Source organism: Pistacia vera, unplaced genomic scaffold (genome assembly GCF_008641045.1).
Source record: "Pistacia vera cultivar Batoury unplaced genomic scaffold, PisVer_v2 Contig469, whole genome shotgun sequence".
Taxonomy (NCBI): domain Eukaryota; kingdom Viridiplantae; phylum Streptophyta; class Magnoliopsida; order Sapindales; family Anacardiaceae; genus Pistacia; species Pistacia vera.
The window spans coordinates 390,873-462,961 of NW_022196300.1; the positions used below are offsets into that span (position 1 = coordinate 390,873).

General features: G+C 39.8%; 1 protein-coding gene across 1 annotated transcript; it reads left to right on the top strand.

The window, feature by feature from the left end:
* The first annotated feature begins 10,355 nt into the window (after positions 1-10,355).
* On the top strand, positions 10,356-48,045 carry LOC116145884. The gene is made up of 13 exons (XM_031431319.1): positions 10,356-10,437; positions 13,827-13,921; positions 17,888-18,163; positions 18,274-18,388; positions 43,578-43,704; positions 44,903-45,029; positions 45,254-45,304; positions 45,779-45,916; positions 46,003-46,075; positions 46,183-46,320; positions 46,407-46,448; positions 46,540-46,967; positions 47,318-48,045. The coding sequence occupies exons 1-13, from the start codon at positions 10,356-10,358 to the stop codon at positions 47,897-47,899; spliced, it is 2,274 nt and encodes a 757-aa protein (XP_031287179.1). The 3' UTR covers positions 47,900-48,045.
* Positions 48,046-72,089: the final 24,044 nt, after the last annotated feature.

The window sequence follows — 72,089 nt, forward strand, 5'->3', positions numbered from 1 at the left end:
GAATTCTAACAAAATATTTGGAATATAATTTTAAGAGTCATAAGGAACTATTAGTGAAAATTAATAGTTATTTCTATTGATTTATTAGAATCTAATAACGAACATTTGACCCACCAATTAAATATTCTAAATATTATATTACTTTAATTAATTAAGGTTATGTCACCACTCATCGTCTTTACCTAACTCGTAGATCCATTCCAAACATAAAGCATTTTCCTTTTCTTTCCACTGCAAAATCATTGTGTCTCATCCTTTTCTTAAGATTCTTAATTATGCTTTAATTTCCACCTTTATTTGCTTTTACTGTATCGTTTACTTGCTTTTCTCGTTCGTCAAAAAGTTTAGAACTATTAGTCCCCCACTAGTAGGTCCATCCCAAACATAAAGCATTTTCCTTTTCTTTCCATTGTGAAATCATTGTGTCTCATCCTTTTCTTAGGATTCTTAATTTTTCTTTAATTTCCAGCTTTATTTGCTTTTCATGTATCGTTCACTTCCTTTACTTCTTGTACATTGAATTCAATTTTCAGGATTATTCTCATAGAAAAGTAACCAAGTTCTCTTTGCTTTCGCTCAAACTGACCGTTCTTTACTAGTGACAATATCTATATTCATTTCTTCTTTCCGATAACTAAATCCATAGCATTTGTGGTTGAGCCATTGTCTCTGAACTCTTTAAGGAGTTGTTTGAGAAATTGGCATTTGTGGTTTAGCCTCTGTAATATATGCTCGTTTGTCTTGAATCTTATAATTTGATTGTCACCGTAGTTGTAGTTTTGATAAAGGCGAAAGAAGTGAATAGATGGATCTTGTTCAATCTTCCAACTCCGGAGCCAAAATCACTGAGATGATGCCAGTTGATTCCAATAAAGGAACCACAAAATTGGAATACAAAAAGAATGCTCATGAATTTGGGACAGCACAAGGTAAGAATGCTCATGAATCTGGGACAACGCAAGGTAAGTATAAGTCAGAGATCATAATAAGTGATATGTTGCATAGTATTCATCAGATCTTTCAAAAACTAATATTACATATCGATAGATTCATAGATACATAGTACTTATTATCATGTATACATAATATATTTGAAATTAATAGTGAACGGAAAAACTAGAAAAGGCATTCATATTCAACCATCCAATAACTCAATAAGCAAAAAGGGGAGACGAACCCACTTAAATGAGCCAAGCTGGAAATAATATTAGGGGTGTTCAAAAGAACCGATAGGAATTGGAACCGGCAGGTATGGGGTTTGGTTTCAGTTCTTACCCAGAACCAGCCGTCAACGGGTAGATTCCGGATCCAAATTTTTGGAACCATTACTATGCGGTTCCCGTTATGGTTCCTACAGTTAGGAACTGGAACCCAAACCAGGAAGCGAGACTAATATAAAATAAAAGTAGGGGGTTAATAAAAACTTTTGTAGAAAAAGTAATGTGCATACATTTATATTCATATTTCATAACATTTAAAGTAAGTTAGTTTGAATTTTGAGAATCTAGCATTACAAAGCAATGGATTTTGTAATTTTGAATTTATAATTTGTAATTTTATTTCTGTTAACAAGTGTCAGGTGGGGGTTGGGGGGTATTTGTAAGTTTTTAAGGTTTTTTTTCATTTTAAAAAAATTTGGAGGGTCATGTAATTTTACAGGGTACTCAGAACCGAAACCGTTGTTACATGTTCCGGTTCTGGGTACTTAGTTCTGGTTCCAAATTTCAAGGAATTGTCGATTCCGATTTTGGTTCCGATTTATTCAAAAAATGCAGGATCCCGGAACCGAATACCCCTAAATAATAGTGAACATATATAGTAAGTTAAAAGACTATATACATAGTACTCTTTCTTTCTTTCTTTTTTCCTTTCTCATTTGCACAGAATTTGGAATTAATAGTGAATGAAAAGAGTACAAAAGATGATATACTATCTATAAAGTCTTTGAACTTACCTTACTCTTTCAGTGTTGATTCATCACTCTTTTGACTTTCCAATTTTTTTTTTTTCCTCGTGTGTTTATAATTTGAATTAACAGTGGATGGAATGAGTATAAAAGAGGATCATGTTCAACCATCCAGTTCTTCAGTTAGTGAAAAGAGAGATGAAACCACGCAAATAAAGCAAGCCGATACTGATGAAATAACAATTGGGAATGGGATGTTGGAAAGTCAAAAGAGTGCTGAAATAGTAATCAAAGCGAAAGGTAAGTTAAAAACTATATAGATATTACTTTTACCTCAAAAATATTCTCATATGCACATATTTTAGAATTAATAGTGAACAGAAAGATTAAAGAAGGCAATCCTGTTCAACCATCCAATAACTCAGTCAGCAGAAAGGGAACTGAAACCACTCAAACGAACCAAGCTGACTCTAAAGAAAACACCGAAAATTTGGAAAATGAAAAGAGAAGAGGTAAGTTATTATATACATTTGGGTTTTTACAGCTTGGGTTCCTATTATCAAGTAGACATGTTTGGACTTGGAATTTGATATACATAATTCTTCTACCTCATTTTTTCTCTCATGTGTATGTAATTTGGCATTGATAGTGAGCAGAAAGAGATATCATCTTCGACGTTCCAAAAATTTAGGTCGCAGAGAGATAGACAAAGTTGGTCCTAATGGAAAGGAAAAGGTGAATCAACACGGAAAGGAAAAGGTGAGTTCAAAACTATATAGGTATTACTTCTACCTCCTACTTTATCTCATAGTACATATACAATTTGGAATTTAAAGTAAATAGAAGGAGAAAAAAGGCAGTCATTTTCCACTATCCAATAACTCAGTTAGCATAAGGGAAGACGGAACCACTCAAAACAAAGCAAGTTGATCCTAAAGAAAGCAGAAAGTAAAAAAATAAAAAAAATAAAAAAAATAAAAAAAAAAATTGATGAATCGGCATTGAAAGGGACCACATAAATTAAAGAGTAAAGGTTATATAGATAGTACTTCTTTCTTNCAGAAGTTTTATGCAGTTTTTGGATTGATGCAGAATTCTTTTTGTTGCTGGTGCAGAAAAATAATGCAGTAGATCAGATTGATGATGTAGCAGTAATGTGGCAGATTTTATGCAGTTTTGGTGGTGCAAAAAATAATGCAACAGATAGGAATTTTGTTATGTTGAAGAATATTAGATTAAGTGGAGAAGAGTTGTACTGGATGGTTGAAAAGAAGTTATGTTTGAGAGGGAATATTAGATATAATGTAGAAGAAGTGTTTTGGATGGTTGAAGAGAAGTTATGTTTGAGAGGGAATATTAGATATAACGTAGAAGAAGTGTTTTGGATGGTTGAAGAGAAGCTCTGTTTGAGAGGGAATATTAATATAGTGTAGAAGAGGTGTCATGTATGGTTTAAATAGGCGTGAATCTGTAATAGTGTAAAGAAAGGAAGTTTACTTTGTAATAATCCAAACAATTCAAACGCAGCGTTTTTAGAATGCTGTATGTTCCAAAACGCTGCGTTTCTGATGTGTTTCACCAACTATATAATAGTTGGCTTTCATCTTCTTCAAAAATAGAAAAGAACGCAGTTTTTTCGTGAAACATATAGCAGTTTCTTTCTTTCCTCTGTTTTTCCTTTTTTTGTTTAGTTACAAATTCTCAACAACATCTTTTACTTAGGTACCCAGAATTTCAAAACGTAAGGAACGAAAAGGGTTATCTTCCAATTCATGATGCAGTAGACTATGGCCAAGAGAGAGTAATTCAGTATCTTCTGGCAAAAACAAAGGTCTCTTTGGATGACGATAAAGGTGTTAAACTGATTAAAGATATGATCAGTTTCGAATTTTCTTGTTTGTGATATGGTTAGATAACGTTAAATTATCACATTACAACTTTTTTATTATTATTATTATTATGACAAATATCGATAATACGAATAAATTTTTTATTTAAAAAATAAGAAAGAAATGATGACGGACATAAAAAAAAAAAATCACTATTAGTTGATATAGAATTTTATTTTAATCAATTTAATTTGTGATTAGTAATTAGCAATATAGAATATAAAATAATCAAGGAATATATCCTGACCATACAGCTATAGAATGAGTTACAATGTAGAGGTGTCATAAAATAAAATAAATGGGGAAAATTAAAATGAGGACACATGTTTATTAAAAGACAAAAATATGATATTTCACGGTATAAGATCATTTAATTTAACTTTATAATTTATAAAGAGTGTAATGTAAATATATTTTATTATATAATGTAAAAGTCAAAACGGATATTAAATGAATATTAATAACTATTGACAGATATAAACATGTGTCAAAAGCTCGAACACATAACGAAAAAAAAAAAAGAAGGAAAAAAAAAAAAATAGATGTCATTGATTTAAGCTTACTGTGTAACAAACATGTCAAATTCCATATTAAAAAAAAGTTTAATAATTTCTACCAAAAACTAATGTTTGATCTATGTATTACGTCAAAAATAATTAGTGGAATAATTAAATATAAAATCTCAAAATCTTTATAGAACTGGCTTACGTGGTCCTGGCAGTTTAAGGACCAACGGTACTTGCTGGATTGTTTTCTTCCTTGCCTCTGGTGGTGGTTTCCACTATTTATGGCCTTGAGACTTCTCAGCTTGCTTGGCAAGCCCTGGCGCACGTTTTGCAGTGCCCTCAACCTCTCGTATTCTCTTATCAAAAGTTACAATCTTTACAGCAAGGCTCTATGTCTTGCCAAAGTTTCTTGGATGAAGTTAAGTCTCTTGCTGATGAATTAGCTGCTGTTGGAAACCCATTGATGATTCAAATTTAATTCTATCTGTTCTCAATGGCCTCAACTCTTCCTTTCTTCTTTTGTCACAATGTATATGCTCCTTGCTAAGAGATTTATGCCATTTTCGGATTTTCATGCAGAGTTGCTGAATTATGATCTAATGCAAAATTTTCATAATCAATCTATTCAGCCCGAAGCAGGCTCATTTGCCTCTCACTCCCACAAACCTTGGTCTAAGCAAAGATCTCGCAACAACAACAACAACAAGTCTCGCTTCACGGAGCATCTAAAGGCTCGAGGACCAACTCTTCCCCCATTTCGGCAGCCCACCTCATTTTCCGTCCCCTTCTTGGGCTCCACCTGCTCCTTCTGCGTCTCACTCTTGATCTCCATGTCAAATTTGCAAACGAGAGGGACATCAGGCACTGGATTGCTTTAATCGCATGAATTATTCTTTTTAGGACATCATCCTCCAACCGAATCAGCTGCTATGGTTGCTGAGGCCAATACCACCTACATTAATCACATCAATGGTACGCTGATAGTGGTGCGAATATTCATGTTACTTCTGATGCGACTAATTTGGCAACTTCTCAGCCTTGTGACACTGATACCATGGGCGTAGGTAATGGGCAGGTTTGATAATCCGCGGCCCAGTGACAGAGGATTGCACCCGATCAACCTACAATAGCTGTCATCATCTAAACTTCATGCTTTCTCCATGACTGTTGGGTCAAGACCTCTACCACTACTTGCATGGTCGTTTGGGACATCCTTTGTTGTCTACTTTGCATATGTTATTCATAATTATTCTCTACCTGTTGTGATTCATTCAATAAAAGTCTATTTGTGTGTCATGTCAACTAGGTAAGTCTAGCAGTTGCCATTTTCTAATTCCTCCAGAGAGTCGACTACTCTTCTAGAGTTAATTCATTCCAATGTCTGGTCCACTTCCACTCCATCTTTGAGTGGTTGTCTCTACTATGTTATTTTTATGGATGACTTTACTCCTTTTGGTGCTATATCCCATTTCTAATAAATCAGATGTTTATGCCCGTTTGTCAAATTCAAATTTTAGTAGAAAACAATTTAGTTATCCCTTAAGCGATTACAAAGTGACAATGGTGGCGAATACTGTTCCACCATTTTTAAACAATTCTGAGTAATAATGGGATCTTTCATCAGCTCTCTTGTCCGCATACCTCTCACACACCGGTCTTGCCGAGAGAACATCTCATTAAGTTGAAATGGACTCACTTTCCTTGCGCAATCTGGCTTACCTAAGAAATTTTGGGTTGATGCTTTCTTAACTTCAATTTTTATCATTAACGATTGCCCACTAAAGTTCTTAATTTTTCTTCACCCTTTAATGTCTATTCATCTTCCTCCAGATTTTAGTTATTTTTGTTTCTTGGGTGTCATGTCTTTCCATGTCTTCGACCTTAATGCCTAATACCTCTCGTACCGTAGCACACCATGCATTTTCATTGGTTATTGTTCTAATCAGAAGGATTTCGATGCTATGATCCTTCCCTCCGACGTGTGTATATTTCCAGAATGTGATCTTTGATGAGTAGTGTTCCTGCTGTGGTACAATCTCTTATCATGGACTCTACAGCACGTTCCCTCAACAGGTAATTCTCCACCCTTACTTCCTTTTCCACTTTTACCATTTTTCCCTCATCTTGTCCTTCCACTTCAATTTCACCACCCCACACTACTCCTAAATTCCTACTGACCATGACTTCTCCATTCCACCAGACACTCTACCAGACATTGCCTCTCCTATTTCCTCTTCTCCGACAACATCCTTGAGCCCCCACCTATTGCTCCTACCGTGCAGCCCCTTCTTTTCACGTTGTCACTAGATCACAAACTGGTCAACTTAACCCCGCACATACCCTGATTTTCATCTCTATTACTCACACGTCACCCCCTGGAGTTTTGCATGCAGTGTGTTATTTCTAAGCCCAGTTCCTATGCTCAAGCTACTGCTATACCTGAATGGCATTCAGCTATGGAGTCTGAATTCCAACTTTGTTGAAGAATCAAACCTAGACTTTATGTCCTCGTCCACCTGGAAAAAATGTTGTTCCGAGTAAATGGGTTTTTTAAATCCAAACGCAGACCAGATGGAAGTATTGAAAGACTTAAAGCACGACTGTTACAGTTGTTTATCTCCAGCGTGGTGTATTGATTTCTTTGACACATTCAGCCCAGTTATTAAACCTTCCACAGTTCGCATGGAACTCTCCCTTGCTATCTCATTTAATTGGACATTCACAACTAGATGTGTCCAACGCTTTCCTTCATGGATTTTGGATGAGGAAGTTTATATCTCAACCTAAAGGTTTTGAAGATCCTACCAATCCACAGTTTGTGTGTAGTTGCATAAATCTATTCATGGATTAAAACAAGCTCCTCGGGCTTGGATTCGCTTATCCACTACCCTTTTATCTCTCGGTTTGTAAGCTCTCAGGTTGATCCCTCTCTGTTCACTATCACCGTGACTCTAAACATGCCTTTCTGCTAGTTTACGTGGACGGCATTCTTTGACATCTAATGTTCGGTTTTTTTATTGATGAGCTGATCTCTAATCTTCAGTTGGACTTGCTATGAAGGACCTTGGGCAGTTATCATACTTCCTAGGTATTAAAGCTACTCGTGATTCTTCTGGTTTACATCTTCGCAGACAGATATATTATTGATCTCTTGGATCGTGTCAATCTCACTAGCATACGTCCTTATCGTGCCTATGTGTTTTCGGGTACTAAGCTATCCAAATTCGATGGAACCCCCTGCTTGATCCTTCCGAATATCGTCACACAGTCGGTGCCTTACAATATGTAACTCTCACTTGCCTAATATTGCCTACTCCATGAATCAACTTTGCCAACATATTCAAGCCCCAACTACAGCTCATTGGACTACGCCAAGCGTGTCCTACGTTACCTGAAAATACTTTGGACTTTGGCCTTTTTCAGACTTGGTTCTTTCTCCATTAACACATATTGTGACTTGGATTGGGCCGATGATCCCGATGATAGACGTTCAATGTGTGGCTTGGCTTTTTTGTTGGTCCCAATCTTATCTCGTATCGGCAAAGAAACAACCAGCGGTTCTAAACAAGCACTAAGGCTGAATATAGATGTCTGGCTCTAGTTACAGCTAAAGTGTATTGGCTACGTTGCTGTTATGTGAACTGGAAATTTCTCTTGATTCACCTCCTATTATCTGGTGTGATAACATTAGTGCCTTTGCACTTGCCTCCAATCCTATTTTTCATGCATTTCTAAGCATATCGAGGTGGACTACCATTTTGTGCGTGAAAGTCGCACACCGAGACATCATTTGGAGCATATTTCAACTTCTATTTTGCCTGCAGATATTTTCCACCAAAGGCATACAACTGATAGATTTTGTTTCCTTCGTGACAAACTGGCTATCTGCGATCTTCCGGCCAGTTTGTGGGGGAATGTTAGTGATACGAGATGATCATTCAAATAGTCAAAAACTCAAAGCCAAGTCAGTGAGCCGCGTTTCTGTAAACCAGTGAACTGCATATCATCTATCTTATATTGATGTTTGTAATATATGTTTATCTCTTGTACAACCTTATATTGAATGTTTGTAATCTATGTTTATCTCTTGTAACAACCTTAGATTTTCTGCGGTTTTGATCTCATCTGATGTAATTACTCTGGTAAATATACACTATACTCTATATCTGGTAAGTCTTTCCAGAACATTTTTGGTTTCTTTCAATAGCAGCCAACAAATTCTTTCTCCATTGAATAAACTGTATGAGGTGTTAATTTTATCTCCTTTAGAGTGGTAGAGTCACTTACTTATCTATTGTTTAATGTGAGGTGATTATTTCAAGGTTAAGGCACTTATTATTATTATTTTATTCCCTGTAAGTTGTTTATTTATTTATCATTCTACTATTCTTCTTCTCCTCCTCCAAAGGTTTGTTTATCTTATTATATATCAGTTTTGGGTTTAAAAATGCCTAATTTCATGGGCTTATGGTCCAAAGGTGTTGGGCAGACCACAGCCCACTTAGATATATAGAATGGTTATTTAGCACAACACCAAGGCCCATTTGGTCTAAATTATAGCGACTAATGATAATTTTATAAACTAATTATCTACAAATATAATAAATATAATTTTAAAATTTTTTCTTTCATTTACAAGAAAGGAGAAATTCCAAATAAAAATAGAAGTTACTAATTGCATTAAATGATGGTAATTTATTTAATAAACAAATGCACCAAAATTAAGTCTTATCCTTAATGAATAATCTTCTAGTAAATGCCATCTTACATGAACAAGTCAATTAATTTTAAACTACCTTACGGATCTCCTATAACAAATTTAGGATCACATTTTGAACATAAAGAAAATTAGAAGCCTATAAAATAGGCTTAATTAAGTTACCCCATTTAATATATAGTCTCATACAATAACTTAAATCTCATATGTAGAATTGTCTATGCACTTATTTAGAACTTGAATATATATATATATCATATTTGAGTTTTTTTTTTTTTTTTAAAACCCTCCTTTAAGAAATCATTTAGTCACACTCTCACTTAAAATGGACCGAATTATCATATTTGGATACCATATTCAAATCAAGTAGGAATTCTTGACATACTCGATTATCATATATTATCTAGTATATGGATGTCAACACTCCTCTAGGCTTTAGTATATTGAGTGGTCAAACACTCTTTCTAGTACTTATTTGACCGTAGATCTGTATACTCTACGCACTAATTATCTTACAATAAATCACTTATTAATTGAATACTTATATTTCAAGTGTATCAAATTTGTCCAGATATAATAAGAAAAATACAAGATATATTATTTTTCAAAAAAATCAATCCCAATACGATTACCAATACTATTAATGAATTAAAAAAGAATGACGAATGGCACTATTATGATGAAATAGAGCAAAGTTTGAAGATATTTTGCTTTAGGAATTTTCTAAACCAACGAAGCAAGCACATCTCTCTTATTACTCTTTTATATGTCTTTCCTTTGTTACTTTTTGTTAAACACTTCCTCTTATATATCCACCTCTGAAAGGATAGAAGAATCTTCTTCTACAAGCTCAAGAAAACTAACAAAGTAGAGAAAGAAAACAGAGAGCATAAAACTGAAAAACTGAATAATCTTTTTCTAACTAACAATACAAGATACACGTGATGTGCTTATAAGCAACATAGCATGACCAAGAGTAAACGACATCGTTTTTACATAAGCTTTCCTCATTTGTTAATTTCCACTTTTGTCCTTCATTATATCAGTCCCCCATAAACCAAACATTCTTTACTTCTCCTCTTATCTTCATATTCCCTCTTCATCGACACCTCATGACTTTCTTCACTTCTCATCTGCAGTTATTCTTGACAACAACTTTAACTGACTTCTTTCTCATTAGTTTTTTTTTTTTTTTCCTCTCCTACTAATTCTGCGACTTTAATAACGAATTGCAATGAGCTGGTGAAGCGAACAACAACAGCGAACTGATGAATCTACAACTTTTAATAACGAATCTACAACGAGTTGATGAAGTTAGTGAGCTAATGAAGCGAACAATGGCTGATGAAGCGAATAACAGCAGCGAACTGATGACAAACAAGACAATAGCTTTTAACCATTACAAAACCACCGTTGCTTGTAAGTGACTTATGAAAATTACAAAAAAACTGAAGCGAACAACAACTTTCTCAAATCTCCAGCAAACAGCAATTTTTCCTGATTTCTTTCTCCACCACACACACTTTAACTGACTTTTCTCATTATTTTTTCTCTTCTACTAATCTACAACTTTTAACTTTTTCCTTAGCCACTGAAATCTATGTCCAGACAAGGGCTTTTTTAAGATATCTGCTAGTTTGATATTCAGTACCCACATACTGCACACTAATTCTTTATCAGCAACCAACTCTCAGACGTAATGCACACTATTTCAATGTGCTTCGTTCTTGCATGGAAGACAGGGTTTGTGACAAAGCCCCTGCACTCATGTTGTCACCCACAGAATAGCTTGAGTGTGTTTTCATTCCTAGTTCTGTAAAATTTTGAATCCAAACCATTTAGTGGCGGCTTGACACAAAGACCTGTACTCTACTTCAGTAGATGACAGAGAGACCACCTTTTGTTTTCTTGAACTCCACTGGATCAATTTCCTCCCAGAAAGATTCCATACCCACTGGTTGATTTCCTATCGTTAGTGTCACTGGCCCAATCTGCATCAGCATATCCTTCAGAATAAATCTTTTATCTCTGGTGAATAACAACCTATGAATGGTCCCTTGATGTACTAAAGTACTCTATTACAAGTTGACCATGAGCAACCATGGGAGTCGCAAAAACTGACTAAGTTTGTTTACAGCAAATGCTATATCTGGTCTAGACAAGTTAAGTACTGCAGCCCCCACACCTTTCTATAGAGAGAAGGTTGATCAAATACTTCATCATCCTCTTTACTGAGTTTTGTTCCGAGCCATAGAGTCTGACAAGGTTTTGAATCTGCCATGCCAACTTTGTTTGCAGCTCATAGTATACCTGGTTTGCTGTTAGAGCAGTGAGGAATAATTTCTAGTCACTTCAAACCAAGAAAATAGTTAAGAGACCCCAATTTTTGAGAGCAAATTGTCTATTCAAATCTATCACAATTTGCTTAATAAGATGATTACATTCCAGTGAGAAGGATATCTCTACATACACCAGCAATAAATGACTTGAGCTTCTCTTTTGAAGTAACACTAACATCAATAGCAAATTCTCAAAACCCCAAGACAGTATACACTCTTCAACTTGTCGAACCAAGCTCTAGGAGCTTGTTTCAAGCCATACAAGGCTTTATGTAACTTACAAACATGCTTTGGTAAATGTGGATCACAAAACCTTCGGGTTGATACATGTAAACAGTCTCAGTTAGCTCACCATTAAGAAAGGCGTTGTTGATATCGATTTGTTGGATATCCCATTGATGATAAACTGCCAAGGATAGCATGCTCTTTGGTGGCAGCTTTGATAACAAGTGAAAAAGTCTCAAAAATTCAAGCCTGGTGTTTGTTGAAATCCCTTTGCAACAAGCCTTGCTTTATACCTTTGCAAAGATCCATCATAATTCAGTTTGGTCTTAAAAACCCAGTTGTTGTTTATTACATTCATTCTAGGCATACAAGGCACCAGTTCCCAAGTCGATTGTTCATAATGCATTATATTCTATCAACATTGCATCTTTCCAGTCTAGTGTATTTAAGGCTTCAGTTGCAAATTTAGGCTTAACTAAGATTGTCTGACTGGATAAATAGGCACAAGGATTGGATGAATTCGACTGCTTTTGAACCTGGTCACCATCAGATGAGTGTTCTGAGTATTCTGAGTTTGGAACTTAGGAAAACATAAATCAACTTCCAACTGAATTCCTGATGCTCAGAAGAAGATATGTACTCTGTAGGTGTTGTGCATCTATCAGGTGGTTGATTAGCAGACTGATTTCTTTGTAACCTGGGTCCTAGAAGAGATACAATTGAAGAAGGTATGACAGGTGACATATATGCTGAGCAGAGATTGGTTCACATGCAGTAGGTTGAGTTCTTTGTAACCTGGAATCTGAGAGAGGCACTGCAGTTGAAACATTTTGCTGAGCTAGCTGATGGATTTGTATGATTGTGTAGGAGGACCTCACGGGATTGATAATCTGGAGCTTGGACTGTACACAGCTTGTTGAACTAGAACCTAGAAAATGCACTCCAGTTGAAGCATTTTGTTGAGCTGCAGATGGTTTGTATGATTGTGTAGAGAGGACCTCACTGGTGATTGAGAATTAGGAGCTTGGACTGCACACAACTTAGTTAAACTGGAATCTAGAAAATGCACTCAAATGAAGTATTTTGCTGAGCTGCAGGCGCTGATGCAGATGGATCTTATGATGGTGTAAAGAGGATCTTTAGTGATTGATAATTCGGAGCTGACCTGCACAAACTCAGGGGAACTTGTAGTTATGTATCTGAAGAATAGATAGAATAGTTTAGAAGCTGCCAAGAACTTTGAAAGATGGGAGCATTGTCAGTCCAGCAACCTTACTACCTCACATGAAACATTCTTGAAATCATTTTTAAATGGAAATCAACTATTGAACTTGGCTTGCTTGACAATATACAACTTACTAGATGAGGACATACACTTATAGCCTTTATGAACTAGGCTATAACCCAGAAAAACACACTTCTCTATGGTAAACAAATTTTTGCTTCTGATATGGTCTAATGAGGGGTAACAACAGCAGCCAAACACCTTTAGATCATTATAGTTTGGTTCTTGACCATAACAATGTAAATGGAATTGAATAATCAAGAAGTTGAGGGTAGTCTATTCAACAAGTAACCTGCAGTACTAAGGACTGCCACAAGAAATGAAGTGGCATAGCTCATGTGCAAGAAAGATAGTCCAAACTCAGTAATGGCTCTATGTTTCCTTTCTACCTGACATTTTGCTGGTGTAGATAGGGCATGGATTCTAAGAATATGCCAGGTTGGTCTAGATATTTGGAAAATATCCTAAACTCACCTCACCAATCTGTTTGCAAACATTTAAGCTTTAATTCAGCTGTTTTTCAACCAAACAATGAAACTTGTAAAGATGGGAAATGCTTCAGATTTAGCTTTCATGGGTATCCACCCTAATCTGTTGTAGTATCCACAATATGTTAATAGCGAAAAACTTCAGAAGATTTAACGGCAAGTCCCCATAGATCAGAGTAACTAATTCAAGTGGAGCTTGTGAATGAGAATAATATAGGAAATTGTGCTTGTTGCATTTTACCATATTGACAAGCCTCACAAAAAGGTATTTTATGCCAAGTAATTGGATACTTCAGCTTATTCAACACACTTTTAAACTCTTTTCTTGAGGGTGTCCTAACCTAACATGCCATAGCAGGTAGTACTAAGCTTTGCATCTAATACGGGATGAACGAAGTACAATTATTTGCTGCTAAAACAGAGTTAAAACTAGAAGATCCAGCTTTTGAACCGAAACTTTATTTCCTTCAGCATTAAGTGGAGAGCAGAAAGCTGGAACTGCATATGAGGACGATGGATGCATAGCTGCATCAAGAGATCCAAAAGATGGTAGAGACATGCAACTGGTACAGCCCATCTTCTAGACTCCCTTGTAAAGTATGTCTTTAGTTGTTTTGTCCTTTATAAAGCAATGTGCAGCATGAAATTCAACAATACATCATTATCCTTCGTTATTTTGAAATGCTCAGAGATTTTTGGCTATACAAGGGACACACAACATATTTCTCAAACTCAACACCTTAGAAGAGAAATCAGAAGGTTAAATTTAATACTTGTATGTAATGGGAACTGTATGTCCATTACCAACCTGAACTTGAGTATCTCCTTGATAAGCTTAGGAAGAGCATGTTCTGAGGGTTTGCCGTCTATGATTTGTACTCTAAGTCTACAACCAGGTCCTATCATTTAAGTGTGAGGAGTGGCAGATGCAAATAAGGATCCTTGGTCAGATAGACCTATGACTTGGATTAGAGTTTACTCTGTTCCCAGTAAATGGAGTTGTCAGGGATGATTGAGGCACATTATACTATTGTGATAAAAGTGAAACATACTGTGGTGAAGTAGCACTAACTGAAGTATAAGATGATTAAACCTGAGGAGTGTTTGATTGAGGTGTTGTGTGGTCGAAGTTAAATGCAGGTCTTTGGTTAGACTAGTCCTATGATGAGTAGGAAATGGGCCGGAGGCATGACTCTTGCTGCCATTAGTCTTGGGTCGAAGCATCAGTGTAACTAGGATTTTGGTGTTGGTTGGGTTAACAGGAAGTGAGCCAACAATCTGTATATTCATGATTAACCGTTGAGAACAGTGAAGAGCATAATGGCCGTCTTCCTACATACTTGGCATCAGTTTAGAACGAAAATAGCCTCAACCTTTGCCTCGCCTCTTTGCATCTTAAGACAAACATCACATTCCAGGATAATGAGAAAATCCCCCATCAGGAGAACCATTTTGTGAGTCAAGTACTGAGAATGAACATACTGAGAAGAATCGATATTCATGTGAAATATATATCTACCATTAGGATGGCCAGTGCTTGAGGTCAAGTACTGGAGCAGGAGGATAGGCAGGTTGAACACTTGAATTCTCAAATGGATGATGCATTTATTGGTACAGATGCCGTTATATTCCCATTCTTGTCTAGACTTATTTAACAGCAGTTTCACTCTGCTTTGTAGCAAGTAATGTTGAAGCTAAGTGATCGAAAGATTAGAGTACACATATGTTATCTTTCAAGTCGGATTTCATGCTTATGAAGAAGGAATTGAGCTTCCTATAGAGTAACTTGACTACTTGTTGCAACTAAGTTGGCTACAACAGCATCATATTCAGGTCCTAGCCGTCTATTATGTACAATAATAGTTCTTCATCACTGATTAAGACTCCACTGTCACTAACTCATCACCAAGTTCTTTTATTTTCAATACATACTCTTTATAGTAAGTGCATCTTTCTTAGTACTTTGTAAAGACTTCTCAAATGTAAAGTTCGAGCCTTAAAGGCTGAATGAAAGTGTAGTTCATGTGTATTCCAGATATCATAAGTAGTAATACATTTCCTAACAAGACGAAAAATGGACTCAGAATATTAGAATTTAACCAGCTCACTAAGAACTGATCAGTTCGTTGCACAAGAAAAGTAGTTAGGGTTATCTCTTTCTTTGGTTGCTCAGATCCATCTGTCTTGTCCATTATAAACATCGAAGGACAAACTTTCTCTCCCTTGATATGGCCTTCAAGTCCATGGCCAATGAGAGCTGGAAGAATTTGAGACTTCCAGTAATTATAATTTTTGTCACTCAACTTGACAGAGATTAAGGAAGTGTTGGCAGTGTAATTGGATTCTCCATTTGAACTGAGGTATTTTCCATCCGTTTTTCACAGAGAGGTTTTCGCAAACAGAGCTTGAATTGAACAGAAAACTAGAAAGTCGAAAAACACAGGACCAACTTTTCCAACACGTGTGTCTAAGGCTCTGATACCATGAAAGATGAAGAGAATCTTCTTCTACAACTTAAGAAAACTAACAAAGCAAAGAAAGAAAAATAGAGAGCACAAAACTGAAAAACCTGAATATTTCTTTTTCTAACTAACTTACAAGATACACGTGATGTCTTATAAGTAAACTAGCATGACAAGAGTAAACGACATCGTTTTTACAATCATCTTTTCTCTTTAGTTAATTTCCACTTTTGTCCTTCATTCTATCATCTCTCCTGGGTTTGCTTCTGATTTCAATTTTGTATCTAGTTTGTTTTGTTTTGCTTATATCCGATAGATCTACCTGTGTTGTGTGATCTAATTGATTGATTCATTTGGGGGATTTGTTAGTTTGTTGTTGTGATAAGATTATGTGTTGACTTGCTTTTAAACTAATCATCAATTGAAACTAAGTAGATCATTAAGATTTTCGTTGTGGATAATTTCATCATTTCATGGTTGTTTGTGTTGATGCGTGATTCTAACACCAACTAATCGACATGTGCGCCACGTTGAGTGTCAAGAGACACACATGATTATGGATAGAAAAGGCAAATGAATGCAATGGGAGCTTTTAAAGTGGTTCGGATGCTAAGTTAGTAAGTCCTATCCACTGATTTGTATTAGTATATGTGGGTCAGGTCGTAACGCGGACTGACTTACAAATGATTAGGAAAGTAAATACAAAGTTTTCAAAAAAGAGAGAGAGTCCTTCTATAAATGCGAATCCCCTTAATGAGGGTCTTCTTCCTTTTATAACCAGATGAAGCGTGTAATCATCATTAAATCCATGGGTTGGTGTGAGTGTCAGGACATAATCCGGCTTTACGTCCCATTGCCCTCTTTCCAAGCTGATTTCCCGCATTTATTGCAGGGAAATGGACATGTGGAGCTCCATAGCGTTTGGCAGACCTGACGTGCGCTTACCATTCTGACGGGAGCAGGTCACGCTTCACCACGTACTTCCCACGTCAGCCCTGGTTTTCCAGGCATAACAGAAGTCCCCTAGTTTTTAAGGTTTGAGGATCTAACCTTGGACTATGTCATGCCGCGATTGAAGGTTCTGGTATTTCGACCTGAATGGAAGAACTCGGACGGGGCCTTTTGCGAACACGACCCCGCCACAATCTTTGCCCAAACGACCTGACAATCATCATCCTAGCGACCTGGATTCATCGGACATTCTTTACCATGCCTTAGGTTTGGAGATTCAATAACCTGTTTCCCGCTGTCAGGCGCTCTGCACGTGTTAAAGCGTCTGGCAGCGCATTAATGCGTTGTATGCTGACCCGTGTGTTTTTACAGCATTATTGCACGACACATCTGAACAATGACCCTCATCACAACATTGAATGCACGTGGGGCGCATTTATTGCGGAGAGAGAGAAAAGGCTGTCGTTTCGATTCCGAAGGGTGGTAACCGTCGGTTCGCAGTCAATATAAAGCCCAGATTTTCAGATGATGCCACCAGAATCCCTTCTACCTCGAGTGAAAATCTTTGCAAACCGAAGCTCTTCTTTCCAATTAGTATCTCTCCGGCATCCAAACAAGATCCGTCCTCAGTTACGCGCCCTAGAAGGTAAGTCCCTTTTCCTTCTTCCTCTCTCTTCTTTTTTTTTTGTTTGGTTGGCGGGCAATGGCGTTGGGTCACCTGTGTTTCATCAGAGACGCAATGCTGTTGTCGATTCGAGCCGTGGATGGCGGCTCAAGTTACTGTTAGGGTTTAAGGAATTTGTCCCATGCCACCGCCGGAACATATGTGAAGGCTAAAATGACCTGTCTGTCGGTGTTGCAGACTCTGGATGGAACTGTCAATGTCTAGACCCGAGGAAGGAGTCAGTTCGTCTTCGCGGGATGTTCCCGTGGACGCATCCCTTGACGTCTCGCGTTCTCACCCGAGAAGAGTTCGATAGGATAAAAGACAGTTCGACGTCTGCGTAGAGGTTGTTCCTCGACAACACCCGGTCGTCGCGAAATCCTTCTGATGCCCTGGCTACGATCTCTGAGAGATCTTCAGGGTGGAGGGATGATTCCTTTCCATCCCTTCATTAGGTCGGCCCTGGATTACTTCGGGATCGCACCGATACAATTGACGCCAACGCGTATTCATCGCCATCACGATGTACATCGCGTGCCGCAAGTAGCCTGGGCGAGCTACAGCGGTGGAGCTCGGTATCGCCTACTATCTCAAAAGATAGGACAAGGATTCCTATTACTTGTCTCGGCGCCTCCATCGCCGAAGGATACATAGCATCCAACAACGCGGGGGCCTATGAGACAAAGTTCTTCTGTTTTTGCTATGACGCCATTGCCGCTTTCAAAAACCAAGTAGGTTCTTCTTGCTAGGTTCATTATCTGTTCGCTTGCTTTATCATAACGACCTACCTTCTTTTGCAGTTACAAGATGACAGCCAAGACCTGCTTGATGACTCGAACAGGCTCGTGTCTTTTGGAGTCCTTCCGGGAAGCCGGACACAAGGAAGCTCGTGACAACCGCAAACTTGCGGAAGTACGGTTTAATCAGTAACAATGCATCTTTGGAGCCCCTAGAAGGTAAGTCACACTAATTCTGTTTTGGTCGCAGAATAAATTTAGTTTACTAATGTACTTGCATCAGCGACCATGCTGCGAAAGAGTCCGAGCAGCCCGGCGAGCACCCTTCGTCTTCCCTCGATCGAGGAGGGAAAGGCGGCCGAAGCTACTCGTCCCATAACGGCACACTGGTGCGAGCAGCCGCGCCTTCCCGCCCAGTCCTGTGCAGAACGACCAGGATAGAACATGTCTCTCAGCCACCCACCTACTCGCCCAAGGCGGAAGGCTCCGGCCGAAGTCGAAGAAGAGAAAGCAAATTCAAGTCAACGAGTCAGAGACCGAATCTGAGGAAGAACCCTTGAGGTCGCGACAGACTCAAGAAGGAGGTCAGCAAAAACCCGTGGACGAGACGATCACTGCCGACAGGCGAAGGGCACGCCAGTGCTAAACTCGTTGGGAGCCTGCCCGATACCTGCAATCGTAGTCTATTCTCTGCTCGAGTGTGGGCTATCAGAGTCATATGATGAGTTCGCCGATACGAGCGACGACCTGATGACCATGTCGTTTCAGCATCTAAGCAAGGTAATGAACTGCTCTTAAAGTTTGTCCGCCGTTTTCATTCTAACTCACTTCTTGCTCGCAAGCTTTGCTTGCATGAGGATGTCTATGGCGAAGACTCGGCTGGGGGCGCGAAGGGCAAGCGCCTAAAGGAGGAGGTCGCGAACTCAAATGAGCTTAGAGTCCTTTGAAGCAGAAAGAATGCAAGCATTCGAAGTTGCGAACAGGTACTTAACCAAAAGGATGCGCGTTTGCGGATAGTGGACTTCCAAGCGGAGCTTGAACGACGTCGAGGAGTAAGGAGCTTCAGAGGACAACCGCTAAGCTCTCTAAGGGGTCGGAGAGAAGGACCAGGAGCTCCGGACGACCTCCATAGGGCTTAGCGAGCTGAACAAGAAAGGGAAGCTTCCGAAAAGGAAAGGCTTGCTCTCGAGACTGAACTCCAGGAGAGTCGGGAAAGAATTGCTTCACGTGACTGAAGAAATACGGATCCAGTCAGGGAGATCGAGGATAAGGCCGCCGACTGGGCAACTGGGTCCATTTATAGCCTGCGACCAAACCTAGATATGATATTTCTGACCTCCCAGAGGGTGGCAAGAGGCCTGTGCGATCTTGGCAGAGGAAGACAATCAACAGTAACGGCCACCCAACATCCGACCGGCAGAGGGTTCGGGTCTTGCTTCGAAGGGTCCCCCCGACCGCCATAAGCATGAGTCTGACTCCATTGGAATAGGTCTTAATTTTTGTTGTAAATAAATGAAAATACATTTTGCTTTCAATTGCTGTTCGCTTTTCATACATAAGGGCAGTTTACAATTCAATTTTACATAGCAATATTACATGCGAATTGTTACAAAACAAGAATAAATGCGACTATTTCAGCGAACAAAATAAATGTGAACTGTTTCAGCGAACAGAATGAATGCGAACTGTTTAAGCGAACAGGATATACTTTACACAAAGAGAACAACAAAATCAAAAACTGATCTATATGAGAGCTGAGTTCGGGATTACTGATAGTATGGTCGAGGTGCTCGGCATTCCAAGCTCGGGGTACTTTGGAACCGTTCAACCCTTTTGAATGGTAAGTCCCTGGTCGAATCACCTTGTCGACCCGATACGGTCCTTCCCAGTTAGGTTCTAGTACCCCCGCACTTGGCTCCCTGGTCCCAAGGAGAACTTCCTTTAACACAAGGTCTCCGACCTGGAAGTCTCTTCGCTTGACCTTGAATCGAAGAATCTCTTCGCACGCTGCTGGTAGGCTGCTATCCTCGCGGAGCCTTGCTGCGTTGCTCTTCAACGAGATCCAAACTTGCCTCATAATGCTTCGTTTCACACCTCTTGTAGCAGTCTCTCCGAGAACCAATTCCCACCTCACAGGAATCTTGCTTCGCAGCCATAGCTAGCGAAAAAGGGGTTTCTGAGGTGGAGGTTCTTGGGTTGTCCTGTAAGCCAATAAGACTTCGGGGAGATCGTCACCCCAATTTCCTTGGCTGCCCCAAGTTGGCCTTTAGAGTGTGCTTGATGGTCTTGTTGACAGCTTCAACTTGGCCATTTGCTTGTGGTCTAGCGACTGAGGCGAATTTTTTATGGATGCCCAGCACGTCGCAGAACTGCTTGAACTCCTCGTTATCGAATTGCTTCCCATTATCCGAGATGAAGGTGTGGGGATTCCGTAGCGGCATACTATGTTCTTGAAAACGAAGTCTTTCAGCTTTTTGGTCATGATCGCGCTAGCGGTTCAGCTTTGACCCATTTTGTGAATATCTAACCGCGACCACGCATACTTGACCCCTCCCTCCAACTGGCATGGCAATAAGGTCGATCCCCACATGGGAAATGGTCAGGGCTAGACATCGTTATCAGCTCGTGCGAGGGGCTCGCGGATGTTCGTGAACCGCGCACTTATCACATGTCTTGACAAAATTGTGCGTATCTTCTTGGATCTGGGCCAATAATATCCCTGACGACAACCTTGTTCGCAAGAGATCGAGCTGCTGTGTGATTACCGTAGATCCCTTCCTGAATTTCCCTCAGACGTAGTTTGCTTCTTCACTGGTTACACACGGAGAGAAGGGCACTGAATCCTCTCCTGTATAGCGGTCCCAAATGATGTGTAACGAGCAGATCTTGCTCGCAGGACCCTTGCCTCGACCTGTCGCTTGGCAAGGTCCCATCCTTGAGGTACTGGAAAATGGGAGTCATCCAGGAATCCGGTTGAGTCACATTTACACCTGTTCGGCTGAGCTGATAGTTGAGCAGATCGAGAAGAAACAGGAATGTTGTCTGAGCCTCTGAATCCAACGTGAGGCTATCTTTGCTAGGGCTGTCCGCTATAGAATTGCTATCTCTGGGGATCTGAGTGATTTCAAAGCGTTTAAACGACTTAAGAGCGGTCTTAGCTTCTTTCAGGTAGCGGACCATGTTCTCTTCCTTAGCTTGGTATTCCCCTAAAATTTGTTGACGACCAGCATGGAGTCGCTGTAAATCTATCGCGGTTGCACCCATTCTTTGGCAAGTCGCAACCCAGCAAGTAGGGCTTCATACTCAGCCTTATTGTTGGTCCGCCTTAAACCAATCGGAGATATACCATGAATTCGAGCCCCCTTGGGGCTTACAAGGGGAAGACCCGCACTGGCTCTTTTGTTCTGGACCCATTGACGTAGAGGTTCCAGGTCGACAATTTTGAATCTTTCCTGCACGACTTCGCTAGGTTGTTGGCTCGCTTAGGAGATAGGAAAATTCTGAGATGAATGTCTGCAACACTTGCCCTTTAATGGTCGACCTGAGCTTGTAGTTCAGGTCGAACTGGCTTATTCCATGGCCCATTTGAGCATTTTACCCAAGGCTCTGGTTTCTAGAGGACCTGCCTGAGGGGGTAATTAGTCATTACGGGGATCGTATGGGTTGTGGAAGTAAGGTCGCAGCTTTTTTGATGCGATTAGCAGAGCAAAGGCTACTCGCTCCATTTCCGGATACAGCTCGGCATCCGACAGGCACTTCTCACATAATACACTAGTCATTACGCCTTTTCCCTCTTCCTACCAGAGCTGCACTGACCGCGAACTGAGATACCAGTTAGATGAGCAGGATTTCCTGTGGAAGAGTCTTAGATAGGGAGAGGTGGCTTCCCGAGGTGTTTCTTTTATACTCTGAAAACGCCTGTTCGTATTTGGGAGTCCATTTAACTCTTATTGCCCTTCAGAACATTGAAAAATGGCAAGTAACGGTCTGTTAGCCTTGATATGAAGCGACTAAGTGCCGCTATTCGCCCATTTAGACTCATGACCTGTTTCTTGCTAGTCGGGCTCTCCATATCGAGCAGAGCTTGGACTTCTCGGGTTTATTTCTATGCCCGCTGAACTTTCTGACGATACCCGGAACGAACACTTGAAAGGGTTCAGCTTCATTCTGTACAGTCAGGAATGTCAAACATCTCAGCGAGATGTGCAGTTCTACGACCTGGATTTGACCAGCATGTCGTCCACAAGACCTCCATTGTCTTTCCGATCTTCGGAGAACATTCGATTAACCAACCTCTGATAGGTCGCGCCCACGTTCTTGAGGCCGAAAGGCATAACTTTGACAGTACACGCCCCCGTCAGTATTGAAGGACGTATGCTCCTCGTCTGGCCCATACATCAGGATTTGATTGTATCCCGGTATGCATCCAGGAAGCTTCAGCTCGTGCCCCGAGGTGGCATCAACGAGCTGGTCGATTCTCGATAGAGGGAAGCTGTCTTTTGGGCAAGCCTTGTTGAATCGCTGAAGTCAACGCAGGTCCGCCACTTACCGTTTGGTTTCTTTACCAGGACCGGTTGGCAACCCAAGTCGGGATAGGGCCTCTCGGATGGACCCATTTCGGAGGAGGCTTTCCACTTCTGATTTAGTGCAGCGTACCGCTTCGGATCCTGCTCTTCTTTTCTGGCGAATCGGTTTGGCCTCATTGTTGACGTTTAATGCATGGCAAATGATGTCCGAGCTGATCCGACCATATCTGCATACGACCAGGCAAACACGTCAATATTTCCCTTAAGAAGCTTATCAGTTCGAACGCGCGCGGGTTGGACAGCTTCCAATCCTTAATACTCGGCTCGACTCTTTTGGATCAACCGAAATTTCGGTCAGATCCTCAACTTGACCGCTAGGAGGGATTTTCTGGATTCGTGGATCTATGTTATCCTCCGCTGGACCAGGTTGTTTCGATCTGGCTGATCGCCATAGCCTGGTGAGGCACACATCGAAAATACCCTTTCCCTTGCCTACCATCTCACCGCTTTTACGTAGCATTCGCGAGACACGCTTTGTGATCCGCTCACTTCCCCTATCCCGGTTGGAGTGGGGAACTTCATCTTGATGTGATATATGGAAGTGACTGCCTTGAAGCTCCTCACAGAGGTCGCCCCAAGATTCCATTAAGCCGATGGGCAGTCCACGCCCAAAAATTCGTAACCCTAGTCACCTCGTCGTAGTCGCCGAGCGTGGCTGGTAGCTGATTGTTCCTTTGGGGATCAAGTGGTCCCCCTGTAAAACCGTAAAGAGGTATCGAGGCGGGCTTCAGGTTAGCTTCATCTAGGTTCATTCTATCGAAAGCGGTCTGAACAGATGTTTCACAGTGCTTTCCGTGTCCACAAGCATTCTGCACATTATGGCACCCTATCAAGGGCGTGATCACTAGGGCATCCTCGTAAGGATTGTGCAAGCGAGCTGCTTCCTTTTCGTAGAAGGTGATCGGTTCCTCCTTTCGAGCCTTTGGCGGTCGCTGTGAAGTGTTAATTACCCTTTCGGGTCTGATATGCTTCGCGAGCTACCTTTCCTGCGCACCTCGAATGTTTTTTCGCGAGGTGCGGCCCCCAAGAGTAAGTTAACACACTATACCCACTGCGATCACACGACGCTTTTTCTTCTGCTGCCCCTCGGTTCCTTTTGGAGAGTCATCAATATCTCTTTGAAGTGCCCTTTTCTTGATGACTCCTCGTTGCCTGCTTTAGAGCTCGGCATCATCGTGTGAGGCCCATTATCCCGATGGAAACGGCAGTTTTTTTGCTGTTCCTGGCCGTAGCAAGGGTTTTCATCGGTTCCGTTCACCGAGCAGGCTAGCCTTCTCATTTATCAGGATTGCAGATATGGACACGTCAGCGGAGTGTATTGAGCTCTGTCCTGGTCGCGACGAGGAACATGAGCATAGGACTCTTGTGCTGTGGGGTTTCTTCCTTTTCGCTGATCATCAATGTCTCCTTTGCGATCAGCTCTCCTATTTTTTCCCCGACCAGACATACTGCTTGAAGTATCGTGATCGCGACGGCAGAGTGCCGCCATTGAATTCTCTATTCCGAGATATTTTCTGCAAGGTTATAAAATCTGGTAAGGGAAACATCGTCCTTAGCCTGCAGTTCTTTCCACAGGTCGGTTCGCGGGCGAACTCTGGCTATTTAAGTGTTCGGATGGACTCTTCTGGGGCATGAGCCACCTTGCTGATTCCCTGTGGAAACGGTCGATATAGAGTTGCAGGGATTTGTCTTTTTCTTGCCTTATGTTGCTGAGTATCCAAAGGCATCGAAAACTTCTGATTAGCTTGGAAATGCCATAGGAACGTCATGCTCATCTGAGGCCACGAATTGATCGATTCCGCTGGACGACCTTAACCACCGCTTGGCGGAGAGAAGTCGCGCCGGTCAACCACGGCATTTGTAAGGTCCAAAACACTGGTGGAGCTCTATCAGTCGTTGAACTTATACAAATGATCCTGTGGGTCATGGTTCCCACAAACGGTCACATGTCGGCATTCTGAACCTAGTGGGAGTGGAGCACTAGCACTTCGAGGGAGAAAGGATGTAGGGCGACCTGGGCCTGTTCTTTTTGCTGCTCCCTTACCTGTCCAGAGCTTGCTGTAGCTCCTCAATTTGTGGTAACGGAGCCAATTAGGGATTGCTTTCACACCCATGCGAGTCCGGCCTTCGCGATTACGGTTTAGTAAAGTCCCGGAGTCAGATTCTCCTTCCTCGGCTGGCATTTCCGGTTCGCACTCGACACACGCTGACTAGAGGCGTGTGAAGGCGATCGATTGTGGGCATTTTACGACACTCGCATGTACGAACCGCCCCGCGAGATGTGGGGACCACCGCACGATTGCGATCGGGATGTTCTATAGCGGTGATAGGAATCGCGGCCTGACCACCTTTGTTTGGGTTCACTTGCGACGTGGCTGGGACAGCTCGGATTCACTTTTTCGCCGAGTCTCAGCTTTGCCAGCACCCTGCTCGGGGCACGGTTTTGTGTTCGCTGGTCCTTGGGAGCCCGTAGCTTACTTTTGCAACTTGCTTACCCTTACGTCTACGCCGCTGCAGTGCTCCGGCACGGGCTTTTCCTTTGCCGCGCTTTCACAGCGACCTGTAGGCATTTTTGGTGGTATCACTGCCCACTGTTGTAGATGACAGCCTTGGTCCAAACGTCCAGCCTCTGGTTAACCGTTTGGAGAGAGTATTGTCGAACCTCTCCAGGTATTCTGATGGTGGGGTCAAGCCGCGAAGCTGCCGGATCCCCCGTAGCATTTTTTCGAAACTGGATTATCCTGGAAGGGGTACCCCCTGGGTTAAGGGGACTCCCTCAAGACGCTTTAGGCTTGCTCAGGTTCAGATTGGCAGGCCGTTCATTGCTATAGAACCAGTAGTTTGAAGATTCTCTGATGAAGGATGAACAATAATCAGCCCTTCCTCTACGCCAAACTGTTGATGCGTGATTCTAACACCAACTAATCGACACGTGCGCCAAGTTTGATTGGTCAAGAGACACACGTGATTATGGATAGAAAATGTAAATGAATGCAATGGGAGCTTTTAAAGTGGTTCGTTGCTAAGGTAGCAAGTCCTACGTCCCACTGATTTATATTAGTATAGTGGGTCAGGTCACAATAGCGGACTGACTTACTAATGATTAGGAAAAGCAATACAAAGTTTTCAAAAGAGAGAGAGAGTCCTTCTGTAATGGTCGAATCCCCTTAATGAAGGGGTCTTCTTCCTTTTATACCAGATGAAGGCGTTAATCATCATTAAATCCATGGGTTGGTGTGAGTGTCAGTGACATAATCTGGCTTTACGTCCCATTGCCCCTTCAAGCTGATTTCACGCAATTTATTGAAGGGAATGGACACGTGGGAGCTCATAGCCTTTGACAGACCTGACGCGCCTTACCCATTCTGACGGGAGTAGGTCACACTTCACCACGTGACTTCCCACGCAGCCCTTGGTTTTCCAGCCATAACAGTGTGTTTAGCTGATAATTTCCGAGGGAATAAAGCACTGATTTCCTTTTGATTTCGAAGATTGTAGGGTTTTGCAGTGTCTCAAGTTTTGAACTTGAGTTCGTTCGTTGGGGTTTGTGGATTGTGGCAGTATGATTTTTTGTTGCGGTGGGACGGTTAGAATTGATGTATGCCTTTTTGTTGGCTGTAGTTTTCCTTCCCTCACTGAATATAGAGTAATACCAAAAAAGCCCTGTATTTTTATATTCCCAATTATTATTATTATTTTTCTACTTTTTGCCTAATCAAATAGTGGTATTATTGCTTGAATGCTTTAGAAACCAAAGATAGATATCATTGTATATAGTTTTTGAGACTAGGCATAAAGTAACATTTGGAGACTATGGATAAATGACAAATTTATTGTACATATATGAATCCGACAATGCTTTTATGTTTTTTTTTAGTATAGAGCCTTTTGAAAAATAATAATAATAATAATAATAAAGACTTGAATCTCTTTTGATACAACATGTTCTCATGAGATACTCGATTCAAGAATTAAGAAGTGGAAGAATATATATCTTACCCTTTATCCTAACTCCTTATCTGTGTTTGTAGTAATGGTTGAAATGGTAACTTTTGTCTTATAAAAAGGTTCTGAAATAAAATGTAACCTTTGGCTTATAAGAAAGTGTTTTGTGAAACTAACGATAATGTACTCTTTTTTTCTAGTTTGTGTTATTTTTTTATTAAATTTAGTCTTAAGCCGGTTTTTCTACTTTTTGTTTTCAGTGTTTAATTTTCTAACTTTTTTTGATTTATTTTTTTAATTATTTAATTCAAACCCTTTTTTCATTTATTTACTAGCTTTCAATTTTATTTTATAATTTTATCAATTTAGATTTAGTAACTATAACTAAAATTTGCAAGAAAGGGTTTGTTGAATGACAAAGGATATATAAAGAGATAAACAATCAAATTGTAAGAATTGAGAATTAAATTACATTGCCTTTCATGTCAATTGATAAATAATTATACTAGCTACTACGATTTACTAATCAACGTATAACCTTAAGCATAGTACAGATATTATACGCATAGTATGGTCCTATGTATTTTAAAAATCGTTAGTAAGCTGATTAGTAAACTTCATTAGTACGCATAGCTACCTATTGATAAATACTTACAGTGATGAAATAATAATGAAGAAATAATTAAACAATTTGTCCCTTTCTAATCAGAATTTTTATAATTTGATGTGATTTATCTAAATGAACCACACAATCTAGAGGGGTGAATCAAATAAATCTGGAGGGCCCCAATAATTTACCTAAAATACACATAAGTACTTTAGAATCCAATTTTTTAAAATTTTGGGTGCCACCCAAGGGAGGTCAGCCATTGGCCACTTATGTGGGCTAATCTCTTCGAAATTGGTCAATGGCTGAAAACGTGGATTTTCAATGCAAGAAATTTTTGGGACGCTTGGTTTGACTTGATTAAGAATTCCAATCTTACAAGTTAATCCCAATTTCTTATTTGTTACAATGCAAGAAAATGCTGTCTCACTAACAACATGGATTAAATTTTTTTTTTTTTTTTTCAAATTTGTCTCGTTTACTGGAGAGATAAATAATTCAATATTCATGATGATTTTTAATTGATTCTTTTTTATTTTAATAAACTGATTGATCATGATATCGAACATTGATCCCAATCACTTCAATTCTAGATAACTATAAACAGAAAAATAATTATATATAGCAACACTTTGAAAAATATTAGATTTATAAACCAATAAATATGCTAGGCTTATTCATGAACTTACTACCTCTGTAAATATAAAACATAGTAAGGGTACCATAAGTATAGTACGAATCCATATGTAATTTTAACAAGTGATTAGACGGTTATAAGTTTCGTGAGTAAACATAACATTTTGTTAAAACACAGCTACCACTAAGCAAAATTTTGGCCGAGGTTAAGTATCATATTAGTTTCAAATGAACCTTTTACATATATCCATACCACAATTTGTTTTTAGCATAGATACAATATTTGGCCGACTTTGTGAAGAAGTAGGGTGTCACATTTTTAGGTCAGGTCTAGATAGATAGACCATTTAAAACAACCATTTCGATATCAAATTATTTTTAGAAGCCAGAATCTGGTCACTATTGTCTGGATTCCAACAACTATTAATTAATTTCTAACTTGAATGTTTTATATATTAACTAGAGAACATACTACAAGAAATATTATTCATCTTAATGTAATTTAAAAAATATTATATAATCTGAATTATTATACAATTAAATATTTGTCCATCACTAAACTTTTCTCTTCTAAGAAATTTCCTTGGAACTCTCAGTAATTTCAACAAAATTAAACCTCATACATAAAGTTTTAAATTCTCATGATTAACTTGACGAATACTTGCAAAGAGGTCTACTACCAATGAGGACACCATCACCTCGCAATTAATTTTTATTTGATCCACACATTAAAGTAGCAACCAGATTGTTAGTATCCTACACCCTGATACTATCATAACTACGATTTGATACAGGTCATCAACAATACGTATCAGAGAGTGTATCTTAAACCTTTCGATAGTTGATATGTATCCCACGATACGATACGTGTCCGTTCATATCCTTAAAATATCGATATAAATTGATACGACCTTATAATTTGGGCCAAAGGTCCAAAAAGAAAATCAGTCGAAACCGAGTCAACCCAACCCGATTCACTAAAACCTATCCATATTACCCATTTGCATGAAGAAAGTGAAGAGGAATATGTATTGCCATTATACATGATAATAATAATATAAGTAATAGATAGAGATATTGACTTGATCTTGAATTTGTGATTATTTTGTATGTAATACCGTAATATAAGTCAATATATTACAAAATTCTTCAATTAATCTAGGGATGATTTAATTTTAGAAAATTTTGATTATTTTATTAATATTTTTAAAAAGGCTTATCTTACGATACGATACGCGGTACACATATTCAAAAAATTAGATTTTCTAACACGATACGATAACGATTTGATAAATATGGAGCAACTTAGTCGTCTTTATCTAACTCGCAGGTCAATTCCAAAGGTAAAGGATTTTGATTAGTTTTCTATTGTAATTCTTTAAGTTTGAGTTTATATGCTTTCATGTGGTATGTAAGTTTTATGTCAATCACATTAAATTATTGTCTCTTTTCCATAATTAGTGATTTCTCAACATTATTAATTTTAATGTATTGAATTAAATTTATAAATAGAATCCTTATATTGTGGAATACGTTGCTAAATTTTAGGATTGTTTAGTAAGTGTAAAACCAGGTTTGCACTCAGCTGAGCTGAGCTTTACATTTGTCCAATTTAAAAGGCTGGGTTTTTATAGGCTTGCCCATTTGGAAAATTATCTTTGGCCTTGTCTTTAAGCTAAATTCCAAATTTCACCCTCTCTCTCTTGACTTTTTAAATTTAACAACCTCCAATTCCAATTTATTAATTATTAAATATATTAGGAAATTTTCGTTATTTTTAAAATCTGAAGAAGAACAATTCAATAATAAAATATAGTTATATTATATGTATTCAGTATTCTTAATTGACCAATATGAATTAATTATCAATGCAATTTCACTGTGAATTCTAACAAAATATTTGATAATTTAAGAGTTATAAGGAAATATTTGTGAAATTATAGTTATTTCTATTGATTTATTAGACTCAATACGAACTTGATCTACTAATTCAATATTCTAATATTATATTACTTTTAATTAAGGTTAAGTCACCACTCTCATGTTTATATCTAACGTTAGTCCATTTCAAACATAAAGTATTTTCCTTTTCTTTCCATTGCAAAATCGTTGTGTCTCATCATTTTCTATAGATTCTTAATTATGCTTTAATTTCCACCTTTATTTGCTTTTAATGTAGTCGCCACTTTTCTCCGTTTGTCAAAAGTTTAGAACTATTAAGTCCCCCCTTCTTGGTACGTGATTCATTTTCAGGGTTATCTCATAGAAAAAACCAAATTCTCTTTCCATCGCAAACATACCATAAACTTTCCTTTCTTTCCATTACAAATCTGTGCTCATCCTTTTCTTAAGATTCTTATTATGCTTTTAATTTGTTGGTAAAATGTAGAATGTCAAACAATGCACACAAGAATGCCAAACAAGTTGCAGTCCGTTTGAGGGAAAGGTTGGTAAAGTGTAGAAAGTGCAGACTCTAGCAAGTTGCAGTCTCGGTTGAGACCAAGTGTTAAATAATCTGTATAACTAACTAAGTGTTGGTACTTAAGTTAGTTGTTACTGAGGTTAAATGTATGTTGTCAGTTACAACTCGGTTAACCAAGCACTATAAAAGTGCTTCTACAAGATTCTCTTTTCAAAAATAAGCAAAAAACGCATTCCCGAATCAGCTTCTTCTGTCTCTTTTCTATTTTTCGTTTCTTCCTGCTTCTATTGAAACTTCACATGGTATCAGAGCCATCGACTAGCCGTAGTATGGTTGATCTGACACAATTTCTTCATCACAAAACAACTCAAACCCAAAGTGATTACGGAGTCAATCAATTTCGTAAATCCACATTCAATGTCCTTCATCCCTCCCTGCTATTTCCCCCAAATTACTAGGTAAACTATAGGTTTTGGAAATCTCAATCCTCTTGCAGTTGGATCTCATCAGATTTAGAGGAACAACTCACCGAATTGATTGCTGTCCAGCTCAATTTGTCAAAGTTCAAGCTGAGGAGCTATGGTTCAACAGAAAAGACTAATCCGAGAATACAATCAGTGGAAGAGACAAAGCTTTTGGTAGGTAGCTGGTTTTGAGCTCAATTTCAGAGTCTATGTCGTGTAATCTCAAATGTCAGTTTTTCTGCGATATTTGGTTGACTCTAAAAAAGAGTTTATCACATAATCAGAACAAGAATGTGCATGTTAAAACTACTACAAAACACTAAAAAGAAAACCTCAAGTATCCATGAATATTTGTCAAAATGAAAAGCTGCTGAGAATTTGACAGCAAATGGGATACACATTACTGATGAAAATTGTTGATAACTACATTCTGGATGGTCTCATCAATATGATGCGTGGTTGTCACTTTACACACCCCTGAGTCTAAGCTTGATCCACTTACAGTACAGAAACTCAAATAATCTTACAAAAGTTTGAGCTCAAGTTAGAGAAAGCAAATCTCATGATGACTCGTCATCAATAATGAGTTTCATGGAAGTTCAGTTCATCTTGCAAACGTATCACACATCTGACAACAAAAATCATCAGCATACATAACTTAACTCAATCTGGATAGACCCATGGACACCTTCATTTGCTGGTCAATCCCCTACTTTTCAGACATCAATGTATCCTTCTCCAAGTCTGTTCCTGAACCACTCAATTTGCTCCACAGATCATTTTTAATCCACCAATTACTGGTGGTAGAGCAGAGGCAGAGGAGCATGTAGAGAAGTTTTTTTGTCAGTCTATGGTAAGACTAGACATTTGGCACTGAATGCTATACACAATTGATGTTAATTTTACTGGGGAAGTTGCTTCTTTGGCAGAACCAACTTTGTGCAAAATATCCTAGACCTCCAACATTGTTTCCAGCCTCAAGCATCGTTTCAAGGAACAAATTTCTGTTTCAGTATTTCCCACAGACTGCTCTTGGACATATGAATGCTCCAAACAACTGCACCTAGTTCCCAACTTCGTCCTATTCTATACTGACCACAACATTCTTCTCAGAACCATTTCTCCTATGCATCTGCTTCTTTTTGGGACTGCCTCAATCACATCCAGGAACTCAGGTGGTACACCTAGTACTAATAATCAAGTGTTTCTATCTAAACACAACCGCCAAAATATCAAGTATCATGGAAACCACTATATTGCACACAATCCACCAGTTCAGGACTCCTCTTGGTACTGGATTCTGGTGCCACAGACCATGTCACACCACACCTGTCTCAGCTAACTCTGAACTCCAGTTATACCGCAATGAGCACTCCAAGTTGGAACGGTGAGCTTTTCCCTATATCTCATATACAGTCTTGCTTTTACTTGCCATCCTAAAATTCCAGATCACTGTATCTCAAAAATGTGTTTGTGTGCCACATATTACTAAGAATTTGTTAAGCCATATCTAACTTTACTAGGAGAATAATGTTATAGTTGAATTTTTGCTGATTGTTTATGGTAAAGGCAACAATCCAAAACTGTCTTCTCCAAGGAAGCTTAAGGCTGCCTATCCCAACTTCAAATTCCATGTCTCCTTCTCTTTCAACATCAAAATCTGCCTCTTGCTTCTTCAAAGTCTTCAGGCTCAGCTTTGCACTCTTACTACTGCCTAAACAACCCTTATCATCATTCATTCATGTATGTTTTCAATTCTGACAATGAATGAAGCTGTTCTAAAACTTTTGATAATCACAATGTTTGACATACTGTTCCTACTTTTGTACCACATGTATGAAGCTACTATTGTAATAAAAAGTGCATTGTTCCAAGCTTTACCAGCTGAAAAAACTAGTGACTATTGTGGTACAGAAGATTGGTCACCCCAATACCACAAATTCTTGCAAAAATTTTACTTTCTCTGCAAATAAATCCCAAAGTTAAGACATCTTAATTTTTGCACAGCATGCCATTTGGCAACACTGCACCAGTCCACCTTTCCCAAATCTAGCTCTAGAGCTTCCAAACCTTGAATTATCCATTAGACCTTTGGGGTCCCTCCCTGTTCCATCCCTGAAGGAGTTCAAGTATTACATCCAGTTTTTTAGATGATTATAGTAGGTTCACTTGTGTTTCCTTTAGAAGTTAAATCTTGAAACCCAAAGAATCTTTAAATATTCCATAAGTTGGTTGAAAGACAGTTCAGTACTCCCTCTAAAGTTGTCCAAACTATTGGGGTGGTGAGTACCGCAGCCTAGTCCTGTTACTTCCTTGCTCATGGTATTCTTTTTCGTACCATGTCCCTACACTCACCAACAAAATGGATGAGTGGGAAAGGAAACATCGTCAAATAGTTGAACAAGGTCTCACATTGTTAGCCCAAGCTAGTATGCCTTAAAACACTAGTGGTTTGGCTTTTCAAACAGCATCCTTTCTACTAAAGTTACCGTACACCAATTCTTCCAATCAGTCCACCATTCCAAGCGTTGTTTAACAAATTCCAGATTATTCAATCTTAGAGTCTTTGGTTGTTTGCACGCATTCCCTTTATTAGACCCTATAATGCTCACAAGTTTGATTTTCATACTACTAAGGCACTTTGTTGGATATAGTCTTATCACAAAGGATACAAATTTTGGATTCCAATGGCAAGATTTAATATTTCTAGTGTCAAATTTGATGAAAATTGTTTTCCTTTGCTCAAAATCCTTGTCTTTCTTACATGATAATTTCTTTTCTCAAGTTTCTAATGACATGTCTACTTTGGTTGCTGATCAGTTTCCATTCCTTTATCTCCTACATCTGCCTACTTTTTCTCCTTACCTCACTCAACCACATCCACAAAGTAAGTCACATGGTCAATCTATGTTCACTGTATGGTCAGTCTATGGTTCTGTGTTCCCTTTCACGGTCAGCAACATAATTCAACTATAGCTACATTACGCCAGTCCACTTTACGAACAAGTTCAACTTCATTTGATTTGCCCCATGAACTTCATGGTCTTCTACCCCTAGCCTGATTCACATTCGAAAAAATCACCAGCTTACAACTCACACATACATAGTCCAAATCCTTCAACCTCCCCACCACCACAACCTACTCACCTACTCCACAATCAGTCCTCTGTGTCCTATTCGCCTTACGACTCGCCTGCCCTTTGAAACTAGCCTGCTACAGCTCAAACTCCTCCTAAACTATCAATCTTTATGTTTGTCTTCCACTTAAACCTCATCTCACCCTCCTAACATTCATCCTATGCTTACAAGATCTAAAACAGTCTGCCCTATTCATGTTAGTAACCTTTACCTCAAACAGTTCCCACCTTCACACCAAGACCCCCAATACCACTGAAGCTCTCTCTCATCCTTCTGGAAGGCTGCCATGGAAGATAGTTCATTGCTTTCTTATCCAACAAACCTTGGGAACTGTATCAGTGAGTCTCACGATGATATTGTTGGCTGCAAGTGGGTGTTCAGGATTAAAATAACTTAGATGGGTCTATCAGAGATACAAACCAGGTTAGTTGCTAAGGCTTCCAACAAACTCTGGTATGACTACATGAAACCTTCAGCCCTTATTAAATCATCACCATCAGAGTTTTTTGAGCTTGGTGTCGTCTTATGGATGGGATATACAACAAGTGGACGTCAATAATTGCGTTCTTGAATGGAGAACTTAGTGAAACAGTCTATATGTCTCAGCTCAAGGTTTTTTGATCTAAAGCTCCTTTCTGTATGCAAACACTGGTCAAAGCTCTTTATGGCCTCAAATAGGCTCCCCGGCCTGTTGATAAGCTTAAAATGCTTTTCTGAATGGGTTTTGTGACTTCTGTGGCCGATTCGAGTCTCTTCATATACAGGAAAAATGGTCAAGTCATGTATGTTATTGTCTACATAGATGATATCTTTGACAGGTCCTGATGCTACTTTTGTTCATGAGATTATCACAAGCTGAATGTGATTTTGCTTTGAAAACCTTGGGATCTCTCAAATACTTCCTGGTTTTGAGGTTCATCGAAATGCATCGGTTTGCATATGAGTCAGGGCTAAGTATGCTCATGATCTTCTTGTCAAATGGTAATAGTGGATCAAATCCATGTTCAACCCAATGGCCATAGGAGCAAACTCACCTTGAGGATAGTGCCTGTTTGAAAACCAGCCCTTTATAGAGTACCATTGGATCTCTCCAATACCTCACATTATCAAGACCTTAAATAGCCTCCTCACTCAACAATCTTAGCCAATTCTTAACAGCCCAACTCAGCTACATTGGCAAGCTTGCAAGAGACACTATGAACCTTAAAGGCACTATCAACTTTGGCATTCAGTTCAGCAAAATCTCAGATTTCAATTTAGAATGTTTCACTATGCTGATTGGGCAGTAGACATCCAAGAGTCGCAGATCCACAAATGGGTGTTTGTGTGTTCCCTTGGTTCCAATTTGTTGCAATGGAGCTCGGACATAACCAAAGGGAGTTGTTTCACTGTCCTCTACCGAGCTGCAAAATACAGTAAGACACCTTGCCCAAGGTGGCAATGAGCTAGCGTGGTTTCAAACTTGTTCTCTGAAATGGGTTACACTCTCTCTAAAATTCGGTAATCTGTGTGTGATAATCAGAGTGCACAGCTCTCTTGCATCCAACCCTGTTTTCCTGCCCGTACTAAGCACATTGAATAGATGCACATTATATTAGAGAGCAAGTTGCTCCAACTTTGTAAAAGTTCATATGTTCCCCTGAGCATCAAACAGCTGACATCTTCACCAAATCCTCTCCACTTCCAGATTTGGAGCTACTAGAAATAACTCCATGTTACTGCACCCACTGCTCTTACTGATTCTTCTGGTTCCTCTCAGAATGCTTCAGTGTTATTGCATTCACTGCTCTTAACTGATTCTGCTTCTGGATACTCCTCAGCACCTTCGGTCTAAAGTACTGTAGTCGCGTTTGAGGACGATATTGTAAAAGTCAACTTAGTGCATTCAGTTTTGCCACAAGCAGTTCAATTTTCAGCAAGAAACATGTAGTCCAGCAAGGAAAGTGTAGTCCAATTTCAGTAAGAAAAATGAGTCCAGCAAGTCCAGTTTTTTTTCAACTTCCAATTTCAGCAAGAAATACAGTCCGACATTTCAGTAAAAAAAAACAAAAAAAATGGTCCAGACCTGCAGAGCAAGAAAAATGCAGTCTCGTTTGAGGGGAGATGTTGGTAAATAGCAGAATTCCACCTTGCAAGGGACAGTCTTGCTTGAGGGAAGATGTTGGTAAAATGAGAATGTCCAAACAAAGCTTCACTCCTTGAGGGAAGTGTTGGTAAAGTGCATAAGTGTGCGACTTCAGCAAGTTGGTAAGTGCAGAAAGTGGCGACTCTAGCAAGTTGCAGTCTCGGTTGAGACCAAGTGTTAAATAAAATCTGTATAACAACTAGTTGTTAGTACTTAAGTTAGTTTGTTACTAGAGTTAAGATGTATGGTTAGTCAGTTACACTCTGGTAAAACCAAGCACTATAAAGTGCTCTACAGTGTATTCTCTTTTAACAAAATAAGCACAAACGCAGTTCCCGAATCAGCTTCTTCTTCTCTCTTTCTCTGTTTTCATTTCTTCTCTCTTTCTATTTGGAACTTCAGCAAATTTTCACGTTTATTTGCTTTTACTGTATCGTCCCTTCCTTTTCTCGTTCGTCAAAAATTTAGAACTATAGTCCCCCACTGTAGGTCTCCCAAACATAAAGCATTTCCTTTTTTTCCATCGCAAATTTTGTGTCTCATCTTTTCTTACGATTCTTATTTTCTTTAATTTCCAGCTTTATTTGTCTTTTCATGTATCGTTCACTTCCTTTACTTCTTGTCATTGATTCAATTTTCAGGATTCTCATAAAAAGTACCAATTTCTTTGCTTTCGCTCAAACTGACGCGTCTTTACTCTGTGACATACTATCATTCTTCTTCCTATAACTAAATCCATAGCATTTGTGGTTGAGCCATTGTCTCTGAACTCTTTAAGGAGTGTTTTGAGAAATTGGCATTTGTGGTTAGCTCGCTGATATATGCTCGTTTGTCTTGATCTTATAATTTGATTGTCACCGGTTTGTAGTTTTGATAAAGCGAAAGAGTGAATAGATGGATCTTGTTTAAATCTTCCAATCCGAGCAAATCCTGAGATGATGCCATTGATTCCATAAAAGGAACACACGAAATTGGAGCCAAAAAAATGCTCATGAATCTGGGACAGCACAGAGGTAAAGCGTAAGTAGAAGAGATCTAATAAGTGTATGTTTGCATAGTTTCATCATCTTCTTTCAAGAACAATATTACATTCGATAGCTAGATATCATAGTACTTATTATCATGTATACATAATATATTTGAATTAATAGTGACGGGAAAACTAGAAAAGGCATTCATATTCAACCTAGCCAATAACTCAATAAGCACAAAAGGGCGAGACGAAGAACCCACTTAATTGAGCCAAGCTGGAACTAATAGTGAACAATAAGTAAGTTAAAGACTCTGTATACATAATATTTCTGTTCTCTTCTTACTTTTATTTTTCCTTTCTCATTTGTAGAATTTGGATTAATAGTGAATGAAAGAGTACAAAAGATGATAACGTTTAGATCATCAATAACTATTTAGTAAAGTGGAGACGCAACACTATCAAAGACAAAGTTATCGATGAAGAGTATCATTAAAATTTGAAGTCAAAAGTGGATGAATCAACCTCAAAGGTAATGTTCAGTTTTGATATACTTCTTACCTCCAATTTTTTTTTCCCGTGTGTTTATAATTTGATTAACAGTGGATGGAATGAGTATAAAAGGGGATATGTTCAAACCATCCAGTTTCTTCAGTTTAGTGAAAGAGAGATGAAACCCCGCAATAAAGCAAGCCGATACTGATGAAATAACAATTGGGAATGTTGAAAGCCAAAAGTGCTGAAATAGTAACAAAGCGAAAGGTAAGTTAAAAACTAATAGATATTACCTCAAAAATATTCTCATATGACATATTTAGAATTAATAGTGAACAGAAAGATTAAAGAAGGCAATCTGTTCAACCATCCAATAACTCAGTCAGAGAAAAGGGAACTGAAACCACTCAAACGAACAAGCTGACTCTAAAAAAAACACCGAAAATTTGGAAAATGAAAAGAGAAGAGGTAAGTTATTATATAATTTGGTTTTTACAGCTTGGTTCCATTATCAGTAAACATTTGGACTTGGAATTTGATATACATAATCTTCTACCTCATTTTTTCTCTCATGTGTAGTATTTGGCATTGATAGTGACAGAAAGAGATATCATCTGACGTTCCAAAAATTTAGTTCGCAGAGAGATAGAGACAAATGTCCTAATGGAAAGGAAATTGGAAGAAGGTGCTAATCAACACGAAAGAAAAGGTGAGTTCAAAACTATAAGGTATACTTCACCTCCTACTTTATCTCATAGTACATATACAATTTTGAAAAGTATAGAGGAAAAAAAAGGCAGTCATTTTACTATCCAATAACTCAGTTAGCTAAGGAAGACGACCACTCAAACAAAGCAAGTTGATCCTAAGAAAGCAGAAGGTTAAAAAAATATAAAAAAAAAAATGATGAATCGATTGAAGGACCACATAAATTAAAGAGTAAAGGTTATAGATAGTACTTCTTCTTCTTCTTTTTTTTTTTTTTTTTTTTTCTTCTCATGTGTCATAATTTGGAATTATAGTAATGAAAAGAGTACAAAAAAAGTGATCATGTTCAGTTAATAAAAGGAGATGAAACCACAAAATAAAGAAAACCGATTGTGATGATCAAATAACGAAATTTCGGAAAGTCACGAGTGCTGAATTAGTATTGAAAGGGAATGGTAAGTTAAATACTCTGTATAGATAGTACTTCTATTCATATTTTTTTCTCGTGGTACATAATTAGTTTATGTTGAACGGAAACAGTACAGAACTGATAAGTTCAACCCCAATAACTCGATTGGCAAAAAGGGAGACAAAACCACTAGTAGAACGAAGCGAGTTGATCTTACAAAAAACTGAAAGTGATCAATCAGTACTGAAAGGAAAGGATGTGACTGGATAATTGAATTTCATGGTATTTATAATAAATTTCAAAGTCCTTTCCTACATTTTATTTGGAATGAAGAGAACAAAATGACCGAGGTGATAATAGCTGATAATGCTCGGTTCAAGCCATTATACAGGCTGTATGGGAGCATATTGGATACTTTTACTAGATTTGGTAGATAGACCTCCTGGGGCTGACTGAAACTGTTTCGGAAATTGGGATACCATTTTTCACATAATTAATAAATCAGGTGCTCCCACTTCATTATAAAGAAGCTTGCATTCAAGATCGAAGGAGAAGAACTTCAAAACTTGAGAGGAGTGTTTGGCCTATCTGTATATCCCATGCTATCTATATGGCATGAAAACGCTGCAAGAGATGTCCTTAGTATAGATATTGTGAAGAAGTGTTTTGGTGGTTGAAGAGAAGTTATGTTTGAGGGAATATTAGATATAACATAGAAGAGTGTTTGGATGGTTGAGGAACTCTGTTTGAGAGGGAATATTAATATAGCGTAGAAAGGGATCCTGTATGTTAAATAGGCGGAATCTGTAATAGTTTAAGAACGGAAGTTTTCTTTGTAACATCCACATTCAAACGCAACGTCAATGTCGAATGTGAACTTGAATCCCTTCCGACTCTTCCAGATTGATACAGCGCAGGTCAGTATGCAGATCTCAAGTTTTACAGGTCACTCCTCACTACCAAATCTTTCGTAAGCGATAGAAGATACACTACTGGCGCTCTCAGTTGTACAGCCCTCCTGCTCACGGCTAGATAGCTTCATTTAGGTGCGAATCCTTGCCCTCCTCTGTTTGTAATGGTAGAAAGTTAAGTACTGAACATTCAATTAAACACCAAACCCTATTATTTCAATTGGAAGCGAGACAGATCATTCCTAGTGAGTTTGGTTCTATGATCATTGCCGAATCCATGTTTAACATGTGTCAAAATGCAATAGTGCATATGAATTTGGCACACCTTGAGTTACATTTTCAGTCTGTTTCAACAGCCATAACCCTTCACCTTCGAAATCTATTCCAAGTTCTAAAGGACTCACAAAGTATGAATGATTACATTTTACAATGACGCATTAGGCGATGAATTAATTATAGTGGATACACATTAGTGATGAAGATTGCCCTGTTATACATATGGAATGGGTTAGGCTCTAGTATGATGCAGTGTGCCATCTTGTTCTAATGTGAGTCCGACGAATTTTCACGAATCACAATTTCTACTTTCATCAGCATGAAATGGCTTTGGAAAATAGTCACATGCATTACAAACTTCCCAACGAACAGATGTCATCTTGCTTTAGATGGGTCTAACAGTGGCACAGTTGAGGACCTAACCACTATTACTCAAACTAGTTCAGGAGGGTGTGTTAATCACTCCGCCAGGTGGGATAACTCAACAGCAAAGTCTATTTTCCAAGCAGGAAATGACGACTCACCAAACAAAACTCTCTCAGATGTTTAATTTGGAACTGGAAATTACTCTCAACATTTCAATGGAGTTCCAGGACTAAATCAAGAGGAAGGATAGATCTGAGTATGACAGAATGGCCTATAATCTGGACCACAAGGTTCTCCTTATGGTTTTGTCCTCGCACAAGTTCCCTCGTGGTTTTGTGCCGTTTGTTAGAGGCCGAGACAGAGACTCGGTATACTAAGCAACGGTTATGTGCCAGTCTGTGGAAAGCCGGGACATTCGCTCGTCATTTCTACCACATATTTGATCATGATTATCAGGGGTTCCCCTACGAGCTGGTATTTCCTACTGCAAGGACATAATTAATCTATTCTAGTCCTGGTTTCAACTCATTCACCGTTTTCAGTAGCATCCCCTGAATCGCACCAGCACGAAGCTCTGTTTACTGGCACAATGTTTAGGATAATCTTTCCATATGAGTGTTGAGCTCATCATGATTACACGTCTTAATGGTGGTCCTCTATGAAATCAGTTTCAAGCTGGATCTGTTAATACCACCCTATCTTCCTCAAGGATTAATCAATATCAGCACCATCGTGTTGCGTCTCCAGTGAATAATGTCTATGCTATCATGCTGGAATCTTGATGTGAACTAACCTCAGGTTCTCAATGGCCACCCCACAAACTGGAAGGAATCCATCCTCTACATGGACCTCAGCAGCCTCCAATCACATGGTTTCTGAAATCATCAATATGTTGCTTAGAACCCTTATCAAGGAGGGTCCAAGGTTCAGTGGCAATGGGACTCTTTTGTAGATCACTCATACGGTACATTGTTACTTCCCTCACTTAACTCAAACAACTTGTGGCTCTTCGCAACATTTATGTGTTCCAAAAATTGCCACGAACTTATTGAGTATATCCCAAAATAACAAGAATAATATGTGATTAGTAGAGTTCTTTCGGATCATTGTGTGATAAAGGATAGAAGCAGCAACTTGATACTTCTCAAGGTATAGTCAGAATGATGGCCTGTACCAGTTGGATTTCCTTCTCCTACTTGCTGGTGTTCCTACTGACAGTTCTGTTCTAGTGGTATCCTGGCCCCTCCAATGCTCTCACAGTGATAAACAGAACATCTTCCCTTCAATGTCAATAGTCTTTGTACTTCTTTTTTTATCACATAAGTTTTTGCGTTGCAATGTGTCTGTAATGTATCTGCTTTTTTCATTACTGTGGCAGTTCGTCTTGGCACCTAGTGCTAAGTCCTTTACCAGTTGTATTAAATAAAATGGCATGTAACACCATTTGCTTCTGATTACAACGCAGAGTCTTTTTGTGAAGCTGTTTGGTTTTTGGAACAGTTAAAGCAATGCAGTTTTCCTACTTCTTATTCCCGAGCAAGGCCCTTTGGAGTTAGTACATTCTAACCAAAACTATTTGTGGGGGCCTGTCCCATATTTCCAGAGAAGGTATCGTTCTACCTCCTCTTTTTGGATTATTTCAGCAGATTTACTTGATTTAATCCCCTAGAAGTCAAGTCTGGCCTTGAGTGTTTATTCAGTTTTCACACATTTGTAGAGAAACAGATTAGTACAGGATTAAAATCTTACCAAACTGTTGGGTTGGGGAATTTTCGTCGTTTCTAAGTATCTCAGTCAACCTGGTATAAATGTTCAGGCACCCCTGCCCCTATTTACACCAGCATAATGGAAGAATAGAAAGAAGGCACAAGTTCCTGCACTGAGGTTTTTTACTCTCGTCTGCTAGCTCATGCTCATTATGCCCCTCAATTTTTGGTGGCTGGCCCTTCTCTACGCAGTATATCTTCTTAACAACTCCTTCCATGTCCTGTGAGTTTGTATCTCCTCTCCTATTTTAATACAACAAGAACCTAATTACCATGATCTAGAGTCTTCGGATGCGTTGCTTTCATATCTCAGACTTACAACAACTCACAAACTCTCATTTCATACTGAACGTACATAGTTATTAGGTTTAGTTCTTCTCACAAAGGCATAAGTGTATGTCAAAGTCTGGGCGAAATTTTTGTTGGCAAAACAAGGGAAATTTAATGAAGAGAGTTTCCCTTTAAGTCCTGGTTTTTCTGGCTGAAACTTCTGGTTTTTTTTTTTTTTTTTTTTTCTGGTTCTGTTCAATTCAGATCTTTTTTTAGTTCCTTCCAGATCAACATCTGGCGTTCATTCCTTGTCAGACAAAAGCTTCTCTAAAAAAAATGGTACACAACTGCTACTGCAGATTATCTACAGGAATATCTAGGTTGTACTAGCAGAGTGTGAATATAAAACAGGGCCTTCCCGTAGATCTAACAACTAGGATACAACTGCATATTTTACTACTGCAGTTCCAATACATGAGGCGAGTGTCCTCTATCAGCTTTAGTTCTGACCTCCTCAATAATTAAGAACAGGTCTTCCAGTAGATCTAACAACCAGGATACATTGGCATATTTACCTACTGCAGTCCAATAACATGATGCGGTGTCTCTATACAGCCTTCAGTTTGACCTCCTCAAGATAATATCTTAGCTTCTCAAATGGTATTACTCGGAAAGTAATACTGCCCATAAACAGCACAAATATGTTTGTTCTACTGCCAATAACATCCTATGGTCACACGCTTAAATCCAAAAATGTCTAGTCATTAGCTAAAGCCCTCTCCCTACTCACGACAATTCTTAAAGAACCTCCCAGGTTAAAAGGCATTATCTATCCCGAATTGAAGACTGCATGGAGAAGGAATTCAAGCTCTCCTTGACTAACCACGACCTGGGAATTTGGTTCCGTATGAGGACGGGATGCACATAGTGGGCTGCAAGTGGATTTTTAACTAAGCTCAATGCGTATAGTACCTTACAGAAGTATAAAGCTAGGCTGGTGGCTAAGGGTTTCAACAAAAACCCCCGGGCTGACTCCTTTGAAGTTTTTCTGCCATGTCCAGGTTTGCTGCTACATTCGAATAATGTTCACTTTGGCAGTCCATCGCAGCTGGATAATTCATCATTCGATGAACACGCATTTTTAAATGGGGATCTATGAACACGTGGTTATGATGCCTCCTGGAGGGTTTTTCTTCTCCTCTACTCATCCTCCACAAGTATGCAACTTAGAAAGGCATTATATGGTCGAAATTCACACCCCTAGGGCTAGTTTGATAAATTGAATACCCTTCTGTCTTGGGGATTTAAAAACAGCACCTTCTGATGTGAGTTTGTTCTTTTACAATGCTGGATCAGTTTTAGTGTATCTATTGGTGTATGTTGACGATATTTTAGTCACTGAAATGCCTCCTGATCTAACTAACGTAATTCGACTTGAACAGTAAGTGTTGCATTGAAGGTGATGGTCCAATTCATTTTTTCCTTGGATTCGCAGTTGCATAAATGCTTCTGGTCTCTCTTACTCAGTCCAAAATATGCATAAGATCTGCTTGGAAAGGAAAAATATGGAATTGTAATCCTGTTTCAAACCCCCAATGGCCATTGGCACTCCCTCACAAAGAGGAGGGAAGTTGTTTGATCACCTACCTTTTATAGAAAGCCATTATTGGAGGATTACAATACCTAACGTTGTCTTGAACCTACTTAGCCTTCACGGGATAAGTACGTCATTTCTTTCAGCATCACTATCACACTTGGGTAGCATGCAAAAAGGTTTGCGTTACATTCAAGTGCTCTGAATTTATGGTCTGCAGTTTCACAAAACATCCACCTCTGGCACTGACGCTTATTCTAATGCTGACTGGGGGGCTCAGTGATATTAATGACCGGATGCTCCTAGTGCTATGCCATCTTCCTTGGTAACATCTTGTTCAATGGAGTCAAAAAGCAGAAAAGATATCACTCTCATCCACGAAGTGAGTATAGACACTCAGTCAGCTGCCACAGAAGTTGTTTTGGATACAGCACTTATTCAGAATTGAGTGTTAATAGTATCATCTCCTGTGATCTATGCGATAATAGAGTGCAGGGCTCTCTCCTCAATCCTGTTTTTCATGCACTTACTACGCACACAGAATTGATGTCACTCTGTGGTGAGCACTGGTTGCAAAGAAGGTTGTAGCGTGCAAGTTTGTTTCTTCCTAGTACCCAAAGGCGATATTCCTAACAGCCGTTATCTGAGCAAGATTTAATTTTTAAGGGCAAAGTTAATGTAAGCTATATCCTTACCTGTTGTGGAACACTGCCAAGTTGATTAGAAAACTGATGAATTGTATGCTGAAGCTGAATGCAGAGAAACATTACAGAAAAAGTTGATCAGAAATGATGAATGTAATGCTGCATCTGAATGAAGTAGAACACTGCAGAAACTGAATTTTTTTGTCTGGAGCATAGGAGAATAATGCTGATTACAAAATGAGTAAAACACTACAGAAATTGAATTTTTGTTGGAGCATAGGAGAATAAATGCCTGACTTACTTGTGATGGTGTTTCTTATGCGAAGATTTTTTATGGCACCTTGAGTTGGTGATGCAGAAATGGTCCAGCCAAAACTACTGTCATGGTGTTAATAATGCAGAAATTTTATGGAGCGTGATGTGAGGATGCAGAATGGTTCAGCAGATCTTGTTGTGGGTGTTGTTAATGCGAATTTTTATGCCGTGTTTTGGATTGATGCAGATTTTGAGATGGAAAAGAATGTGCAAGTCAGTTGTTGTGGGTTTTTATACCGAGTTTTATGAAGTTGTTGGATTGATTCGCAGAATTTGTGATGATGTAAAAGTAATGTAGCAGTCAGCTAGTTGTGGTGTTTGTTAGTTCAGAAGGTTTTTTTAATGCAGTTTTTGGATTGATGCAGATTCTTTTTGTTGCGGGTGCAAGAAAAATAAGCAGTAGCTCAATATTGATGATGTCGCAGTAAATGTTGCAGATTTGTATGCGTTTTGGTGGTGCAGAAAATAATGCAACCATCGGAATTTTGGTATGTTGACAGAATATTAGATTTAAGTGGAGAGAGTTGTACTGGATGGTTGAAAAGAAGTATGTTTTGAGAGATATAGATATAATGTAGAGAAGTGTTTTTGATGGTTGACGAGAAGTTATGTTTTAGAGGGAATATTAGATATAACTAGAAGAATTGTTTTGATGTTGAAGATAAGCTCTGTTTGAGATGGAATATTATATAGTGAGAAGCGTGTCCTGTATCGGTTGAAAATAGGCGTGAATCTATACTCGTGTAAGGAACGGACTTTTACTTTGTAATAATCCAAACCTTCAGAACGCAGCGTTTTTTAAGAATGATGTATGTTCCAAAACGTTGCGTTTCGGATGTGTTTTCACCAACTATATAATAGTTGGCTTTCATCTTCTTCAAACTAGAAAAGAACACAGTTTTTTCCGTGAAACAATATCAGCATTTCTTTCTTTCCTCGGTTTGTCCTTTTTTTTGTTTTAGTTACAAATTCTCAACAACACTTTTAACTTAGGTACCCAGAAGTTCAAGAACGTAAGGACTAAAGGGGAGGGTTATCTTCCACTTCATGATGCCGCGACTATGGCCAAAGGAGAATTCGTTCTTCTGGCCAAAACAAAGGTCTTTTGGATGACGATAAAGGTGTTACTGATAAATATTGATCGTTTCGACTTTTCTTGTTTGTGATATGGTTTAGATAAAGTTAGGCTGGTAAACCTCTAGCTTTTAAAAGTGCGGGTAGGAATCGCCTTGGGTTTTGGAGAGGCTTGATCTATGATTGTTAGTAACAACATTCTTCCTCTGTATTTAATTCTCATGCCTTATAGATTCAGTTAAACGCATCTGTTATATTCACATGCTCTTCTTGTTGTTGCCTATCTCTGCAGGGATTCCTCTGCAAGAGGAATATGTTCCTCACAATGAAAGTAATACTGGGGACATAGAAAACGCGGTTAAGTGTTCAGATGAATTCAAAGAATCCAAATATTTTGTCCCTATTCGTCAAATAATCTATGCTTCATTTGGTTTGTACACCTCCTATCTATCTATCTATCTATCTATGTTCTACAAACCAATACAATTTATAATAGTACTTCTTTGTATAACACAGGTGCTTTGCGCCAAATGATCTGGCATGTCTTCATGCTGCTAGGTAATTGGCATTGAACAATTCTCTTAATTAAATGGAGTATGTTGAAGTAATTCTTTATCTTGTTTCATTGACTTGAGTTGTTTAATTGCAGTCCCAGACATCAAAAACATTCGCGATATAAAGTTGACACATACACAGACCCTTACAATTGTTAGAATCTTGTGTCACAATGACGTTACGTGGAATGGTAAAGAAGCCGTTGCAACTTTCTCGTCGCCATTTGCTGAAGCTACAAAACTTGGGATTTGCGAGATTGTCAATGAAATTCTAAATGCTTATTTCTATACCTACTGCTACAAAGATAATGATTACGGTGTACTGCATCTGGCAATTTCACATCACCAAGAAAAGATTTTTAAAATTATAAAAGAAAGGAAAATTTTTAAATTATCAACCTGGAAAGCGGTCAACAAAGGTGGAAAAAGGGACAACCTCTTGCATTTAGCTGGAAAGTTGGCAGCTTCGAGTCAAGTCTCCGGTGCAGCATTGCAAATGCAGAGAGAGATACAATGGTTCAAGGTGAATATACAATCCTGCAATATATATATATATATATATATATATATACAATTTATTGACTTCAAATGATTATTTTATTCCTGCCTCTATGCCTTGATCTTACATCCAACAACGGCGGTACTTTCATTTCACATATAGGATTATAAATTTATAATTTCATGTGCAAGAGATTTAGAAATCTGGCCTATATATGATTTTTACTCTAACTCTAAAGTTTCCTTTATTTTTTTTGGCCTTGTTAATAATTTTTTTTTATAACATTTAATTCTTGTATAAATATTGGAGATTTTTTGTTTGAGAATCAAATTTATTACTTCTCATGCTTATGCTAGCTAAGGTTTTATCTTCAGGCTGTGGAAAGTTATGTCCATCCATCCCTTCAAGAGCAACAAAATAAGAAAAAGAAAACTCCTAGAGAAGTCTTTACCGAAGAACACAAGCAATTGGTTAAAGAAGGTGAAAATTGGATGAAAGGAACTGCTAAATCATGCAGTGTTGTAGCCGCATTGATAATAACTGTAGTTTTTACAACAGCTTTCACCGTACCAGGTGACAACAACAATGATGGGATACCCAATTTCTTGCATGACACGGCTTTCATAGTCTTTGTCACATCAGATGCGCTTGCACTCTTTTCTTCCACGGCTTCAGTGGTGATGTTCTTGGCAATCCTCACTTCACGTTACTCAGAAGACGACTTTTTAGTGTCATTGCCAACGAAGTTAATCATCGGCCTCATCACGCTATTCTTTTCCATTGCAAGCATGATGGTAGCATTTGGTGCAACCATTTACACATTTGTTTCTCATTCATGGAATTGGACTGTCATTCCAATTTCAGTACTTGGATGCCTTCCAGTGACCTTATTTGCCATGTTGCAATTTCCTCTCTTGGTTGAAATTTTCTTTTCCACTTACAGACCAAGCATTTGACATAACCCCTAATAAATAAATAAATTCAGGGTGTCACACTGGCAATAGCTGTTAGTGATAACAATGATGATCATTCAAATATTCAAGAAAACTCAAAGCCAAGTCAGTGAGCTGCGTTTCCGTTAGACCAGTGAGTTGCATTTCATCTATCTTATATTTGAATGTTTGTAACATACGTTTATCTCTTGTAACAACCTTAGATTTGAATGTTTGTAATCTATGTTTATCACTTGTAACAACCTTAGATTTTCTGAGGTTTTGATCTCATCTGAATGTATTTACTCTGGTATAAATATATGCATATACTCTGTATCTGGTAAGTTTTTCCAGAACAATTTTGGTTTCTTTCATGGTATCAGACTTTTCTATAGCTCACGCTACAATCGATCATATGGCTGCTAATCCTTCATCCTCTTTCGCTGCATTTCATCTTCCAGCTCAAGTTATCTCCATCAAACTTGATGGAACTAACTTCCTTGCCTGGAGTGCTCAATTGGTTCCTCTGTTTTGGAGCTATGGTCTCATGGGAATCGTTGATGGTTATGAACCGTGTCCTCCTCAATTTTCTAGTGATGAACAAAGGGCCGAAGGTATTCTTAACTCTGCTTACGTGGTCTGGCAGTTTAAGGACCAAACGGTACTTGGCTGGATTGTTTCTTCCTTGCCTCTGGTGGTGGTTTCCACTATTTATGGCCTTGAGACTTCTCAGCTTGCTTGGCAAGCCCTTGGCGCACGTTTTGCAGTGCCCTCAACCTCTCGTATTTCTCTTATCAAGAGAAAGTTACAATCTTTACAGCAAGGCTCTATGTCTTGCCAAAGTTTCTTGGATGAAGTTAAGTCTCTTGCTGATGAATTAGCTGCTGTTGGGAAACCCATTGATGATTCAAATTTAATTCTATCTGTTCTCAATGGCCTCAACTCTTCCTTTCATTCTTTTGTCACAATGTATATGCTCCTTGCTAAGGAGAAATTTATGCCATTTTCGGATTTTCATGCAGAGTTGCTGAATTATGATCTAATGCAAAATTTTCATAATCAATCTATTCAGCCCGAAGCAGGCTCATTTGCTCTCTACTCCCACAAACCTTGGTCTAAGCAAAGATCTCGCAACAACAACAACAACAAGTCTCGCTTCACGGGAGCATCTAAAGGCTCGAGGACCAACTCTTCACCATTTCGGCAGCCCCTACCTCATTTTCCGTCCCCTTCTTTGGCTCCACCTGCTCCTTCTGCGTCTCACTCTTGATCTCCATGTCAAATTTGCAAACGAGAGGGACATCAGGCACTGGATTGCTTTAATCGCATGAATTATTCTTTTTAGGGACATCATCCTCCAACCGAATCAGCTGCTATGGTTGCTGAGGCCAATACCACCTACATTAATCAGCATCAATGGTACGCTGATAGTGGTGCGAATATTCATGTTACTTCTGATGCGACTAATTTGGCAACTTCTCAGCCTTGTGAAGGCACTGATACCATGGGCGTAGGTAATGGGGCAGGTTTGATAATCTCGCGGCCCAGTGACAGAGGATTGCACCCGATCAACCTACAATAGCTGTCATCATCTAAACTTCATGCTTTCTCCATGACTGTTGGGGTCAAGACCTCTACCACTACTTGGCATGGTCGTTTGGGACATCCTTTGTTGTCTACTTTGCATAATGTTATTCATAATTATTCTCTACCTGTTAGTGATTCATTCAATAAAAAGTCTATTTGTGTGTCATGTCAACTAGGTAAGTCTAAGCAGTTGCCATTTTCTAATTCCTCACGAGAGTCGACTACTCTTCTAGAGTTAATTCATTCCAATGTCTGGTCCACTTCCACTCCATCTTTGAGTGGTTGTCTCTACTATGTTATTTTTATTGATGACTTTACTCGCTTTTGTTGGCTATATCCCATTTCTAATAAATCAGATGTTTATGCTCCGTTTGTCAAATTCAAAATTTTAGTAGAAAAGCAATTTAGTTATCCCATTAAGCGATTACAAAGTGACAATGGTGGCGAATACTGTTCCACCATTTTTAAACAATTTCTGAGTAATAATGGGATCTTTCATCAGCTCTCTTGTCCGCATACCTCTCAACACAACGGTCTTGCCGAGAGGAAACATCATCATATAGTTGAAATGGGACTCACTTTCCTTGCGCAATCTGGCTTACCTAAGAAATTTTGGGTTGATGCTTTCTTAACTTCAATTTTTATCATTAAACGATTGCCCACTAAAGTTCTTAATTTTTCTTCACCCTTTGAATGTCTATTTCATCTTCCTCCAGATTTTAGTTATTTTTGTTCCTTTGGGTGTCAATGCTTTCCATGTCTTCGACCTTACATGCCTAATAAACTCTCGTACCGTAGCACACCATGCATTTTCATTGGTTATTGTTCTAATCAGAAGGGATTTCGATGCTATGATCCTTCCTCCCGACGTGTGTATATTTCCAGAAATGTGATCTTTGATGAGGTAGTGTTCCCTGCTTGTGTACAATCTCTTATCATGGACTCTAGCAGCAGCGTTCCCTCAACAGGTAATTCTCCACCCTTACTTCCTTTTCCACCTTTACACATTTTTCCCTCATCTTGTCCTTCCACTTCAATTTCACCACCCCACACTACTCCTATAATTCCTACTGACCATGACTTCTCCATTCCACCAGACACTCTACCAGACATTGCCTCTCCTATTTCCTCTTCTCCGAGCAACATCCTTGAGCCCCCACCTACTGCTCCTACCGGTGCAGCCCCTTCTTTTCACGTTGTCACTAGATCACAAACTGGTCAACTTAAGCCCCGCACATACCCTGATTTTCATCTCTATTACTCAACACGTCACCCCCTTTGAGTTTTGCATGCAGGTGTGATTATTTCTAAGCCCAGTTCCTATGCTCAAGCTACTGCTATACCTGAATGGCATTCAGCTATGGAGTCTGAATTCCAAGCTTTGTTGAAGAATCAAACCTAGACTTTATGTCCTCGTCCACCTGGAAAAAATGTTGTTCCGAGTAAATGGGTTTTTTAAATCCAAACGCAGACCAGATGGAAGTATTGAAAGACTTAAAGCACGACTAGTTACAGTTGGTTATCTCCAGCGTAGTGGTATTGATTTCTTTGACACATTCAGCCCAGTTATTAAACCTTCCACAGTTCGCATGGAACTCTCCCTTGCTATCTCATTTAATTGGGACATTCAGCAACTAGATGTGTCCAACGCTTTCCTTCATGGAATTTTGGATGAGGAAGTTTATATGGCTCAACCTAAAGGTTTTGAAGATCCTACCAATCCACAGTTTGTGTGTAAGTTGCATAAATCTATTCATGGATTAAAACAAGCTCCTCGGGCTTGGATTAATCGCTTATCCACTACCCTTTTATCTCTCGGATTTGTAAGCTCTCAGGTTGATCCCTCTCTGTTCACTTATCACCGTGACTCTACACATGCCTTTCTGCTAGTTTACGTGGACGGCATTCTTGTGACATCTAATGTTCGGTTGTTTATTGATGAGCTGATCTCTAATCTTCAGATAGACTATGCTATGAAGGACCTTGGGCAGTTATCATACTTCCTAGGTATTAAAGCTACTCGTGATTCTTCTGGTTTACATCTTCGGCAGACAAGATATATTATTGATCTCTTGGATCGTGTCAATCTCACTAGCATACGTCCTTATCGTGCCTATGTGTTTCGGGTACTAAGCTATCCAAATTCGATGGAGACCCCCTGCTTGATCCTTCCGAATATCGTCACACAGTCGGTGCCTTACAATATGTAACTCTCACTTGCCTAGATATTGCCTACTCCATGAATCAACTTTGCCAACATATTCAAGCACCAACTACAGCTCATTGGACTACAGCCAAGCGTGTCCTACGTTACCTGAAAAATACTTTGGACTTTGGCCTTTTTTCAGACTTGGTTCTTTCTCCATTAACACATATTGTGACTTGGATTGGGCCGATGATCCCGATGATAGACGTTCAATGTGTGGCTATGGCGTTTTTGTTGGTCCCAATCTTATCTCGTGATCGGCAAAGAAACAACCAGCGGTCTCTAAATCAAGCACTAAGGCTGAATATAGATGTCTGGCTCTAGTTACAGCTAAAGTGTATTGGCTACGTATGCTGTTATGTGAACTGGAAATTTCTCTTGATTCACCTCCTATTATCTGGTGTGATAACATTAGTGCCTTTGCACTTGCCTCCAATCCTATTTTTCATGCACGTTCTAAGCATATCGAGGTGGACTACCATTTTGTGCGTGAGAAAGTCGCACACCGAGACATCATTTTGGAGCATATTTCAACTTCTATTTTGCCTGCAGATATTTTCACCAAAGGGCATACAACTGATAGATTTTGTTTCCTTCGTGACAAACTGGCTATCTGCGATCTTCCGGCCAGTTTGTGGGGGAATGTTAGTGATAACGATGATGATCATTCAAATAGTCAAGAAAACTCAAAGCCAAGTCAGTGAGCCGCGTTTCTGTTAAACCAGTGAACTGCATATCATCTATCTTATATTTGAATGTTTGTAATATATGTTTATCTCTTGTAACAACCTTAGATTTGAATGTTTGTAATCTATGTTTATCTCTTGTAACAACCTTAGATTTTCTGCGGTTTTGATCTCATCTGAATGTAATTACTCTGGTATAAATATACACATATACTCTATATCTGGTAAGTCTTTCCAGAACATTTTTGGTTTCTTTCAATAGCAGCCACACAAATTCTTTCTCCATTGAATAAACTTGTATGAGGTGTTAATTTTATCTCCTTTAGAGTGGTAGAGTCACTTACTTATCTATTGTTTAATGTGAGGTGATTATTTCAAGGTTAAGGCACTTATTATTATTATTATTATTCCCTTGTAAGTTGTTTATGTATTTATCATTCTACTATTCTTCTTCTCCTCCTCCAAAGGTTTGTTTATCTTATTATAATATCAGTTTTGGGTTTAAAAATGCCTAATTTCATGGGCTTATGGTCCAAAGGTGTTGGGCAGACCACAGCCCACTTAGATATATAGAATGGTTAATTTAGCACAACACCAAGGCCCATTTGGTCTAAATTATAGCGACTAATGATAATTTTATAAACTAATTATCTACAAATATAAATAAATATAATTTTAAAATTTTTTCTTTCATTTACAAAGAAAGGAGAAATTCCAAATAAAAATAGAAGTTACTAATTGCATTAAATGATGGTAATTTATTTAATAAACAAATGCAATCCAAAATTAAGTCTTATCCTTAATGAATAATCATTCTAAGTAAATGCCATCTTACAATGAACAAGTCAATTAATTTATAAACTACCTTAACGGATCTCCTATAACAAATTTAGGATCACATTTTGAAAGCATAAAAGAAAATTAAGAAGCCTATAAAATAGGGCTTAATTAAGTTACCCTCATTTAATATATAGTCTCATACAATAACTTAAATCTCATATGTAGAATTGTCTATGCACTTATTTAGAACTTGAATATGATATATATATATCATATTTTGAGTTTTTTTTTTTTTTTTTAACCCTCACTTTAAGAAATCATTTAGTCACACTCTCACTTAAATGGACCGAATTATCATATTTGGATATCATATTCAAATCAAGTAGGAATTCTTGACATACTCGATTATCATATGATTATCTAGTATATGGAATATGTCAAACACTCCTCTAGGCTTTAGTATATTGAGTGTGTCAAACACTCTTTCTAGTATCTTATTTGACCGTAGATCTTGATATACTCTACGCACTAATTATCTTACAATAAATTCACTTATTAATTGAATACTTATATTTCAAGTGTATCAAATTTGTCCAGATATAATAAGAAAAATATCAAGATATATTATTTTTCAAAAAAATCAATCCCAATACAGATTACCAATACTATATAATGAATTAAAAAAAGAATGACGAAAGTGGCACTATTATGATGAAATAAGGCAAAGTTTGGAAGATATTATTTGCTTTAGGAATTTTCTAAACCAACGAAGCAAGCACATCTCTCTTATTACTCTTTTATATGTACTTTTCCTTTGTTACTTTTTGTTAAACACTTCCTCTTATATATCCACCTCTGAAAGGATGAAGAAGAATCTTCTTCTACAAGCTCAAGAAAACTAACAAAGTAGAGAAAGAAAAACAGAGAGCATAAAACTGAAAAACTGAATAATTCTTTTTCTAACTAACAATACAAGATACACGTGATGTGCTTATAAGCAAACATAGCATGACAAGAGTAAACGACATCGTTTTTACAATAAGCTTTTCTCATTTAGTTAATTTCCACTTTTGTCCTTCATTATATCAGTCCCCCATAAACCAAACATTCTTTACTTCTCCTCTTATCTTCATATTCCCTCTTCATCGTAACACTCACTGCACTTTCTTCACTTCTCATCTGCAGTTCTATTCTTGACAACAACTTTAACTGACTTCTTTCTTCATTAGTTTTTTTTTTTTTTCCTCTCCTACTAATTCTGCGACTTTTAATAACGAATTTGCAATGAGCTGGTGAAGCGAACAACAACAGCGAACTGATGAATCTACAACTTTTAATAACGAATCTACAACGAGTTGATGAAGTTAGTGAGCTAATGAAGCGAACAATGGCTGATGAAGCGAATAACAGCAGCGAACTGATGAAGCGAACAAGACAATAGCTTTTAACCATTACAAAACGACACCGTTGCTTGTAAGTGACTTATGAGAAATTACAAAAAAACTGAAGCGAACAACAACTTTCTCAAATCTCCAGCAAACAGCAATTTTTCCTGATTTCTTTCTCCACCAAACAACAACTTTAACTGACTTCTTTCTTCATTAGTTTTTCTCTTCTACTAATTCTACAACTTTTAACTTTTTCCTTAGCCACTGAAATCTATGTCCAGACAAGGGCTTTTTTAAGATATCTGCTAGTTGATATTCAGTACCCACATACTGCACACTAATTCGTTTATCAGCAACCAACTCTCAGACGTAATGCACATCTATTTCAATGTGCTTCGTTCTTGCATGGAAGACAGGGTTTGATGACAAAGCCCCTGCACTCATGTTGTCACACCACAGAATAGGCGTGAGTGTGTTTTCAATTCCTAGTTCTGTAAACAAATTTTGAATCCAAACCATTTCAGTGGCGGCTTGACACAAAGACCTGTACTCTACTTCAGTAGATGACAGAGAGACCACCTTTTGTTTTCTTGAACTCCACTGGATCAAATTTCCTCCCAGAAAGATTCCATACCCACTGGTTGATTTCCTATCGTTAGTGTCACTGGCCCAATCTGCATCAGCATATCCTTCAAGAATAAATCTTTTATCTCTGGTGAATAACAAGCCATGATGAATGGTCCCTTGAATGTACTAAAGTACTCTATTACAAGTTGACCAATGAGCAACCATGGGAGTCTACAAAAACTGACTAAGTTTATTTACAACAAATGCTATATCTGGTCTAGACAAAGTTAAGTACTGCAAGCTCCCCACAACCTTTCTATAGAGAGAAGGTTGATCAAATACTTCATCATCCTCTTTACTGAGTTTTGTTCCGAGAGCCATAGAAGTCTGACAAGGTTTTGAATCTGCCATGCCAACTTTGTTTAGCAGCTCATGAGTATACCTGGTTTGCGTTAAGAGCAGTGAGGAATAATTTCTAGTCACTTCAAAACCAAGAAAATAGTTAAGAGACCCCAAGGTTTTGAGAGCAAATTGTCTATTCAAATCTATCACAATTTGCTTAATAAGATGATTATCATTCCCAGTGAGAAGGATATCATCTACATACACCAGCAAATAGATGACTTGAGCTTCTCTTTTGAAGTAGAACAGACTAACATCAATAGCAAAATTCTCAAAACCCCAAGACAGTAATACACTCTTCAACTTGTCGAACCAAGCTCTAGGAGCTTGTTTCAAGCCATACAAGGCTTTATGTAACTTACAAACATGCTTTGGTAAATGTGGATCAGCAAAACCTTCGGGTTGATACATGTAAACAGTCTCAGTTAGCTCACCATTAAGAAAGGCGTTGTTGATATCGATTTGTTGGATATCCCATTGATGATAAACTGCCAAGGATAGCATGGCTCTTATGGTGGCAGCTTTGATAACAAGTGAAAAAGTCTCAAAATAATTCAAGCCTGGTGTTTGTTGAAATCCCTTTGCAACAAGCCTTGCTTTATACCTTTGCAAAGATCCATCATAATTCAGTTTGGTCTTAAAAACCCAGTTGTTGTTTATTACATTCATTCTAGGCATACAAGGCACCAGTTCCCAAGTCTGATTGTTCATAAATGCATTATATTCTATCAACATTGCATCTTTCCAGTCTAGTGTATTTAAGGCTTCAGTTGCAAATTTAGGCTTAACTAAGATTGTCTGACTTGATAAATAGGCACAAGGATTGGATGAATTCAGACTGCTTTTGAACCTGGTCACCATCAGATGAGTGTTCTGAGTATTCTGAGTTTGGAACTTAGGAAAACATAAATCAACTTCCAACTGAATTCCTGGATGCTCAGAAGAAGATATGTACTCTGTAGGTGTTGTGCATCTATCAGGTGGTTGATTAGCAGACTGATTTCTTTGTAACCTGGGTCCTAGAAGAGATACAATTGAAGAAGGTATGACAGGTGACATATTATGCTGAGCAGAGATTGGTTCACATGCAGTAGGTTGAGTTCTTTGTAACCTGGAATCTGAGAGAGGCACTGCAGTTGAAACATTTTGCTGAGCTACTGATGGATTTGTATGATTGTGTAGAGAGGACCTCACGGGGATTGATAATCTGGAGCTTGGACTGTACACAGCTTAGTTGAACTAGAACCTAGAAAATGCACTCCAGTTGAAGCATTTTGTTGAGCTGCAGATGGGTTTGTATGATTGTGTAGAGAGGACCTCACTGGTGATTGAGAATTAGGAGCTTGGACTGCACACAACTTAGTTAAACTGGAATCTAGAAAATGCACTCAAATGAAGTATTTTGCTGAGCTGCAGGCGCTGATGCAGATGGATCTGTATGATGGTGTAAAGAGGATCTTACTAGTGATTGATAATTCGGAGCTTGACCTGCACAAAACTCAGGGGAACTTGTAGTTATTGGATCTGAAGAATAGATAGAATAGTTTAGAAGCTGCCAAGAACTTTGAAAGATGGGAGCATTAGTCAGTCCAGCAACCTTACTATCCTCACATGAAACATTCTTGAAATCATTTTTAAATGGAAAATCATACTAATTGAACTTGGCTTGCTTGACAATATACAACTTACTAGATGAGGACATACACTTATAGCCTTTATGAACTAGGCTATAACCCAGAAAAAACACACTTCTCAGTATGGTAAACAAATTTTTGCTTCTGATATGGTCTAATGAAGGGGTAACAACAGCAGCCAAACACCTTTAGATCATTATAGTTTGGTTCTTGACCAAATAACAATGTAAATGGAATTGAATAATCAAGGGAAGTTGAGGGTAGTCTATTCAACAAGTAAACTGCAGTACTAAAGGACTGCCACAAGAAATGAAGTGGCATAGCTGCATGTGCAAGAAGAGATAGTCCAAACTCAGTAATGGCTCTATGTTTCCTTTCTACCTGACCATTTTGCTGGTGTAGATAGGGGCATGGATGTCTAAAGAATATGCCATGTTGGTCTAGATATTTGGAAAATATCCTAAACTCACCTCACCAATCTGTTTGCAAACATTTAAGCTTATAATTCAGCTGTTTTTCAACCAAACAATGAAACTTTGTAAAGATGGGAAATGCTTCAGATTTAGCTTTCAGTGGGTATATCCACATAAATCTGTTGTAGTAATCCACAAATATGATATAATAGCGAAAAACTTCAGAAGATTTAACAAGGGCAAGTCCCCATAGATCAGAGTAAACTAATTCAAGTGGAGCTTGTGAATGAGAATGAGATATAGGAAATTGTGCTTGTTGCATTTTACCATATTGACAAGCCTCACAAAAAGGTATTTTATTGCCAAAGTAATTGGATACATTCAGCTTATTCAACACAACTTTTAAACTCTTTTCTTGAGGGTGTCCTAACCTAACATGCCATAGCAAGGTAGTACTAAGCTTTGCATCTAATACGGGATGAACAGAAGTACAATTATTTGCTGCTAAAACAGAGTTAAAACTAGAAGATCCAGCTTTTGAAACCGAAACTTTATTTCCTTCAGCATTAAGTGGAGAGCAGAAAGCTGGAACTGCATATGAGGACGATGGATGACATAACTGCATCAAGAGATCCAAAAAATGGCAGAGACATATGCAACTGGTACAGCCCATCTTCTAGACTCCCTTGTAGAAGTATGTCTTTAGTTGTTTTGTCCTTTATAAAGCAATGTGCAGCATGAAATTCAACAATAACATCATTATCCTTCGTTATTTGTGAAATGCTCAAGAGATTTTTGGCTATACAAGGGACACACAACATATTTCTCAAACTCAACACCTTAGAAGAGAAATCAGAAGGTATAAATTTAATACTTGTATGTGTAATGGGAACTGTATGTCCATTACCAACCTGAACTTGAGTATCTCCTTGATAAGCTGATGGAAGAAGCATGTTCTGAGGGTTTGCCGTCATATGATTTGTAGCTCTAGAGTCTACAAACCAGGTCCTATCATTTAAAGTGTGAGGAGTGGCAGATGCAAATAAGGATCCTTGGTCAGATAGACCTATGACTACTGGATTAGAGTTTACTCTGTTACCAGTAAATGGAGTTGTCAGGGATGATTGAGGCACATTATACTATTGTGATAAAAGTGAAACATACTGTGGTGAAGTAGCACTAACTGAAGTATAAGATGATTAAACCTGAGGAGTGTTTGATTGAGGTGGTTGTGGTCGAAAGTTAAATGCAGGTCTTTGGTTAGACTGAGGTCCATATGATGAGTAGGAAATGGGCCGAGGAGGCATGACTCTTGCTGCCATTAATGCTTGGGTCGAAGCATCAGTGTAACTAGGAATTGTGGTGTTGGTTGGGTTAACAGGAAGTGAGCCAACAATACTCTGATATTCATGATTAAACCGGTGAGAACAGTGAAGAGCATAATGGCCAGTCTTCCTACATACTTGGCAAATCAGTTTAGAACGAAAATAGCCTCAACCTTTGCCTCGTCCTCTTTGCATCTTAGGAGCAAACATCATCATTCCAGGATAATGAGAAAATCCACCATCAGGAGAACCATTTTGTGGAGTCAAGTACTGAGAATGAACATACTGAGAAGAATGTCGATATTCATGTGGAAATATATATCTACCATTAGGATGGCCAGTCTGTGAGGTCAAGTACTGAGCAGGAGGATAGGCAGGTTGAACACTTGAATTCTCAAGATGTGATGATGCATTTATTGGTACAGATGCCGTTATATTCCCATTCTTGTACTAAGAACTTATATTAACAGCAGTTTCACTCTGCTTTGTAGCAAGTAATGTTGAAGCTAAGTGATCAGAAAGATTAGAGTACACATTATGTTATCTTTCAAGTCGGATTTCATGCTTATGAAGAAGGAATTGAGCTTCCTATAGAGTAACTTGACTACTTGTTGCAACTAAGTTGGCTACAACAGCATCATATTCAGGTCCTAGGCCGTCTAGTATGTACAATAATAGTTCTTCATCACTGATTAAGACTCCACTGGCTACTAACTCATCACCAAGTTCTTTTATTTTCAATACATACTCATTTATAGTAAGTGCATCTTTCTTAGTACTTTGTAAAAGACTTCTCAAATGTAAAGTTCGAGCCTTAAAGGCTGAATGAAAGTGTAGTTCAAGTGTATTCCAGATATCATAAGTAGTAATACATTTCCTAACAAGACGAAAAATGGACTCAGAAATAGTAGAATTTAACCAGCTCACTAAGAACTGATCAGTTCGTTGACAAGAAAAGTAGTTAGGGTTATCTCTTTTCTTTGGTTGCTCAGATCCATCTGTCTTGTCCATTATAAACATCGAAGGACAAACTTTCTCTCCCTTGATATGGCCTTCAAGTCCATGGCCAATGAGAGCTGGAAGAATTTGAGACTTCCAGTAATTATAATTTTTGTCACTCAACTTGACAGAGATTAAAGGAAGTGTTGGCAGTGTAATTGGATTCTCCATTTGAACTGAGGTATTTTCCATCCGTTTTTCACAGAGAGGTTTTCGCAAACAGAGACTTGAATTGAACAGAAAACTAGAAAGTCGAAAAACACAGGACCAAATCTTTTCCAAACACGTGTGTCTAAGGCTCTGATACCATGAAAGGATGAAGAAGAATCTTCTTCTACAAGCTTAAGAAAACTAACAAAGCAAAGAAAGAAAAATAGAGAGCACAAAACTGAAAAACTGAATAATTCTTTTTCTAACTAACATTACAAGATACACGTGATGTGCTTATAAGTAAACATAGCATGACAAGAGTAAACGACATCGTTTTTACAATCATCTTTTCTCATTTAGTTAATTTCCACTTTTGTCCTTCATTCTATCATCTCTATCTGGGTTTGCTTCTGATTTCAAATTTGTATCTAGGTTTGTTTTGTTTTGCTTATGATCCGATAGATCTACCTGTGTTGTGTGATCTAATTGATTGATTCATTTGGGGGATTTGTTAGTTTGGTTTGTGATAAAGATTATGTTGGACTTGCTTTTAAACTAATCATCAATTGAAGAACTAAGTAGATCATTAAGATTTTCGTTGTGGATAATTTCATCATTTCATGGATTGTTTGTGTTGATGCGTGATTCTAACACCAACTAATCGACATGTGCGCCACGTTGATTGGTCAAGAGACACACATGATTATGGATAGAAAATGCGAAATGAATGCAATGGGAGCTTTTAAAGTGGTTCGGATGCTAAGGTAGTAAGTCCTACGTCCACTGATTTGTATTAGTATAGTGGGTCAGGTCGTAACAGCGGACTGACTTACAAATGATTAGGAAAAGTAAATACAAAGTTTTCAAAAAAGAGAGAGAGTCCTTCTATAAAATGGTCGAATCCCCTTAATGAAGGGGTCTTCTTCCTTTTATAACCAGATGAAGGCGTGTAATCATCATTAAATCCATGGGTTGGTGTGAGTGTCAGGACATAATCCGGCTTTACGTCCCATTGCCCTCTTTCCAAGCTGATTTCACGCCATTTATTGCAGGGAAATGGACATGTGGGAGCTCCATAGCGTTTGGCAGACCTGACGTGCGCTTACCATTCTGACGGGAGCAGGTCACGCTTCACCACGTGACTTCCCACGTCAGCCCTTGGTTTTCCAGGCATAACAGAAGTCCCCTAGTTTTTAAGGTTTGAGGATCTAACCTTGGAAACTATGTCATGCCGCGATTGAAGGTTCTGGTAATTTCGACCTGAATGGAAGAAGCTCGGGACGGGGCCTTTTGCGAACACGACCCCGCACAATCTTTGCCCAAACGACCTGACAATCATCATCCTAGCGACCTGGATTCATCGGACATTCTTTACCATGCCTTAGGTTTGGAGATTCAATAAGCCTGTTTCCGCGCTGTCAGGCGCTCTGCACGTGTTAAAGCGTCTGGCAGGCGCATTAAATGCGTTGTATGCTGACCCGGTGTTGTTTTGACAGCATTAATTGCACGACACATCTGAAACAATGACCCTCATCACAACATTGAATGCGACGTGGGGCGCATTTAATGCGGAGAGAGAGAAAAGGCTGTCGTTTCGATTCCGAAGGGTGGTAACCGTCGGTTCGCAGTCAATATAAAAGCCCAGATTTTCAGATGATGCCACCAGAATCCCTTCTACCTCGAGTGAAAAATCTTTGCAAACCGGAAGCTCTTCTTTTCCAATTAGTATCTCTCCGGCATCCAAAACAAGATCCGTCCTCAGTTACGCGCCCTAGAAGGTAAAGTCCCTTTTCCTTCTTCCTCTCTCTTCTTTTTTTTTTTGTTTGGTTGGCGGGCAATGGCGTTGGGTCACCTGGTGTTTCATCAGAGACGCAATGCTGTTGTCGGATTCGAGCCGTGGATGGCGGCTCAAGTTACTGTTAGGGTTTAAGGAATTTGTCCCATGCCACCGCGCGGGACAATATGTGAAGGCTAAAATGACCTGTCTGTCGGTGTTGCAGACTCTGGAATGGAACTGTCAATGTCTAGACCCGAGGAAGGAGTCAGTTCGTCTTCGCGGGATGTTCCCGTGGACGCATCCCTTGACGTCTTCTCGGTTCTCACCCGAGAAGAGTTCGATAGGATAAAAAGACAGTTCGACGTCTGCGTAGAGGTGTTCCTCGACAACACCCGGTCGTCGCGAAATCCTTCTGATGGCCTGGCTACGATCTCTGAAGAGATCTTCAAGGGTGGAGGGATGATTCCTTTCCATCCCTTCATTAGGTCGGTCCTGGATTACTTCGGGATCGCACCGATACAATTGACGCCAAACGCGTATGTCATCGCCATCACGATGTACATCGCGTGCCGCAAGAGTAGCCTGGGCGAGCTAACAGCGGTGGAGCTCGGTATCGCCTACTATCTCAAAAAGAGTAAGGACAAGGATTCCTATTACTTGTCTCGGCGACCTACCATCGCCGAAGGGATACATAGCTATCCCAACAACGCGGGGGCCTATGAGACAAAGTTCTTCTGTTTTTGCTATGACGGCCATTGCCGCTTTCAAAAACCAAGTAGGTTCTTCTTTGCTAGGTTCATTATCTGTTCGCTTGCTTTATCATAACGACCTACCTTCTTTTGCAGTTAACAAGATGACCAGCCAAGACCTGCTTGATGACTCGAACAGGCTCGTGTCTTTTGGAGTCCTTCCCGAGGAAAGCCGGGACACAAGGAAGCTCGTGACAACCGCAAACTTGCGGAAGTACGGTTTAATCAGTAACAATGCATCTTTGGAGCCCCTAGAAGGTAAGTCACACTAATTCTGTTTTGGTCGCAGAATAAATTTAGTTTACTAATGTACTTGCATGCAGCGACCATGCCTGCGAAAGAGTCCGAGCAGCCCCGGCGAGCACCCTTCGTCTTCCCTCGATCGAGGAGGGAAAGGGCGGCCGAAGCTACTCGTCCCATAACGGCACAACTGGTGCGAGCAGCCGCGCCTTCCCAGCCCAGTCCTGTGCAAGAAGCGACCAGGATAGAACATGTCTCTCAGCCACCACCTACTCGCCCAAGGCGGAAGGCTCCGGCCCAGAAGTCGAAGAAGAGAAAGCAAATTCAAGTCAACGAGTCAGAGACCGAATCTGAGGAAGAACCCTTGAGGTCGCGACAGGACTCAAGAAGGAGGTCAGGCAAGAAACCCGTGGACGAGACGATCACTGCCGACAAGGCGAAGGGCACGCCAGTGCTAGACTCGTTGGGGAGCCTGCCCGAATACCTGCAATCGATAGTCTATTCTCTGCTCGAGTGTGGGCTATCAGAGTCATATGATGAGTTCGCCGATACGAGCGACGACCTGATGACCATGTCGTTTCAGCATCTAAGCAAGGTAAATGAACTGCTCTTAAAGTTTGTCCGCCGTTTTCATTCTAACTCACTTCTTGCTCGCAAGCTTTGCTTGCGATGAGGATGTCTATGGCGAAGACTCGGCTGGGGGCCGCGAAGGGGGCAAGCGACCTAAAGGAGGAGGTCGCGAAGCTCAAATAGAGCTTAGAGTCCGTTGAAGCAGAAAGAATGCAAGCATTCGAAGTTGCGAACAGGTACTTGAACCAAAAGGATGCCGCTTTGCGGATAGTGGACTTCCAAAAGGCGGAGCTTGAACGACGTGCGGAGGAAGTAAAGGAGCTTCAGAGGACAACCGCTAAGCTCTCTAAGGAGGTCGGAGAGAAGGACCAGGAGCTCCGGACGACCTCCATATGGGCTTAGCGAGCTGAACAAGAAAGGGAAGCTTCCGAAAAGGAAAGGCTTGCTCTCGAGACTGAACTCCAGGAGAGTCGGGAAAGAATTGCTTCACTGACTGAAGAAATACGGATCCAGTCAGAGGAGATCGAGGATAAGGCCGCCGACTGGGCAACTGGGTCCATTTATAGCCTGCGACCAAAAAACCTAGATATGGATATTTCTGACCTCCCAGAGGGGTGGCAAGAGGCCTTGCGGATCTTGGCAGAGGAAGACAATCAAGCAGTAACGGCCACCCGAACATCCGACCAGGCAGAGGGTTCGGGTCTTGCTTCGAAGGGTCCCCCCGACCAGCCATAGAGCAATGAGTCTGACTCCATTGGAATAGGGTCTTAATTTTTGTTGTAAATAAATGAAAATACATTTTGCTTTCAATTGCTGTTCGCTTTATCATACATAAGTGCAGTTTACAATTCAATTTTTACATAGGCAATATTACATGCGAATTGTTACAAGCGAACAGAATAAATGCGAACTATTTCAGCGAACAAAATAAATGTGAACTGTTTCAGCGAACAGAATGAATGCGAACTGTTTAAGCGAACAGGATAATACTTTACAACAAAGAGAGAACTAACAAAATCAAAAACTGATCTATAATGAGAGCTGAGTTCGGGATTACTGATAGTATGGTCGGAGGTGCTCGGCATTCCAAGCTCGGGGTACTTTGGAACCGTTCAACCTTTTGAGATGGTAAGTCCCTGGTCGAATCACCTTGTCGACCCGATACGGTCCTTCCCAGTTAGGTTCTAGTACCCCCGCACTTGGCTCCCTGGTCCCAAGGAGAACTTCCTTTAACACAAGGTCTCCGACCTGGAAGTCTCTTCGCTTGACCTTTGAATCGAAGAATCTCTTCGCACGCTGCTGGTAGGCTGCTATCCTCAGCGGAGCCTTGCTGCGGTGCTCTTCAACGAGATCCAAACTTGCCCTCATAAGTGCTTCGTTTTCAACCTCATTGTACGAGTCTCTCCGAAGAGAACCAATTCCCACCTCTACAGGAATCATTGCTTCGCAGCCATAGGCTAGCGAAAAAGGGGTTTCTGAGGTGGAGGTTCTTGGGGTTGTCCTGTAAGCCCATAAGACTTCGGGGAGATCGTCAGCCCAATTTCCTTTGGCTGCCCCAAGTTTGGCCTTTAGAGTGTGCTTGATGGTCTTGTTGACAGCTTCAACTTGGCCATTTGCTTGTGGTCTAGCGACTGAGGCGAATTTTTTATGGATGCCCAGCACGTCGCAGAACTGCTTGAACTCCTCGTTATCGAATTGCTTCCCATTATCCGAGATGAAGGTGTGGGGAATTCCGTAGCGGCATACTATGTTCTTGAAAACGAAGTCTTTCAGCTTTTTGGTCATGATCGCGGCTAGCGGTTCAGCTTTGACCCATTTTGTGAAATAATCTACCGCGACCACGGCATACTTGACCCCTCCCTTTCCAACTGGCATGGGGCCAATAAGGTCGATCCCCCACATGGAAAATGGTCAGGGGCTAGACATCGTTATCAGCTCGTGCGAGGGGGCTCGCGGAATGTTCGTGAACCGCGGCACTTATCACATGTCTTGACAAAATTGTGCGTATCTTCTTGGATTCGGGGCCAATAATATCCCTGACGAACAACCTTGTTCGCAAGAGATCGAGCTGCTGTGTGATTACCGTAGATCCCTTCCTGAATTTCCCTCATGACGTAGTTTGCTTCTTCACTGGTTACACACCGGAGGAGAAGGGCACTGAATCCTCTCCTGTATAGCGGGTCCCAAATGAGTGTGTAACGAGCAGATCTTGCTCGCAGGACCCTTGCCTCGACCTTGTCGCTTGGCAAGGTCCCATCCTTGAGGTACTGGAAAATGGGAGTCATCCAGGAATCCGGTTGAGTCACATTTACAGCCTGTTCGGCTGAGCTGATAGTTGGAGCATCGACGAAATGAACAGGAATGTTGTCTGGAGCCTCTGAATCCAACGATGAGGCTATCTTTGCTAGGGCGTCCGCTATAGAATTGCTATCTCTGGGGATCTGAGTGATTTCAAAGCGTTTAAACGACTTAAGAGCGGTCTTAGCTTCTTTCAGGTAGCGGACCATGTTCTCTTCCTTAGCTTGGTATTCCCCTAAAATTTGGTTGACGACCAGCATGGAGTCGCTGTAAATGCTAATCGCGGTTGCACCCATTTCTTTGGCAAGTCGCAACCCAGCAAGTAGGGCTTCATACTCAGCCTTATTGTTGGTCGCCTTAAACCCGAATCGGAGAATACCATGAATTCGAGCCCCCTTGGGGCTTACAAGGGGAAGACCCGCACTGGCTCTTTTTCTGTTCGATGACCCATTGACGTAGAGGTTCCAGGTCGACAAGTTTTGAATACTTTCCTGCACGACTTCGCTAGGTTGTTGCTCGCTTAGGAGATAGGAAAATTCTGAGATGAAGTCTGCAACAGCTTGCCCTTTAATGGTCGACCTGAGCTTGTAGTTCAGGTCGAACTGGCTTAATTCCATGGCCCATTTGAGCAGTTTACCCAAGGCTTCTGGTTTCTAGAGGACCTGCCTGAGGGGGTAATTAGTCATTACGTGGATCGTATGGGTGTGGAAGTAAGGTCGCAGCTTTTTTGATGCGATTAGCAGAGCAAAGGCTACTCGCTCCATTTCCGGATACAGCATCTCGGCATCCGACAGGCACTTGCTCACATAATACACTAGTCATTACGCCTTTTCCTCTTCCCGTACCAGAGCTGCACTGACCGCGAACTGAGATACGGACAGTTAGATGAGCAGGATTTCCTGTGGAAGAGTCTTAGATAGGAGAGGTGGCTTCCCGAGGTGTTCTTTTATACTCTGGAACGCCTGTTCGTATTTGGGAGTCCATTTGAACTTCTTATTGCCCTTCAGAACATTGAAAAATGGCAAGTAACGGTCTGTTAGCCTTGATATGAAGCGACTAAGTGCCGCTATTCGCCCATTTAGACTCATGACCTGTTTCTTGCTAGTCGGGCTCTCCATATCGAGCAGAGCTTGGATCTTCTCGGGGTTTATTTCTATGCCCCGCTGAACTTTCTTGACGATACCCGGAACGAACACTTGAAAGGGTTCAGCTTCATTCTGTACAGTCGGAGGATGTCAAACATCTCAGCGAGATGTGCAATGTGTTCTTAGGCGACCTGGGATTTGACCAGCATGTCGTCCACATAGACCTCCATTGTCTTTCCGATCTGGTCGGAGAACATTCGATTAACCAACCTCTGATAGGTCGCGCCCACGTTCTTGAGGCCGAAAGGCATAACTTTGTAACAGTACAGCCCCCGGTCAGTATTGAAGGACGTATGCTCCTCGTCTGGCCCATACATCAGGATTTGATTGTATCCCGAGTATGCATCCATGAAGCTTAGCAGCTCGTGCCCCGAGGTGGCATCAACGAGCTGGTCGATTCTCGATAGAGGGAAGCTGTCTTTTGGGCAAGCCTTGTTGAGATCGCTGAAGTCAACGCAGGTCCGCCACTTACCGTTTGGTTTCTTTACCAGGACCGGGTTGGCAACCCAAGTCGGGTATAGGGCCTCTCGGATGGACCCATTTCGGAGGAGGCTTTCCACTTCTGATTTTAGTGCAGCGTACCGCTTCGGATCCATTGCTCTTCTTTTCTGGCGAATCGGTTTGGCCTCATTGTTGACGTTTAATGCATGGCAAATGATGTCCGAGCTGATCCCGACCATATCTGCATACGACCAGGCAAACACGTCAATATTTTCCCTTAAGAAGCTTATCAGTTCGAAAGCGAGCTGAGGGTTGAGACAGCTTCCAATCCTTAATACTCGGCTCGACTCTTTTGGATCAACCGAAATTTCGGTCAGATCCTCAACTTGACCGCTAGGAGGGATTTTCTGGATTCGTGGATCTATGTTATCCTCCGCTGGACCAGGTTGTGGTTCGATCTGGCTGATCGCCATAGCCTGGTGAGGCACACATCGCGAAATACCCTTTCCCTTGCCTACCATCTGCACCGCTTTTACGTAGCATTCGCGAGACACGCTTTGTGATCCGCTCACTTCCCCTATCCCCGTTGGAGTGGGGAACTTCATCTTGATGTGATATATGGAAGTGACTGCCTTGAAGCTCCTCAACAGAGGTCGCCCCAAGATTCCATTAAAGGCCGATGGGCAGTCCACGACCAAAAATTCGGTAACCCTAGTCACCTCGTCGTAGTCGCCGAGCGTGGCTGGTAGCTGGATTGTTCCTTTGGGGATCAAGTGGTCCCCTGTAAAACCGTAAAGAGGTATCGAGGCGGGCTTCAGGTTAGCTTCATCTAGGTTCATTCTATCGAAAGCGGTCTTGAACAGGATGTTCACAGTGCTTCCGTTGTCCACAAGCATTCTGCAGACATTATGGCACCCTATCAAGGGCGTGATCACTAGGGCATCCTCGTAAGGATGGTGCAAGCGAGCTGCTTCCTTTTCGTAGAAGGTGATCGGTTCCTCCTTTCGAGCCTTTTGCGGTCGCTGTGAAGTGTTCATTACCCTGTTCGGGTCATGATATGCTTCGCGAGCATACCTTTCCTGCGCACCTCGCATGTTTTTCGCGAGGTGCGGGCCCCCAAAGATTATGTTAACACTACTATACCCACTGCGATCACGACGCTTTTTCTTCTGCTCCCCTCGGTTCTCTTTTGGAGAGTCATCAATATACTCTTTGAAGTGCCCTTTCTTGATGAGCTCCTCGATTGCCTGCTTTAGAGCTCGGCATTCATCAGTGTGATGCCCATTATCCCGATGGAAACGGCAGTATTTTTTGCTGTTTCTGGCCGTAGCAAGGGTTTTCATCGGTTCCGGTTCACCGAGCAGGCTAGCCTTCTCAGATTTATCAAGGATTGCAGATATGGACACGTTCAGCGGAGTGTATTGAGCTCTGTCCTGGTCGCGACGAGGAACATGAGCATAGGACTTCTTGTGCTCGTAGCGGGGTTTCTTCCCTTTTCGCTGATCATCAATGTCTCCTTTGCGATCAGCTCTCCTATTTTTTCCCCGACCAGACATACTGCTTGAAGTATCGTGATCGCGACGGCAGAGTGCCGCCATTGAATTCTCTATTCCGAGATATTTTTCTGCAAGGTTATAAAATCTGGTAAGGGAAACATCGTCCTTAGCCTGCAGTTCTTTCCACAGGTCGGTTCGCGGGCGAACTCTGGCTATTATAAGTGTTCGGATGGACTCTTCTGGGGCATGAGCCACCTTGCTGAATTCCCTGTGGAAACGGTCGATATAAGATTGCAGGGATTTGTCTCTTTCTTGCCTTATGTTGCTGAGGTAGCTCAAAGGCATCGAAAACTTCTGATTAGCTTGGAAATGCCATAGGAACGTCATGCTCATCTGAGGCCACGAATTGATCGATTCCGCTGGGAGCGACCTTAACCACCGCTTGGCGTGAGAAGTCAGCGTCACGGTCAAACAACGGCATTTTGTAAGGTCCAAAACCTGGTGGAGCTCTATCAAGTCGTTGAACTTATACAAATGATCCTGTGGGTCATGGTTCCCATCAAACGGTCACATGTCGGGCATTCTGAACCCTAGTGGGAGTGGAGCAGCTAGCACTTCGAGGGAGAAAGGGGATGTAGAGGCGACCTGGGCCTGTTCGTTTTGCTGCTCCCTTAACCTGTCCAGAGCTTGCTGTAGCTCCTCAATTTGTGGTAACGGAGCCAATTAGGGATTGCTTTCACCCATGCGAGTCCGGCCTTCGCGATTACGGTTCAGGAAAGTCCGGAGGTCAGATTCCTCTTCACCTCGGCTGGCATTTCCGGTCGCACTCGACACACGCTGACTAGAGGCGTGTGAAGGCGATCGATTGTGCGGGGCATTTTTACGACCCTCGCAGTGGTACGAACCGCCCCGCGAGATGTGGGGACCACCCGCATGATTGCGATCGGGATCGTTCTACTAGCGGTGATAGGAATCGTCGCGCCTGACACCTTTGTTTGGGTTCACTTGCGACGTGGCATGGGACAGCTCGGGATTCACTTTTTCGCCGAGTCTCAGCTTTGCCAGCACCCTGCTCGGGGCACGGTTTGTGTTCGCTGGTCCTTGGGAGCCCGTAGGCTTACTTTTTGCAACTTGCTTACCCTTACGTCTACGCGCTGCAGTGCTCGCGGCACGGGCTATTTCCCTTTGCCGCGCTTTCACGCGACCTGTAGGCATTTTTGGTGGTTACACTGCCCCAGCTGTTGTAGATGACATGCCTTGGTCCAAACGGTCCAGCCTCTGGTTAACCGTTTGGAGAGTATTGTCGAACCTCTCCAGGTAGCTTCTGATGGTGGGGTCAAGCCGCGAAGCTGCCGGGATATCCCCCGTAGCATTTTTCGAAACTGGAATTATCCTGGAAGGGGTACCCCCTGGGTTAAGGGGACTCCCTCAAGACGCTGGTAGGCTTGCTCAGGTTCAGATTGGCAGGCCGTTCATTGCTATAGAACCAGTAGGTTGAAGATTCTCCTGATGAAGGATGAACACTAAATCAGCCCTTCCTCTAGCGCCAAACTGTTGATGCGTGATTCTAACACCAACTAATCGACACGTGCGCCAAGTTGATTGGTCAAGAGACACACGTGATTATGGATAGAAAATGTGAAATGAATGCAATGGGAGCTTTTAAAGTGGTTCGGATGCTAAGGTAGCAAGTCCTACGTCCACTGATTTATATTAGTATAGTGGGTCAGGTCACAATAGCGGACTGACTTACTAATGATTAGGAAAAGCAAATACAAAGTTTTCAAAAGAGAGAGAGAGTCCTTCTGTAAAATGGTCGAATCCCCTTAATGAAGGGGTCTTCTTCCTTTTATAACCAGATGAAGGCGTGTAATCATCATTAAATCCATGGGTTGGTGTGAGTGTCAGGACATAATCTGGCTTTACGTCCCATTGCCCTCTTTCCAAGCTGATTTCACGCAATTTATTGCAGGGAAATGGACACGTGGGAGCTCCATAGCCTTTGACAGACCTGACGCGCGCTTACCAGTCTGACGGGAGTAGGTCACACTTCACCACGTGACTTCCCACGTCAGCCCTTGGTTTTCCAGCCATAACAGTGTGGTTAGCTGATAATTTCCGAGGGATAAAGCCATGATTTCCTTTTGATTTCGAAGATTGTAGGGTTTTGCAGTGTCTCAAGTTTTGAACTTGAGTTCGTTCGTTGGGGTTGTGGGATTTTGTGGCAGATGATATTTTTATGTTCGGTGGGACGGTTAGAATTGATTGTATGCCTTTTTGTTGGCTGTTAGTTTTCCTTCCCCTCACTGAATATAGAGTAGATAAACAAAAAAGGCCCTGTATTTTATTATTCCCAAATTATTATTATTATTTTTCTATCTTTTGCCTAATCAAAATAGTGGTATTAATTGCTTGAATGCTTTAGAAACCAAAGATAAGATATCATTGTATAATAGTTTTTGAGAACTAGGCATAAAGTAACATTTGGAGACTAATGGATAAATGACAAATTTATTGTACATATATGAATCCGACAATGCTTTTATGTTTTTTTAGTATAGAGCCTTTTGAAAATAATAATAATAATAATAATAATAAAGACTTGAAATCTCTTTTGATAACAACATGTTCTCATGAGATACTCGATTCAAGAATTAAGAAGTGGAAGAATATTATATCTTACCCTTTATCCTAACTCCTTATCTTGTGTTTGTAGTAAATGGTTGAAATGGTAACTTTTGTCTTATAAAAAGGTTCTGAAATAAAATGGTAACCTTTGGCTTATAAGAAAGTGTTTTGTGAAACTAACGATAATGTACTCTTTTTTCTAGTTTGTGTTATTTTTTTTATTAAATTTAGTCTTAAGCCGGTTTTTCTACTTTTTGTTTTTCTAGTGTTTAATTTTCTTAACTTTTTTTGATTTATTTTTTTAATTATTTAATTCAAACCCTTTTTCATTTATTTTACTAGTCTATTCAATTTATTTTATAATTTTATCAATTTAGAATTTAGTAACTATAACTAAAATTTGCAAGAAAGGGATTGTTGAATTGACAAAGGATATATAAAGAGATAAACAATCAAAAGTGTAAGAATTGAGAAATTAAAATTACATTGCCTTTCATGTCAATTGATAAATAATTATACTATGCGTACTAACGAGTTTTACTAATCAACGTATTAACCTTAAGCATAGTACAGATATTATACGCATAGTATGGGTACCATATGTAATTTTAATAAACTTCGTTAGTACGCTGATTAGTAAACTTCATTAGTACGCATAGCATTACCTATTGATAAAATACTTACAGTGATGAAATAAATAAATGAAGAAATAATTAAACAATTTGTCCCTTTC

What these genes read in the sequence shown, in the direction of transcription:
- LOC116145884 (XM_031431319.1), top strand. Translation starts at nt 10,356, where the DNA reads ATGGCTGATGAAGCGAATAACAGCAGCGAACTGATGACAAACAAGACA. An exon ending in GAGAGGCTTGATCTATGATT is followed by an intron (nt 46,076 to 46,182) that starts GTTAGTAACAAC and finishes CTATCTCTGCAG; the next exon opens with GGATTCCTCTGCAAGAGGAA. An exon ending in GAGAGATACAATGGTTCAAG is followed by an intron (nt 46,968 to 47,317) that starts GTGAATATACAA and finishes TTTTATCTTCAG; the next exon opens with GCTGTGGAAAGTTATGTCCA.